The 60,948-nt window shown below is 33.2% G+C and overlaps 1 protein-coding gene and 1 long non-coding RNA gene across 2 annotated transcripts in view; one reads left to right on the plus strand and one right to left on the minus strand.

The window, feature by feature from the left end:
* The window catches only part of LOC132558404 (uncharacterized), a 12,892-nt gene extending 713 nt beyond the window's left edge, over positions 1 to 12,179 (minus strand). The window contains exon 1 of the long non-coding RNA XR_009554543.1: positions 11,165 to 12,179. This is a non-coding gene — a long non-coding RNA (uncharacterized LOC132558404). The remainder of the gene's footprint in view (positions 1 to 11,164) is intronic.
* A 13,718-nt stretch (positions 12,180 to 25,897) lies between these two features.
* LOC132558398 (nephrocystin-1-like) lies at positions 25,898 to 59,576 on the plus strand. Its single transcript, XM_060222951.1, has 31 exons — positions 25,898 to 25,963; positions 26,631 to 26,719; positions 27,112 to 27,172; positions 27,778 to 27,849; positions 28,380 to 28,441; positions 28,865 to 28,968; positions 29,446 to 29,584; positions 29,756 to 30,008; positions 30,426 to 30,520; positions 31,292 to 31,361; positions 32,806 to 32,842; positions 33,119 to 33,170; positions 33,543 to 33,585; positions 37,681 to 37,713; positions 40,446 to 40,530; positions 40,671 to 40,765; positions 40,857 to 40,932; positions 42,550 to 42,602; positions 43,108 to 43,182; positions 43,554 to 43,626; positions 44,171 to 44,208; positions 48,344 to 48,426; positions 48,751 to 48,830; positions 48,966 to 49,068; positions 49,807 to 49,919; positions 52,064 to 52,137; positions 52,458 to 52,502; positions 53,272 to 53,307; positions 57,872 to 57,988; positions 58,443 to 58,605; positions 58,751 to 59,576. Exons 1-30 carry the CDS (start codon positions 25,898 to 25,900, stop codon positions 58,593 to 58,595), a joined length of 2,475 nt encoding a protein of 824 aa, XP_060078934.1. The 3' UTR covers positions 58,596 to 58,605; positions 58,751 to 59,576.
* Positions 59,577 to 60,948: the final 1,372 nt, after the last annotated feature.

The following is a 60,948-nucleotide window of genomic DNA, read 5'->3' on the forward strand; positions in this document are numbered from 1 at the left end:
GACTACTGAAACTATTGCATCTAAACACCTTTACATAAAACTGTCCTGACACTATCAAAGCTACATGAACATGAAGAAATCAACCTAGTTAGATTTATATGGGATTTCTTTCATTCTAATATTGTATGTCATTTGTATATGGAAATTGAGCACAATTTTCATTAAAACATATATACATGCTATAAGTTATTTTGAAAAGAAGCAATGTAATTTGTGCAAAATATCCCTCCAAATTAGTTTGCTCTGCAAACTGTTAATTTATTATTTTTTTTATTAGGTTTTGTTTTTCTTAAACTATGTACATATTTACAGATATAAAAGAAAATTGTTAGTAACAAATACACATCTACACACGTACTGCAAAAATCAAAACAATATTTAATAGCAAAAGAAAAATCTAAACTTTTGATACATACTGAAAAGAAGAATTTGCATGAAATAATTTTTTTTTTTGTAATTAATTTTTTGACAAGTTTTTACATATTACACAATACACAATATACAAGAGAATCCACACAAAAACATACACACACACTCTCACACTTGTGTGCTCTTACTTGAATATGTCTTACACATATACATGCATCACCATCATCATCATCTCCATCATCATGCACATGTATCTACTACTTACTGCACACAAACTCACTCATCAACAACAATCACACCAACTTACACTCACATAGCAAACTTACATGTACTTAACAAAATACTCACACATACAAATACAATTTTTTTTTTTTTTTTTGGTAATTCTTTTATTTTTTGACAAGGTTTTTACATATTACACAATATACAAGAGAATCCACACAAAAACATACACACACACTCTCACACTTGTGTGCTCTTACTTGAATATGTCTTACACATATACATGCATCATCTTCATCATCATATCATCATCATCATCATGCACATGTATCTACTACTTACTGCACACAAACTCACTCATCAACATTCACAACCACTTAACAAAATACTCACACACATACAATATCATATCACTTACACTTATCAAAGATATTTCCTCATACACATATACTCACTCATTAATATGTAATAATATATAATTATACATCATAAACAAAAAGAGAGAGAGAAAGAATCTGGAGGGTTATAGTCATTATTAAATAAAAATAGCACTAATTTTGTGAAAATTAAATAAATTTAAAGTCAGTTTGGTAAAGTCAAGGCCATGGCCATTGGGAACAGACTTGTTAGCAAACATACTATAGTTCTAAAGTGGGCATCCATTTTTTCCAATTCTCAAAATTTGTTTTCATAATAATGTTTTTGCTAGAAATGTTGTACTTTTGAACATGGAAATTATCTTTAATCTTATTTATAAGTGCATTTAAATTAAGAGATTTTTGTAGACATCCTGACATATAAACAGTGTTATTTTCTTATTCCTGATTAAAAGCATTAAAAAATTATTTGAATATACAAAAATATGCTAAAATTTGTTCCTTTTTATTAAAAGTAAGATAAATTTACAGAAAAACAAACAATACTACAGCTATTCATGTCTGGATGGTTGATCAAGCCAAGACAGACACAAAACAACACTTATATTTATAGGTGATCAGTCTATAAACATAAATGCCAACTATAAAAAAAAAAGTAATGTATTTAAAAAAAATTACTAGCCTAACTTTTAACTGAAGAGACTTACTAGAAGATTCCATTTAAGAAAGAAAAAATCTTGTTGACAACATTCAATACTAAATTACGGCCCAAAAACGAATTGAATTGCTATTCAAAATAACTTGCAATTTAGTGAGCACAAACTTGAATAACACACTCAGACTCTACTTTCATATCATATAACATATATATATACCATTGCATAGTCACATAGGAAAACTCTAAAAATGATAAAATTCAATAATAATTATATGCAATCTGCAGATGTGTTTTTAAGCGAGTGTCTCCTTCAATGATAAAAGGTAGTTACACGCTTCAAGATATCTCAAGTTAATAATGTTGGAATTCAGTCACATTATCACATATTCCATGAGATCATTATATTTCTCATATTATGCCTAGATACCATTATGTTCTGTTTATACTGAAAACAACACATACTCAATTATAAGAACTTAGCTCATTTTCCTCTCTTGCTTACTTATGATACAATATACTCATTCGAAATAGTTCTACCAATACAGATATATAGTTCCTTTATTGTTCATGGTTCCACCAATATATAAAGTAAGTTGCACCTATACAATGGTACCACTATTACTCTATAGTTCCTGTATGGTTTCACCAATACACGTATAGTTCCTGTATGATTTCACCAATACATGTATACTTCCTGTATGATTTCACCAATACACGTATAGTTCCTGTATGGTTTTACCAATACACAGTTCCTCTATAGTTTAGCTAATACAGTTTCTGTATGGTTTCACAAATCTTTTATATAGTTTTGCATAGTGTTCCTTCTATAATGTCAGCAGTGTACTTTTAAGGTTCCTGTTGAAGTCGTCCTCTTCCCAGTTTCTTCTACTATTATTAAGTTAGATGCAGTTACATCGATATAGTCCTGTTTAAGTTGATGTGAAGTTATATCCTTAAGTCTGCATTCCACTAGAAAGTTGTTGCCATGAAATTTTACACTTTTCTTCAAATAGTACTATATTTGGGATTCCGGTCGGACTGAAGCTTATCATTGAGACATGGTTTTCTGGATCTGTTCAGCTTCTTTGTATATGTCATAAGATACAACCATAGTGCTACAATTGTTTCATAACAGACTCATGTGACCTTAGCTTATTTCCTAATTCCTAAATCCTAACATAACTATTACCTGTTGAGATTTTTTTTAAACATAATTTGATTATTCTTTAAAAACCAAATTTTTTTTCCCTAATCTTCAAATGCTAAAAAATCCTTTTTAATGCCTATGACTAAAAACTTAAAAACAAACACCATACTGTGTTGTCTACTAGCAGTTTAAGAACACGAAATTTGTTACCTGTTCCGCTAGCTTTTTCGCAAACACTCTAATATGATGTTTCCTAACATAATTTCCTAAAACGCTAAAAATATCAAGATATCCTATGTATTATCGCCTATACTGTAATAACATTAATACAAATATACACATGGTGTATGGCCATTACACTCATATGTAGCACTAATCTACATGATATTACACTATAAGCAATTTAACAAAAAATTTTCAAGACTTTTAGAATTTAGCAACTTATTGTCTATAAAATTTTAATTCTAACAATTTCCCCTATAGTTCATAAACTTGTTTTGCATCCTGCCACAATTCAGGTATATCAGTTACTGCTTTGTTAAATGTCGGCATTGAATCGAGGGCATTACCAACAGCAAAGTCTGCCATCTGAATATCTCTGGTCCACACAGGTCATTGTCCTGGAAACTGTAGTAGAAATGTGCCGTCTCCATCTTTGGCTGTCTCCAGTAGCTTGGCTTTTTAAGCCGCTGTTTATTTTGATAAGTCCTACGTCTCCTCTTTGAACATTTCTTCCTTCCTGCTAGTTCAGCATGTTGCCTAGTGATAAATTCCAGTAAAAATGTCGGTCCAACCCCACACAAAATCCCTCTTGTTCACTCATGTTTTAATGAAATCCATGGCGATTCTGTTTCCGAATACTGAACCTTGCAGTAATAATATGTTATATTGGTTTGAAAAAGCAATCTTGTTGTACAGTCCGCTTCCTTTAATGTTCCAGTATTAGGACATTTCTTGTCAGGATTCAGAAAGTATATGTCCTTTGGTGGACGACCTTGATGAATAGGCACAACTATGGCAGCATCCTTATCTTCCTTCTCTTGTTCATTAAAGAATTTGTTTTTGTAGAGGACATTTCCATTTCTTGCCAGCCATATTCTTGGTATCATGAAACTGGCGTCTGAGCTCCTCTGGAACCATGTTTTGGAAAAGCCATACGTTCGGTACATCTCTGTCCTTATACTGGACATAATAATATAGAAAGTCCTTACTACGCTTTGCTGACAAAATCTTGGAAATGATCCTCTTTTCCTTGCGGTGTGCTATATCCTGACTTTTCTGAATATCTTCCTAACTTTGAGTCTCTGGTGTATCTTGACGATGAAGAGTATTGTTCATTTCTGCTTGAGGTGTACTGTCTGTTTGAGTCCTCTCTTGAAACTCTAATGGTTGTGTACCCTGTAGTATATTTTTATCCTCTTCATCTTGTATGTTCCGATCATCCATTTCTTCAGCATCAAGTTCTGCTTCTTCTATATCATCTTCATGTAATTCAGGTGGATCAATGTCTCTTTTCAGGATCATAATCTGTTAGCATGGATTAGTGACCGTACATCTTTTTTTGTCGCTACATCCTCTGAGCTTGAATGTATCCTTTGGTCCTTTACGGATAATATTGTAAGGTCCAAACCATTTCCTTTGTTACCTGGGAGCTGTACCAACAGGAACTTGAGCACAGTATAACCAAACTTGTCTCCAACTACAAACTCGGCGGGTTTTGCAGGTTTGTCATATTGCATCTTGTACTTTTCCTGTGCTATTTTCATATTGTCCTTTGCTAATTTCCTTGTTAGGTCTAGATTCAGAAATTTTGTGGTAGGGTTGGTTTTGGGATAAGACTTTAATCAATTGGCATTCTCATTTCTTGTCCATATAGTATATAGTACGGAGAATGTAACGTTGACCGAGTCACTGGTGTCATGCGATAGGCCATCATCATTGCTGGTAACACATCAGGCTGTGTGTCCTGCTTCTCATTGCAATGTATTCTCAATTGTAGAATAACAGTTCATTCTCTCGCAGGCCGAGTTTGTCTGTGGGTGATTTGAGCTCGTAAAGACTCTTTGTTTGAAACATTTCCGATCCAAAACTAAGGTTTGTGGTGCACCATAACGAGTGAAAATTTCTCTAAACAAAACATGGGCAATTTCATTTGCAGATTGTGTTTTCAGTGGGAATGCCTCACACCACTTTGAAGCGCTATCTACAATGAGCAGGATCTATTTGTAGCCTTCTAATGTAGTCGGTAGGCCTCCTAATATGTCAATATGCCACCTACTGAATACTTCTACCGGTAAAGGGTTGAGAGGTGTAGGGCGATCAGCCAAGTGTCGTTTGGTTTGCTGACATGTTTTGCAACTTTGAACATAGTCTTTAATTTCTCGGTACATGCGAGGCCAATAGTATTTGCTTCTGATAGCTTCATAGGTATGCTCTTGTCCCTGATGACCTGCTACTTTACTATCATGATAGGCTACGAGAACCTTGTGTCGAAGGCATTGGGGTACAGCAACTCGGAAAACCAACCCATCTGCTGCATTTCTATCTTTGGAAAATGTGGAATAGAACTCCATCCCTACTTTCATAATTGTAGGCTTCACCTACAATTTTCCTTGCAGTAAATATGGCTTTCTGGCACCAGTCCATCCTCCTTGTCGCTAAAATACTGTCAAAATCTGAACATTGCTGTTGTGATTGGGAAAGTACAGGATTGGTGTGAAATTCTTCATGGAAGTCTTTGAGTTGGCTGTCATCAATATCATCCTCACTCATCTTCCAAATTTTGCCGAGTGTCAATGTTGCATACACTAGCAGCTTCATACATCTGGGTCTTGTATCTGCTCTGGTCCTGCATATACTCCCTCCTTGAAAGTGTATCCGCATTTAAATTCTTCTGTCCTGCCTTATGTTTAACGTCAAAATTATATCCTTGGAGTTGTAGTGCCCAACACGCTACCTTACTATTTAATTTCTTATTATTTTGTATCCATTTTAAACTGAATCGTCTGTATACACAGTAAATTTTGATGATTCCAAATATGGCCGAAATGTATTAGCTTCTACTAATGCTAATCCTTTTTCATTGAGAAACTACAGCATGTTCCCGCTTTCCTTCTTCATCGAGCTGCCCTAGAACATACCCTATGGCATAATCTGATGCATCTGTTGATACAATGAAGGGTTTGCTGAAGTCTGGAAAAGATAGAATGGGCGCAGTTGTTAGACATTTCTTCAGTGTCCTGAAGGCATCATCACATTGTGCTGTCCAGACAAATTTGAAGTCCTTCATTAATTCATTCAGAGGCTGAGCTATTTTGGCGTAGTCTTTCATAAACTTCCTGTAGTAATTACACATGCTGAGGAAGCTGCGTACTTGCTTGGTAGATTTCGGTACAGGAAATTCTGCCACTGCCCTCGTCTTCTCAGGATCCACACTGACCCCATCCTTTGAGAGGATGTGGCCTAAGTATCTCACCTGTTTGGCCGCAAACTTACATTTGGTATGTTTTAGAGTTAGATTTGCTTCTGCTAGGGTTGCAAAAATTGTATCCAAGTGTTGTAAATGTTCAGAAAAAGTTGTACTATATACCAAAATGTCAGCAATGTAAACTAATGCTGACTTGAAGTTTAGATTTTTCAATACTCTGTTCATCAAGGCTTGGAATGACATTGGTGCATTTTTGCATCTGTTGAAATGAAAAACCCCTTGATGTGTCACGAAAGCTGACTTATGTTTTGTGGCTGGGCCCAGTGGTATCTGCCAAAAGCCACTTGCGAGATCAAGTGTTGAAAACATCTGTGCCTTTGAATCCCCAATTGTGTCCAAGATGTCATCTAGTCTTGGTAAAGGAAAGTGTATGTCTTCAGTAACCGCAATGAGCTTTCGAAAATCTACCGCGAATCTGTATTCTCCCTTTGTTGAGGAGTTTTCCTGTAGCATGTTAAGATACTGGCCTAGCATGTCCTGTTTCTATACGATGCTGAACTAGACTGGTTTTTCCTATCTCTGATAGTTCTTTGGCGAAAGTTTTTCTGTGTTTCCCCCCGAGACATAATAATTTTTCCTTCTGTTGTTCCGTCAATTCAGCATCTTCTTAAGAAATTCCTAGGTCCTTAGCAGTATTAATGTGATCGCCGACTACTCAAAAGCTTGTCTGTACGTAGGTATCCGGAACTACTGTGACCGATTCATCATCTATTTCACAGGACGCCTTGGCTACTGTTACAAATTTTGGTAAATGCACCTCGTTGTTTGTTGGATTAAGAAATTGATACACTCCTTCCCTTTGAGTTACAATTCAAATGATCACGAAACCAAGCAAGTCTAGCTTGAACATGTCGTAAGTTGACCACAGCAGTCTATTTCCCACAGTTTGTCAAACATTTACTTCCTGCTAAATTATATCTAACCTGTAGAGCCTGACTGGGTTCTAATAGAACAGAGCACTTTTCTGGGACATTGAATATATTTACCCTCACAGTTGCCTCACTAAATGGGGGTATACTAACACTATCAGTAAGTTTTACTAAGTTTTTAGGCACTGTGGAAAGTAATGATATTTGTGCAAAACCATTTTTTAACACTAAGGAATTATTTTAAAGTCTAACCTTGCTTGATTAGCTCTGAGAAAGTCTATACCTAATAAAATTGTTGAATGCAACCTTTTAAGTACAAAGAAATCTTGGTATAAGATTAAACCATCAACTTTTACTGGTAACTCTAATTTGCCTAAAACTGCACGACGTTCACCACAAACACTACTAAGTGACTTCAATTGACTAGGTTTGAGTTCAGCATTTTGACAGGATTGTTTTACAAACAACTCTGTTACACAGGATATATCAGCTCCTGTATCTACTAATGCTTTAACTTTTTGACTCCCTACTTTAACAAGAATTTTATTTCCAATTAAAGGTGTGCTATGAATTTTCATGTCTTCTCCAATAGAAACATTAAAAACTTTGGTACCATTTTGTTTACAGAGGTCTTTCCTACAAATACTTTCTTTTTTTCTAACTTTGGCCATTTTTCTGTCTTAAAGGTTTAATTTCAACTTGAATAATTAATTAAATCAAACTTGCATTAAATTTAGTCACATGAGTATAGAAACTGAAGCACATTAAATGGTTGTACTCACTGCAGTCTGTGGCATCCATATCTGTATCTAAGTGTTTATTTTCCTTCTTGTGTTGGAAAACCTCTTCTTCGTCCTTTTTCGGTGTAGAGGTCCAGATCATCTTGGGATTCTCCGCCATTTGTCACCACGCTCCTGGTGCACATTGGGAGTGTTTGGGGGAATTATAGCTCTATAGTACTACTCTCAAGGATACTGAGCTGACGGTGAACTGTCTGACTGAACTTTTTCGTCCGTAAAATCAGGACTGGAGATGTTCCTTTGATATATTATTGTTTATTTACATCACACACTAATTTACACAGAATATTAGAATGGGTGCTGACCTATATTCAATATATTGGTAAAAGTTCTTGGTCCTCTGTAAAGGCCAGCACCCCTCTCTTGTGGTCCTCATTCTTCTCTCAAACATTCTCTCTTCTCTCTCACTCTATACATCAAAAATAATACAAATTATATTTCCTTTAAATTGATTGGTTATTACCAAGTGTGGAGGGGTGGAGTAAATTTATAATATATTAAATCTAGACCTGAAAAGGTAACTCGATATACTTTGACACAACAATCTTAATACCATGGTTAGCTCAATGACACAATTAAATGTTTATACAAGAGCTACACAGGCATCAAAGGTTTATCATTATAATTTACTAGCCTGTACCTGACTGTCAAGATTTTTTAACACTAGATTATCAAATTAATTCAATTAAATATTTATCCTTCAATACTGATACAAAATTCCTATTCTCAAGATCATCCAAATAACTTATAAATCCGAAATATTTCCAAAACAACAAAATGTACATTTTTACACTATGACACAGGTAAAAAACTGCAAGTTTAGCAAACACTAACAAATTTTGATTGAAAAGTTGTTCAAAATAAATTTACTGGAGATTTGATTTAGGGTGAACCACACATTTACATGTTCTTTAGAATTAGTTCCTCTTTAAATACTGTCATCCTTTAATTTCAATGGGTGATGCACAATATATAACCTAACATTTTTGCTAAATTGAAGCCCTGGTACTTTCACTTAATAAAGAATGAAAAAATCCCAGATATTTCATGTAGCGAAAAATTGACTGTCTCATAATTCCTTGCCTACAACTACAGGTATTCTAGATACCTACTAACTACAGGTATTCTAGATATATCAACTAACTAAACTTATGCTATTTAACGTGTGATGGGACAGATACCCACACAACACACACAGGAGTAGGGTTTACAGGGTCCGACTCTCAAGGGGACAAAGGAATAGGGTCTAAAGTGTCCGACTCCAAGCGACAAAGGAGCAGGGTCTAAAGGGTCCGACTCTCCAGGGGACAAAGGAATAGGGTCTAAAGTGTCCGACTCCAAGCGACAAAGGAGCAGGGTCTAAAGGGTCCGACTCTCCAGGGGACAAAGGAATAGGGTCTAAAGTGTCCCGACTCTCCAGGGGACAAAGGAGTAGGGTCTAAAGGGTCCTATTCTAGGGGACAAAGGAGTAGGGTCTACAGGGTCCTATTCTAGGAGACTGAGGAAGTAGGATCTAAAGGGTTGAATAGGGTCTAACTATTGGGGACTGAGGAATAGGGTCTAAAGGGTCCAATTCTAGGGGACAAAGGAGTAGGGTCTAAAGGGTCCTATTCTAGGAGACCGAGCATGTAGGATCTAAAGGGTTGGACTAAAGGGGACCGAGGAATATGCTCTAAAGGGTCTGATTCTAGGGGACAAAGGAGTAGGGTCTACAGGGTCTGACTATTGGGGACTGCCGAATAGGGTCTGAACTTAAGGGACTGTAGAGTTCTAAAGGGGCTTTATGACAATAAAGCTATACACACTAAATATGGCCTAAATAAGAAATTTATATAAATACTCCCTTTCAGAAATTCTTCCTTTTTCATGAAAATTTGATGAGAAACAGTTGCTGTCTGCCCTGAATTTACTGAACCATTTTGCAGTAAATTTTGAAATAATTTTACCATTTGAAAAGCAAAATAACCAGAAAATAAATTTGGAAAGGATTTGCTACTTCAAGATCAATAGTAACTTTTCTTTATCAATTTGATTTTGTAAAACTAATACATGTGTAGCATACTACAAATAATCACAGTTCCCAATTTGTTAGCGGGACCAATATACCAGTGCAGTATTAGTAGGGTAGCGTGTGCTGTTAACAGGGTGTTAGAAAGGACAATGGAACTATGATTGTATGCAGCACACAGAGTTATTGAGTAAAACTAATGAATTTGAATAAATCAAGGTTTGGATTTTTTTTTTAATCAAGAAAACTTTCAATTTACAATATTTTGATCCCATTCTTGAAAAGTGATAAAAATATTTACAATAATGTCATCTCTCAAGTTGCAATAAAAGCACCTCTAGAATTTATTTAAATTTGGTCAGAAGAATTCTTGAGTGTAGGGCAACCAAGTTTGTATTGATGGAGGGTCTCAGTCCCCCAAGGCCTGAGGTGTGGGTCTGGGACAAAAATGTGGTCTAATAAGAGAAATGGAGGAAAAACTTCGTGGGAGGGGAAACCAATTTTGTATATGAGCTGTGGGTTGGACCCCTAAGGACCTGAGGGGTAATGCCTACTATCTAAAATAGAGATGTACAGCTTTAAAAACTGTGTTGAAATTGAGATGTTTTGACTCAGTTTAGTCTGAAGGGTCTTTGTGGGAAGGGAAAGGAGTGAGACCCAATGACCAAACAAATTATCTTCAATTCAAATCAACAAAACCAGGTGCACCATACAGGTCCTAAACCTTATAACTGCAGTCACCTCCCTCCAGTTACAACAGCACCTATACAGCAATGCAAGGTCATCTCATCCCAGAGTCCACCTTAAAATTTCAATCCAAGAGAACTTAATAGTTTGGCTTTTCATCAAAAACACTGTATACCGATCAGTTTTGTTAAAATTTGTGATGCACCACCATTGTGATTACTGTTGACAAAACAAATCTCAAAACAAGAGTGCTGTGGACACAATATATGCCGCCACAAAATATAAAGATCAAGAATCACTACTTCCAGCACATCCACTCATTGTAGAAGTGACATTGACCAAGTTTCGTGAAAATCTGATCATTAGTTTAGGAATAGTTGCATTCACAAGAAATGGACGTACGGACAGACGGAGAAGATGACATCAATATACGACCGCCTCTGGTGGCATATAAAAATCATACACAAATGATTTTAGAGCATTAGTCAAAACAACATTCACACTGCATAACATTCATCACGATTACTCAATCAAACATACCTAAACTTGGTACAAATGTTCCTCACTGCAACCCACAGCTACAGTCCTCCAAGCCATCCTCCAATCCAAGGCAGCCATGACAGATCCATTTCAGTACAGTCAGCATTTTGTGAATCCCCAATATCATCTTCATTAATCCATGCAATCATCTTCTCCCAGAAACCAATCACCATCATTGACATAACCATACCAATCCCTGAAATCATCACAATTACCTCTAACAGCTCCAATGCAGCCATGTGAATTGAGCCCATCTGAAGATCCACCTGAAAGATATTATTCTGAGAGAAACTCAGACTTAAGATTATCAATAAAAACACTGTATACCCATCGGTTTTGGTAAAATTGGTGATGCTGCACCACCATTGTGATTACCGTTAGAAAAACAATGTAAAAACTAAAATCATTCACAAATGAATACACAAAATACACAAAAGAATTTTTCTACAAAATATTGACACTATTTTACGTTCATAACGATTACTCAATTAATCAAACATACCTGAACTTTGTACAAATGTACCTCACTGCAACCTGAAGCTACAATTCTCCAATCTATTGCTGACTCCAGGGGACAAAGGAGTAGGGTCTAAATGGTCTTCACTATTGGGGACTGCCGGATAGGGTTTAAAGGGTATAACTATTTGGGACTGCCGAATAGGGTCTGAAGGGTCGGACTCTAGGGAGAGAAAGAAGTAGGGTCTAAAGGGTCCTACTCTAGGAGACTGAGAAAGTAGCATCTAAAGGGTTGGACTAAAAGGGACCGAGAAATAGGGTCTAAAGGGTCCGATTCTCCAGGGGACAAAGGAGTAGGGTCTAAAGGGTCTGACTACAGGGGACTGAGGAATAGGGTCTGAACTTAAGGGACTAAGGAGTAGACTCTAAAGGGGCTTTATGACAATAAAGCTATACACACTAAATATGGCCTAAATTTAAGAAATTTTATATAAATACTCCCTTTCAAAAATTCTTCCTTTTTCATGAAAATTTGATGAAACAGTTGCTGTCTGCCCTGAATTTACTGAACCATTTTGCAGTAAATTTTGAAATAATTTTCCCATTTGAAAAGCAAAGTGACCAGAAAATAAATTTGGAAAGGATTTGCTAATTCAAGATCAATAGTAACTTTTCTTTATCAATTTGATTTTGTAAAACTAATACATGTGTAGCATACTACAAATAATCACAGTTCCCAATTTGTTAGCGGGACCAATATACCAGTGCAGTATTAGTAGGGTAGCGTGTGCTGTTAACAGGGTGTTAGAGGGGACAATGGAACTATGATTGTATGCAGCATACAGAGTTATTAAAACTAATGAATTTGAATAAATCAAGGTTTGGATTTTTTTTTTAATCAAGAAAACTTTCAATTTACAATATTTTGATTCCATTCTTGAAAAGTGATGAAAATATTTACAGTAAAGTCATCTCTCAAGTTGCAATAAAAGCACCTCTAGAATTTATTTAAATTTGGTTAGAAGAATTCTTGAGTGTAGGGCAACCAAGTTTGTATTGATGGAGGGTCTCAGTCCCCCAAGGCCTGAGGTGTGGGTCTGGGACAAAAATGTGGCCTAATAAGAGAAATAGAAGAAAAGCTTTGTGGGAAGGGAAACCCAATTTTGTATATGAGCTATGTATAGTTATATATATAGTGGGGATAGCATCGGTTTCTGCAATCTAACCCAGAAGTGGATCCAGACCCCATGGCCATTTTTTTTAACATGTATTTATATCTTCTTGCCCACTGACAAGATATAAATTTACCCTGGGCATTAAGAGATGCTGGTTCTGGGTGAAGGAGGGGCAGAGAAGGATAACTAAAACTGTCCCCAGCATGGCCGACTAATACCCCCTGCTCACCAATCAACAATAGTTTTGGAGAGGTTGTTCAAAACTAAATTCCTCCAAGAGGTCTTCATTTGGTCACTATGGCAACCAAATGGAAACAATTTTCTTCAAAAACGGTATTGTATTTGTCATCCCCCTAAACGTTTTTATATAAAATTTTCAACTTAATCATATAATACCTTATTTTTGAACAATCAGAGACCTGAAAAGTGTTTCCATGGTAATGTTTTGGAATATCTAATTATCAAATTATAAGCTAAACTAGAAAATGTCTGTAAGACATGAATGCCCCCGCCCCCCCCATGTGAAATAATAGTGAAAGGTCCGAATGAAGTTGTTAGGTGGTACATACTGATTTGGGACGCGACGGGACGGGAAGCAACGCGACGCAACGGGACGAGACGGGACGCGACGTAACGGGACGCGACGGGACAGGACGGACATGGGCAACGCTATATGCCCCCGGCCATAAATGGCAGGGGCATAAAAAGTGAAAGGCACAACTTGATATCATAGGGATGTAGCACGCCAACTTTGAAAAATATTGCTTCAGTACTTTATTAGATACACTTCACAATATTTCAAAATATCTACAAAATGATTTTTAATTTAATTATTAATTTAAAAAGATAGAAAACCTAATAATGATGTATGATTGTAATCGATGATTGAAACAATTTCCCAAGTTTTGCGATGTAGTTATATAACTAGCTGTGTTCAATACTGATAGAAAGTGAAAGCATTCTCTGTTGGGAGTAATATTTTCTTTTTTGTAACTAAGTTACATAAATTACCTCATTTACTTGATTATTATATTAATTAATATAGCAAATATTATGCATTGTAATTTTTACTAAAATTTTTAATTCAATTTTGAAAAAAAAAAAACTAGTTATTGCATCAGGTGAGATTCAACGATCAATCAATTACATCTGATCATCGTCCTATCACCACCAACCGAGGGGATCAGCATTTTATCAAATAGGACATTTGATGTGATTTTGGTTGATTTACATTTTTTTTTTTTTTAAATTTATTTTTGAAGAATTATACATGTAAAACAAACATACACAATACATGTACATGAAAAACCCATAAACTCTTATTTATTAATTGATAATTATATACTGGATCATTCTCACTTGCACAAACAAATGATGAAGCGAGGATAGAAAAAGGGGTAATGGAGAGTGTGGAGGGGAGGGGGTCATTGGAATGTGAGGAGGGGAGGGGTTGGGACAGTGGAATGAGGTTGGGGATAGTATGTAAGAGAGGTAGTTTCTCCAGGCTACTTAGATTTATAAATCAGATATCATCTCCGATGAATTTTTATTTAATGAATAAATATGTAGACTGTGCTGTGATGGCTAGATTTACTATGTGGTTACAAGCATCATGAAATATAAGGCAAATTTGAAGAACAGTGAAATCACACTAGAGATATATGTATAAATAACTAATGAGAACTTCAACTCGGGGGACTGAGGAATAGGGTCTGAACTTAAGGGACTAAGGAGTAGACTCTAAAGGGGCTTTATGACAATAAAGCTATACACACTAAATATGGCCTAAATTTAAGAAATTTTATATAAATACTCCCTTTCAAAAATTCTTCCTTTTTCATGAAAATTTGATGAGAAACAGTTGCTGTCTGCCCTGAATTTACTGAACCATTTTGCAGTAAATTTTGAAATAATTTTCCCATTTGAAAAGCAAAGTGACCAGAAAATAAATTTGGAAAGGATTTGCTAATTCAAGATCAATAGTAACTTTTCTTTATCAATTTGATTTTGTAAAACTAATACATGTGTAGCATACTACAAATAATCACAGTTCCCAATTTGTTAGCGGGACCAATATACCAGTGCAGTATTAGTAGGGTAGCGTGTGCTGTTAACAGGGTGTTAGAGGGGACAATGGAACTATGATTGTATGCAGCATACAGAGTTATTAAAACTAATGAATTTGAATAAATCAAGGTTTGGATTTTTTTTTTAATCAAGAAAACTTTCAATTTACAATATTTTGATTCCATTCTTGAAAAGTGATGAAAATATTTACAGTAAAGTCATCTCTCAAGTTGCAATAAAAGCACCTCTAGAATTTATTTAAATTTGGTTAGAAGAATTCTTGAGTGTAGGGCAACCAAGTTTGTATTGATGGAGGGTCTCAGTCCCCCAAGGCCTGAGGTGTGGGTCTGGGACAAAAATGTGGCCTAATAAGAGAAATAGAAGAAAAGCTTTGTGGGAAGGGAAACCCAATTTTGTATATGAGCTATGTATAGTTATATATATAGTGGGGATAGCATCGGTTTCTGCAATCTAACCCAGAAGTGGATCCAGACCCCATGGCCATTTTTTTTTTTTTTTTTTTTAACGTGTATTTATATCTTCTTGCCCACTGACAAGATATAAATTTACCCTGGGCATTAAGAGATGCTGGTTCTGGGTGAAGGAGGGGCAGAGAAGGATAACTAAAACTGTCCCCAGCATGGCCGACTAATACCCCCTGCTCACCAATCAACAATAGTTTTGGAGAGGTTGTTCAAAACTAAATTCCTCCAAGAGGTCTTCATTTGGTCACTATGGCAACCAAATGGAAACAATTTTCTTCAAAAACGGTATTGTATTTGTCATCCCCCTAAACGTTTTTATATAAAATTTTCAACTTAATCATATAATACCTTATTTTTGAACAATCAGAGACCTCAAAAGTGTTTCCATGGTAATGTTTTGGAATATCTAATTATCAAATTATAAGCTAAACTAGAAAATGTCTGTAAGACATGAATGCCCCCGCCCCCCCATGTGAAATAATAGTGAAAGGTCCGAATGAAGTTGTTAGGTGGTACATACTGATTTGGGACGCGACGGGACGGGAAGCAACGCGACGCAACGGGACTAGACGGGACGCGACGTAACGGGACGCGACGGGACGGGACGGACATGGGCAACGCGATATGCCCCCGGCCATAAATGGCAGGGGCATAAAAAGTGAAAGGCACAACTTGATATCATAGGGATGTAGCACGCCAACTTTGAAAAATATTGCTTCAGTACTTTATTAGATACACTTCACAATATTTCAAAATATCTACAAAATGATTTTTAATTTAATTATTAATTTAAAAAGATAGAAAACCTAATAATGATGGGAAATTGATTAAAATAAATGAAATAAACAATCATCGATAACAATCATACAAGTTTTGCGATGTAGTTATATAACTAGCTGTGTTCAATACTGATAGAAAGTGAAAGCATTCTCTGTTGGGAGTAATATTTTCTTTTTTGTAACTAAGTTACATAAATTACCTCATTTACTTGATTATTATATTAATTAATATAGCAAATATTATGCATTGTAATTTTTAATAAAATTTTTAATTCAATTTTGAAAAAAAATTAACTAGTTATTGCATCAGGTGAGATAAAACGATCAATCAATTACATCAGATCATCGTCCTATCACCACCAACCGAGGGGATCAGCATTTTATCAAATAGGACATTTGATGTGATTTTGGTTGATTTACATTTTTGTTTTTTTAATTTATTTTTGAAGAATTATACATGTAAAACAAACATACACAATACATGTACATGAAAAACCCATAAACTCTTATTTATTAATTGATAATTATATACTGGATCATTCTCACTTGCACAAACAAATGATGAAGCGAGGATAGAAAAAGGGGTAATGGAGAGTGTGGAGGGGAGGGGGTCATTGGAATGTGAGGAGGGGAGGGGTTGGGACAGTGGAATGAGGTTGGGGATAGTATGTAAGAGAGGTAGTTTCTCCAGGCTACTTAGATTTATAAATCAGATATCATCTCCGATGAATTTTTATTTAATGAATAAATATGTAGACTGTGCTGTGATGGCTAGATTTACTATGTGGTTACAAGCATCATGAAATATAAGGCAAATTTGAAGAACAGTGAAATCACACTAGAGATATATGTATAAATAACTAATGAGAACTTCAACTCGGGGGACTGAGGAATAGGGTCTGAACTTAAGGGACTAAGGAGTAGACTCTAAAGGGGCTTTATGACAATAAAGCTATACACACTAAATATGGCCTAAATTTAAGAAATTTTATATAAATACTCCCTTTCAAAAATTCTTCCTTTTTCATGAAAATTTGATGAGAAACAGTTGCTGTCTGCCCTGAATTTACTGAACCATTTTGCAGTAAATTTTGAAATAATTTTCCCATTTGAAAAGCAAAGTGACCAGAAAATAAATTTGGAAAGGATTTGCTAATTCAAGATCAATAGTAACTTTTCTTTATCAATTTGATTTTGTAAAACTAATACATGTGTAGCATACTACAAATAATCACAGTTCCCAATTTGTTAGCGGGACCAATATACCAGTGCAGTATTAGTAGGGTAGCGTGTGCTGTTAACAGGGTGTTAGAGGGGACAATGGAACTATGATTGTATGCAGCATACAGAGTTATTAAAACTAATGAATTTGAATAAATCAAGGTTTGGATTTTTTTTTTAATCAAGAAAACTTTCAATTTACAATATTTTGATTCCATTCTTGAAAAGTGATGAAAATATTTACAGTAAAGTCATCTCTCAAGTTGCAATAAAAGCACCTCTAGAATTTATTTAAATTTGGTCAGAAGAATTCTTGAGTGTAGGGCAACCAAGTTTGTATTGATGGAGGGTCTCAGTCCCCCAAGGCCTGAGGTGTGGGTCTGGGACAAAAATGTGGCCTAATAAGAGAAATAGAAGAAAAGCTTTGTGGGAAGGGAAACCCAATTTTGTATATGAGCTATGTATAGTTATATATATAGTGGGGATAGCATCGGTTTCTGCAATCTAACCCAGAAGTGGATCCAGACCCCATGGCCATTTTTTTTTTTTTTTTTTTTTAACGTGTATTTATATCTTCTTGCCCACTGACAAGATATAAATTTACCCTGGGCATTAAGAGATGCTGGTTCTGGGTGAAGGAGGGGCAGAGAAGGATAACTAAAACTGTCCCCAGCATGGCCGACTAATACCCCCTGCTCACCAATCAACAATAGTTTTGGAGAGGTTGTTCAAAACTAAATTCCTCCAAGAGGTCTTCATTTGGTCACCATGGCAACCAAATGGAAACAATTTTCTTCAAAAACGGTATTGTATTTGTCATCCCCCTAAACGTTTTTATACAAAATGTTCAACTTAATCGTATAATACCTTATTTTTGAACAATCAAAGACCTCAAAAGTGTTTCCATGGTAATGTTTTGGAATATCTAATTATCAAATTATAAGCTAAACTAGAAAATGTCTGTAAGACATGAATGCCCCCGCCCATGTGAAATAATAGTGAAAGGTCCGAATGAAGTTGTTAGGTGGTATATACTGATTTGGGACGCGACGGGATGGGAAGCAACGCGACGCGACGGGACTAGACGGGACGCGACGTAACGGGACGACGACGCAACGGGACGGACGGACATGGGCAACGCTATATGCCCCCGGCCATAAATGGCAGGGGCATAAAAAGTGAAAGGCACAACTTGATATCATAGGGATGTAGCACGCCAACTTTGAAAAATATTGCTTCAGTACTTTATTAGATACACTTCACAATATTTCAAAATATCTACAAAATGATTTTTAATTTAATTATTAATTTAAAAAGATAGAAAACCTAATAATGATGGGAAATTGATTAAAATAAATGAAATAAACAATCATCGATAACAATCATACAAGATTTGCGATGTAGTTATATAACTAGCTGTGTTCAATACTGATAGAAAGTGAAAGCATTCTCTGTTGGGAGTAATATTTTCTTTTTTGTAACTAAGTTACATAAATTACCTCATTTACTTGATTATTATATTAATTAATATAGCAAATATTATGCATTGTAATTTTTACTAAAATTTTTAATTCAATTTTGAAAAAAAATTAACTAGTTATTGCATCAGGTGAGATAAAACGATCAATCAATTACATCAGATCATCGTCCTATCACCACCAACCGAGGGGATCAGCATTTTATCAAATAGGACATTTGATGTGATTTTGGTTGATTTACATTTTTTTTGTTCTTTTGTTTTAATTTATTTTTGAAGAATTATACATGTAAAACATGCATACACAATACATGTACATGAAAAACCCATAAACTCTTATTTATTAATTGATAATTATATACTGGGTCATTCTCACTTGCACAAACAAATGATGAAGCGAGGATAGAAAAAGGGGTAATGGAGAGTGTGGAGGGGAGGGGGTCATTGGAATGTGAGGAGGGGAGGGGTTGGGACAGTGGAATGAGGTTGGGGATAGTATGTAAGAGAGGTAGTTTCTCCAGGCTACTTAGATTTATAAATCAGATATCATCTCCGATGAATTTTTATTTAATGAATAAATATGTAGACTGTGCTGTGATGGCTAGATTTACTATGTGGTTACAAGCATCATGAAATATAAGGCAAATTTGAAGAACAGTGAAATCACACTAGAGATATATGTATAAATAACTAATGAGAAAACCACAAATATTATTTAAGTAGGTAGCCAAGTATACCATAACTGGTTACTTATAGATTGGTTTAACAAATATGAGATAAATTATCAGATATACCATATACTTGTTACCTATAGACTAATTACTAAATTACATATATAGGTAATCAAATTTACAATACACTAGTTATTATGATCTACTGATAGTAAAGTTATTTATATATATAGACAATGAGATATGCCATATTGGTTACTAATAGACTTATTCCTATCAAGGTAATAAGCTAGGAGACAGATCAGGTGTCATATCATATTTTGATCCCTCATCAGAAAATGGTGTTTTTGTTATTTCTAGTTAGTCCATTCATTGGTTGTTGTTTACCGTTTACTTTTTATTACTCCTGCCATAAAGTGCCATTCCAATACTAATGTTCCCATTATGCTGTCACTTATTTCAGCTTTTTGTGAATCGGAGAGTTAGGTGAATAGTTGCTCATATAACAGCATTTTTATTTCTTGTAAGAGTTTATGACAAGGAAAAGTATAAACTGTTCACAGTGTCCATACTTGTTTTGAAAGTCAATGTGGTTCACAGTGTCCATACTTGTTTTGAAAGTCAATGCGGTTCACAGTGTCCATACTTGTTTTGAAAGTCAATGCGGTTCACAGTGTTGGAATCCCCCAACTCTAAAAAAAAAACGTCAAAATTGGAAAGAAAGAAAACAAAATGCTGTCTTATCTGCAGTATATATGGCCAAATATCAAGTGTGTGCCATATCTTGATATTACATGTGTAATTATACAAGTATGAAGTCAGAGAGTGGCCGAGTGAAGTTGTAACATATTTGTGAGCAATATTTATGTTTTTTCTGTTAAGTCAAAGTTCAAATAATTTGCAGAGTATTTTTGATATTGTATGATTTTTTTTGTTGAAAATTTCACTTGAATTTCTGTTTTGTTTCATTAATATATAAATAAAGTTATGATGATTGTTTCCAACTTTCCATATTGTTTTCAATATTGCCTTTGGAACTCCTGTACTAGTTAGAACCCCCAGGTTACATTAATGCTTATAGTGCCTGGCTAATGGTTAATATGGACATTCATCACACCACTCACCTTGCTAATGTGTTACAAACGTAACTAGCACTAAGCAGAGGATAACTAATAACCAAAGGGTGCATATACAGAAAGGTGTGCTATAATGTTACTCTAATATATATATAACAATCACATGTGACAGCAAAAAGTTCTATCACATTTTATTATATTTTAATACAAGTTTACATTATCTGAAACTTGCAAACCATTGGAACCACACACTGTGCATATACAAATTGAACTAACATCTCAAGTATTCCTTTGCTAAATTAAGGAAATGAACATTTATGTCATTATCCAATTATTAATCGGTTAATCAAATCGGTTACACCAACATTGAAATTTTGAACCAATGTTCCATCACTACCTAGTACAGTCTCCCTGGGATACTTCCTAATATGAGGAGCTTTGAGCAGGGTTTTCATAATCAGAAGAGGACCTCTACTGCGTCCATAACAGCACCCTAGACATGGGCCTCCGAGCCCCCAATATTCAATTTGTACCATCGGTGCTGCAATAAAGTATTTGTGTTTTTTCCCTGTCCTTGCTGTTAAAAGTTTGCAACTGAAGAAAACATGATCGGTAGATTCCACATTGTTACACAACTCATTTTGCTCTCGCATGCTTCAACATAATATATTGACGTTCAGTTTTGTTTTGCCTCATCTTAATCTTGTACTAAATGTCATTTGATTTACTGATACAAACCTTGTTATAAGTGTACTGACAGATGAGGCTGGTTCCTTCTATGCTCTCGGACATCTTGGAGGAATTTCATTCCGAAAGTAAAATACGGAAATGTTCCGAGTACATTTTGGCGCGTATTTTGCACGTGCTATGTACCGCGACGGTAGCATACATGTATTAATAGAGTACATTTCACTAACTTAGGTAATGTCAAAGTCAATTGCGTGGTTTAGGGTAGAGTCTATTTTATTAATAGGTGTGTCGTGTAGTGGTGTATGTGTTCACATTTGATATAAACATAATTCATTAGGATCAATGTGCAAAATAGGATCGGGCACAAATTAACATGAAGCCTTTGCCCAATAGAAATTTACAATTTTTTATCATCAAAATAAAATATTTGGATATGTACTTATACTTAGAGCGAGAGAGTGATAGGGGGTGGGGGAGTAGGAGAGAGAGAGAGAAAATGTTTTTTTTCCTAAAAAAAATTAATGAAATCGATTTTTCACCTTTCTATTTACTCTTTTATGGAATTGAGTTATAAATTCTATGATTTTTATCTTGAGTATCTGACTTTTATCTGACCATCTGTATAAATCTTCGTATATAAAACAGTAGAGCATTTACTTACACCTCTGACAGGGTCAGTCGTTTTCTTCTGAATGAGTGCACACTCTCCCGCGAAAACGCTTTTTTGACGATTTTCATTGGTCAATGTGATCATGTGACTAAATTTCATACGCTTGCCAGTGTCGCGCATTCACACTGTTGTAAAATAATTACCAAATAAAGTGCGTCAAAAATTCTTATTTAAACCACCAAATTTACTTTTATGGCTTCAACGAAACTTAAAAGTAATAAATAAAATGTATGTATACATGTATGTCACTTGTTCAAATTACGTTTTTTATTTGAAAGTTTTGTGTGTGCATATTTATAATATGTTGTAGGATTAGCATACAGGGTGTCTGAGCTAACGTCACAACGCGCCGTGAACTTGATTTTCAAGTCTCTGAACACTAATCGTGCTTCGTGGAATTCATGATATACGTGTCACAGAAGAAAATATAAAGTTGTATATCGTTGTGTATAAATATACATATTTTATAAAGTTTGATGTAGATAAAGGTTACTTTAAAACACCAGCAGTTCAGATCACTTAAACTCGATCTTTGAAACTATGATATTTGGCATGCAGGGGCGTAGCTTCCATAGAAAGAAAAAACCCGGGCTTATAAAAAATCCATGCATAGAGTATGTCGGACAAAGTTACAAAACTAAGGATTAAATAAAAATAGGCGAATCATGAGTGTTGGCTCAAGATTTTATTCCTTCACTCAAGCAACCTTGTGCAACACGTAAACGTGGGTTAAGTGAGTTGAGATTTAATTTCTTTTTTTCAATAAGCAATAGGTTCGTCATAATGACATTTGTGTAGTAGCGTGTATAAAGAATATGATTTGAAGTTTGCAGAAAATGTTTTTTATGACCAAACAGTATCTTCTTTGTATGCTGTAGAGTAGTTGAGCAGTTTATCTTGGGCTTATTTGTCCTCTTTCATATATAGGTCTTTATATTGGGATGACTTAAAGAAGTATGTTTTGAAATGAATGGATTTGAGACATTGCGGTTTAGAGTTTTCCTGTTTTATATATATATATAATACAGAAGCATGATTTCAACACGTATTCAAAAGAAGCCGAGTGCGATTTTCCTGGCAAGTCTGGGCTACCACATAAACAAAGCTCCCAAAAATAATGTTCCCAGACTTCTAATTCCAATACGGTCTGTCGTGAGTCTATTGTATAAGCGTATAAGCACGTTAACAGTGTCTTTATTCTATGATATTAAACAATCTATTTCCGTTATTTACTGTGCATGATGTTACTCTGTATGCATGATTCCAACAGAGTCTTTAATCCATTTAGTAAACTTTTAATTAATTAATGTAAATCGCGTCCTGTCGCTATATTGTATGATCTAGGGACACTAAGTACGAACGTCAAGGTTATATCAATTTTGAAAAGAATTATACATGAAAGAGTAGCTCTTTATTTTCTTTCTATGTATGCCTGTCTCGCCATTTCAAGAACTGTATGGTTATGATTCAGACCTATCTCTTTTCAAATGAATTTTTGCTACGCTTTGAACTATAAATGTTTATATGATTTAGAAATTTTAAATATTACTTTCACATGGACATTGAGGCACCTGTGATATGCTTGAGGTGTCTGGTCGTACTGTCAAAATAGATATACATTGGTCATCTAAGACTAGTCAAAACTAATACTTATGCCATCTTACAACCAAATTATTACTTATGGCCACGTCTAACCAATGTTAATCGTTTGGTATAAATAAATCCCTCTTGATCTACTAGAAAAGGGGAGGCCACACAGTAGAGACGGGGGAGAGAGACTAGTCTCTACTGGCGGGACGCCCGCTTAGTCAGACTTTTCCCTGAAATATGTTAAAAGTTTTCAATTGCTGAAATTTGGATAAAAAGATAAACGGAAAATACCCCATGGAGACGCTATGTATATATATATACCCCAATTTTCTTTGATGTCACAGAAATTTTATATACATTTTGTATATATATACATCTTAAAAACACGTTACCTAGAGAAAACTTAAACGTATGTTATTGCGTGTTATGCGAGTTGAAATGCAAACATTCTTAAATAACTTCAAAGCGACTCTTCATCAAAGTTGATTTTAGCTTGAATGACAAGTGCCGACATTCAAACGAGTTTGTTTCACAAGTCTTTTATCCTCTCAATATCCAATATGTCGACACATTATAGTAAGTACCCAATATGACGATGTCGTTTTATAATAGGGATGCATATCTTGCGACTCAAACTTTGCTTTGATATTGTTACTGGCACTGGAAATTAATTGTGATATATATACTATGGGAAATAATCTCATATTCAAGCTAATGAAGTTCTAAGCTACGACCTAAATAGCCCATTTCTACACCAAAGCTAAGAAAGTTCCACCTGAAATGGATAGTTTTTTTTTTTAAATTGGCAAGAGAAAAGAAAACGGTCACTGCTTTCCATAAATTTGTTTAAAACCTCACTTACTTTAAATACACAACAATTCCCACCTATCTATTTTAGTTATGGTGAACGGAAGTTAAACATAATACATACTAAACGTAGACACAGTTGTAGTTCCCTTAAACACTATCTTTATCTTGTCGAAAATCCAGTTTGCTCCTGTGGACATCCTTGTGAGAATGCCTCTCACTTCTTCTTTGAGGGTCAAACTTTCAGAAATGAAAGACGCACTTTGTTTCATAATCTGGCTGAATTAGAAGTAGATTTGAATTTAGAGCTTCTTTTGTTTGGTAGTATTGATCTTTCTGAGGACCTAAACTATTTTGTCTTTAGACATGTGCAAAATTTCATTAAATCCAGCAAAAGGTTTTAAAAGATTCTTATACATGTATTTATGTTTGTGTGTGAATGCTTAATATGTATAATTTATGTTTAAACCTATATCGTTATAAGCAAATATTTGAAAATGGGAGAGAGCTCCAATAAGTTGTAATAACTTGTGCCCAATTCCCTTGTTCAAATTTATTTTGGCAGTAAAATACATTTAAACTAGAAAACCAAAACTGTTTGAAAGGTAGTTTTTACTTTTAGTTTTTTGCTAAGCATTTCGCCGAAACCCTGATCATGAAATGAGATTAATTTTAGGCACTGTTTCTGTTTCATTTCTTACTCCAGGATGTTTTTGTTAGTTTGTTTTTTCTTTTCTTTTTTAAAGCAAAGAGAGAGAGCATTTTGATGGATGATGATCAGTTTCACATATCCTGGACATGATCGTATTTTTTCAGGCCGCGCAGTGCACTTCTTTTTGTCTGAAAGTGGTCATGAAATTGAACATATTGCTCATCGATGGATCTTGAATGGCAGTGAAAGGTATTTTTCGTCTCATTTTTAGCACAATTATGATATGGTTTAAGCCAGATGGTCAGGGACGACGAACATATGTAATATACGTGTTTTAATAGTCAAAACTGGTAAAAAGATCTGCCGAATGTGTTGAACCGTGAATGATATCGGATGAGGTAAGCAGTTTGAAATACATATAGTATACATTATACAAACTAATCTTGATTAAGCTGGTCATCAAATTAATTTTAAAAGTTATCACAAGACTCCATACCCATACATCAATCATGCAAACGTTTGCATTCGCACCAATAAAAGTGAAAAATACAATTCTGAATTGTAAGGCAATGTACTCGCATCAATAACAGTTGACAAATTATTCAATAACGAAGTCAAAAAAGATATGGCCGTGACACTGAACGGATTGCAGTGGTCAAAGGGAGATAAGTATATGGTGATATACTACATATACATTTCTTTTTCGTCGTTTTATGATGCGATTTTGATAAATAATTTTGGACAATGTTCGTGAAAATCCTAATTATTCATGACATTTTTCCATTGGTGTTTTTGTGATCACATGGTTTGATATTTTAAAATTGATAAAAAAAAAATATGTGGATTATCACGACGTGGTAAACATTTGTTTGCAAATGGCGGATAAATGAGCAGCAAGAAATAGTAAATGGAATGAAATGGCTCCGAAAGATCCAACGCCCCTGGTAAAAGTGCAGAAAGAAGCAGATAAACTCAAGAAACAGGTACCCTTTTATTCTTTTTGTAAAATGAATGAAATAGTGATTAAATGTGCAATCCAACTCCAAATTTTTGCGATAACAGCTTCAGTGTTGACAAGACCGGGAATGTTTGAAATTCATTACATATTCACAGAGCGGTTAAAATATCCTTTAATATTATAAAATTGGTCCCTATTCAATCACATACACATAATGTGATCAGGAAATCCACGACTTGTGTAATAAAGGCTACACATCAATGATATATGAACTACATATGTAAGAAAATAATTATTTGCATGTTCAAACATGCTACTACACCGGAGTTATTCCTCTTGTATGAGGAGAAATTCAAATGAAACAGATGATTTCATTAAATGACATAACAAAACTTCAACATCTTTTAAAAAAATCCATACAAAATGTTTTCGTTGCACAACCAGAAAGGCAATTTTGATGGTTCAAATTAAGCTAGAAGTTGAGAAATGGTGTACAGGTTTAGGGAATTATGAGTTACATTTAAACTATGTCAGTGTCAAATAGCACAATGTTAGCATACTTATGGAATGTATTTATTAGTATGTAATAAAATTGAAATCATGTGTTGTTGCATTTAAAAAAGGAAAAAAAAACCCAGAAAATTAAGGATTTTTTTTAATTTGCTGTAACATGATACACATATTAATTACAGATTGACAAGCAAGTCAAAGACAGCAATAAGACTGCAAGCAATTCAAAGACGAAAAATGATGAAGTGAAACTCAAAGAAGCTTTCAAAGGGTAAGTTATGTGTAGGTAAAGCCAGTGTTGGTTTCGTTATATTTATTTTATCATTTCTAGTAGCATTATTACTATGCTTTATATTCTTTCTTGAGAGAATAATATTACTTTTGTATTGCACATCAACTCCATGAAGGTCATTATTATGATTAATAAAAAAGAATCAATAATTTAAAATAGAGCTTTATTTGGGTTATAGAATTCCTGACAAAGTTTCGATGAATTAAGTGATTGTGGCATAGATGTCCATGCAAGATACTTTTCATCATGTAACTTAAAGAAATGCATGGAGGTTTGCTTTGAATCATTATGTCTCAAAAGTCTTGGTCAAAGTCTGCCAATGCTTGCTTTTAGTAATAATGAATAATATGGTTTAAAATATTCATTTCCAGGTGTTTTGACCTGATCGAGCCAATAGAAACTCTATTAGCAGAAGCAGAGGCCCTTGAAGAGGTAAATACAGCGTTCAGTCTGAATTGTAAAATAGTTGTGCTAAATCATTGTCCTCATATTTTTGTTGAGGTATTTCTGGAAATTAAATAAATGTAGTTTTGACTTCCAAGGGGATTGACATTTATGGTGTTTGCTGTCAAAACGAGACACAAAGAGATAGTGTTGTTCCGATTAATTGAGTTAATCGAGTATCACTTGTTTGAAATATTTGATCAATTAATCGATTAAGAAATCTGTAATCGATCATCGTGATGTTTGAACAGAGATGTATATATCACGTGTGATATATACATCTCTGATGAAAATAGATTATTTCAACATTGAAATTATTTGTTTTATATTAAAAAGCATTCTGTGCAATAAATGAATAACAAGCACACAAAAAGATGGTATAGGTACAACAGTTTAAGTAATTACATGAATTGCTGTTAAAACATAACACAAAATACGTATTTAATTATCATTTTTAACCTTGTCTGGAGATTTACCCTGTCAATTTTTAAATGATCTCTATAAAACTTTGGTTTGTTTTATAATCAAAACAGATATCATTTTAAGAACATTGCAATATATATAATTACAATTCTTTGTATTTTAATTCACAGGCAAATGAACCAAAAGTTAAAGGATTTGAGAATAAGAAGAAGCATGAAATTAGTAGACTTACTGTGTGGAAGGTATTTATCCTTAGTGTATATATTTACATATAAAGCATTATGAACATTTGGGAGCTCTTTTTATGAAATCCAAATACATATATCGTGGTTGCACTTTGGTATCATTAGTGATATTTTTTAACATATTGAAAATATAGGGGCTATAAAAATGGTGAGTGAATAAGACGGAAAATAAAGATTGCAGAATTCAGATAGTGAACTGTAGTTCATATTCTTAATATATTTACTATTTCATATCATTGACATTATTACACATTATACAGTGTTAACAAGCTGTGCATTGGCATATGGGCATGTCTAAAACTTAGGAAAAAAGAAACACTTTAATGAAATGAAATTAAAGTGTGATGTTGTTATTATATCACCATAGGAACATTGACTGGTAAAAATAGTAATCTTGAAGGTCTATAAGCTTCATAACTACATGTAATGTATTCCTTACATTGACATTTACTCAAATCCTAATGATTGACTTATATTATTCATCCACACAGCTAAATTCATGGTAAACAAAAATAAATCTTTTTTAGGGGCAGCTTGAAACTGCCATGTCAAAGGTTCTACCAGATGAAAAAGGAACAGAATATTTGAAGTAAGTTTTTGAATATTGTGATCACATGTTTACATATATGTTTCAAGTCCAGGGCAAAACAGCTGTAAGATGTAGTTTTTTTGTGTTGAAAGTTGCTCATGTATTTTTAGTACAATCTGTCACATCTGTTCTCTATTTAGCTTATATAACTCCTGTACAATACAAAACATACCAAACAATTTTTGGTCATTGTCCTACATTAATTAAGCATAGAACTGCTTTCCACTAATAAATGATAAGAATGCCATTTAGAAAGGCAAATGCAGTGAAGCATGTTATTTAATGGTTGATTTAGATTCACACTTGACCACATGAAGGTATTGGAATATCTATGTGTTTTGCTCATAACTTTTTGTTTTTATATATAATGAACATTAATTAACATATGTTGATTTATTTATTTACTAAAATTACCACTTATAGGGAGCTGAAAGGGGAGGAGGAGGAGGAGGAAGAGGAAGAAGTGGAAGATGAAAGCAAGGATGAGGAACTGGAGACTACAGAGATGTTAGATACACAACAAACAGGTACTGGGGATGTACAATCGATGTTAGGGATATTTCAGACACTGATATTTGATTGGCAGACTTGTTATCTTCTTGTTGCATTCATCTACACTTTGAGTACAGTTTAACAATTTTATCTCTCAGTAATAAGTACCTGATAGTCCATTTATTAACCCAGCTGAAAAAGATAGAAACCTTTAAAATCATTTATTTGATACAGATAAACATAACTTGTTCCTATAGTTAAGTAGATTACGGTACTAAAGTTCATGTATATACATGTATTACCTAATATACAATGTACTAGAAATCAAATTTCTCATTGCATTTTATTATACTCCTTCTTCTCATAGGGAAATCTGAAGATGACTAGAGAAATCCATTTCCAATGACTAGGGGTCAATATATTGATAATTTAATAACAATGGCATGTTGAATTAGACTGTATTCTACAGTTTATACAAGTTATAAGTTAATTTGTATTGTTTATCTAAATAGAATCAGAGGAACCAAAAGCTGGTCCATCAAAGTCAAAGAAGAAAAAAGATGAGGAAGAGGAGGAAGAAGAAGAGGAAGATGATGATGAAGAAGAAGATGATGATGAAGAGGAATATGAAACAGATGGAACAACAATGAGGTAGGTTTTGTTTGGAAAATATTAAAATGTCACATGTCAAAAACTGCAGTTAATAAGGAACAGAAATAATAATTGTAAAATCTAGACTTCGGATGTCAATGGTATAGTTTTAAAATTCAGATCACTTCAGAGTCAAGTGAAATATGTGTAAATTTTTTTAAAAATGTTTAGAACGGATGCACCAACAATGAAAACAGATGCAGAGGAAGAGGAAGACGATGATGAAGAATATGAGGAAGAGGATGACGAGGAAGAAGAAGAAGCTGAAGAAGAGGAAGTTGATGAGGAAGAAGGAGAAGAGGAGGAGGTGGACGAGGAAGAAGGTGAAGAAGAAGAAGTTGAGGAGGAAGAGGACGAAGAAGAGGAAGATGAAGGAGGGAAGAAGGAAAAAGTGGAGGAGAATAACTTGGGTGTAACTTCTGCAGTAAGTATGTACCTGATTGACAGTCATAGTAACTGAGTGAACTGCTGCAGTCAAGAAAACATTTTGTTACAAAAAATAGAGATTAACAAACATAGTAGGTAAGAATGATGCTAATAGGGATGATTGTCATGAACAGGAAAGTTAAATACCTCGTCACAGGATACAAACCTATACTTTTAAATTACCTTCATGTTGCTTTACATTTTGTACATTTCATTTATAACTTAATGACAAATATATGGAAAACACACTTTTGAAAAACAATCATAACTGGTGCATAATAAGGTATCTTAAGTGTTGGTATTTCAGATATAATGCGAGAATACCTAAGTTGTTGTGTCTTCAACAATAAATTGCTATTTTTTTATATATATTTTCCGGTTTTCCTATAAACTCATATTGTTTCATGATATCCAGGGTCAGCAGTTTGAGGCTGTGTGTGACTTCAAAGGTGATGCAGAGGGAGACCTTAGTTTTGTCAAGGGTGACATCCTGACCATTTTACAGACAAGGTAGGTAACTGGAGCAATATACTGGGAAAGTGTTTAAACAACTTTTCTGGGGGAAAAAATAAAAAAAACAAAAGCTATGTTGAACTCAATCGCAGCTATTGAAATCCTTTTTGATTTTTCTCTGTTTGCTGCATACTGGGTATATTCAGAAACATTGCCAGATTGACTTTTAATGTCATGAAATACGATTGTTTTAATCTTGTCTATGTCTATATGTCTATATTTTGTCTCCTGTTTTTACCTGAAGTTTGCCTGGATGGTAAGGTCTTTACTAGAGTTGAATGTTATTGTTTTTTTCACCGTTAGGTTGAAATTGAGATTTTTATCACAAGATAATGAATTTCTGTCAGAAATCTTTTGAGCGTTGTATTTTTTTTCAATTGTTCTTTTCATGTCTTTATTAGTTCATGTTTGTTTTGCCTGTAGATTTTAAAATTGCAATTCTTCAACTTTGTTCACACATACAACTTCTTTTCATTAAGAGCTGAGGACAAAGTAAGAACTGTTACGAAAATTATAATATGTCTCTAACAAAGTGATAAATAATGAAATGGATACTGTCTGGGTTCATGATGTTGTGACAAATTTTACTTAAATATTGAAGAATCATTTTAAGTAAAACATATGAGAAGGACTAATGTTTGCTTTTGCAGAAATAATCAGTGAAGTTATCATCTATTATATCTGTCATATATATTTCTAGTAAAATATCAGTAATTTATAGGGTTCTGAAACACAAATACAGCTGGTAAAATGAGGTATATTTTACAGGGAAGATGGTTGGTGGGAGGCAGAGAATGCTGCTGGTGAAACTGGAGTTGTGCCCTCAACTTACCTCAAGGTCAGTTTAAAAAAAATGAATATACTTTGCTCAAGGCCAGTTAAAATCTTGATATACTTACCTCTAGGTCGGTTAAAAAAAAATCAAAATACTACACTTAAGGTCTGTTAAAATTTTCCAGTTCTTAATACATATGATTAAAATTTTCATTTGCTTAACTCAGAGTCAGGGTAAAATCTGTATCTACTTATCATAAGGCCAGTTAAACTCTAGAGTCAGGGTAAAATCTGTATCTACTGATCATAAGGCCAGTTAAACTCTAGAGTCAGGGTAAAATCTGTATCTACTTATCATAAGGCCAGTTAAACTCTAGAGTCAGGGTAAAATCTGTATCTACTTATCATAAGGCCAGTTAAACTCTAGAGTCAGGGTAAAATCTGTATCTACTTATCATAAGGCCAGTTAAACTCTGTATACACCAATACATTGCGAGTGTACTATTTAAAACTGAAGGTCAATTTACCAGTAGAATAAACTTATCAATTACCTCTAGGCTAGTTAGGGCCCCGCATCACGATGCGGGTGTATAATCACCAATACATTGTGAGTGTACATATATCTTCCATCTGTCCAAATTGGATTTTGATGAAAGTTGCTTTACTTGACACCTGTCCATATATTTCTTAATATTAAGAAACTCAATCATAAGGGGTAGGTATTATGCGGGGCCCTTCCTCGACATTGGTCTAGTAAAACTTTGTGTTTTACCTCAAGGTCTGTTAAAACCCTTGTATATTTAAGAAGTTGTGATGTAAGAAATTAACTACTTATGGCTATGTGATATGTAGTATATTCAAATCCAAAGTTGCAATTTGTGATTTTTTAGTATTTCATACTTTCCTATAAAATGATGACCGTATGCACACAAAATACATTTTTGTAAATTGTACATTTATGATCAGTTCAGGAAGATATATAACAGATATACTTCTGTACGAACTGCCCACTGAATTAAAAAATCATTTAGATAATTTGTATATTTATAAGAGTGTATGAAAGTATGCAGAGAACAATAAATTTATACAATACCAGATGTAATATAGACGAGAGAAATCAATCAAAAATCAACAGAATTTGAATCTTAACTTTTGTTCATACATGTAATAGCAAGTTTGATATAACAGGTACAGTTTACTGAGAAATATAAACTGATGAAACAAAAATTGAAATATAGGTGTTTTTTTTACAAAATTCATGATGCAATGCTGAGTTGAATTCAAACAGGTTACATTGTATCTTGTAGAAATTAAGTGTACAGTAATCCCAATACATTAAATATTATATATAGCCTTCACATTTACAAGACATCTGTGTTTTTATATATTCAGGGATAATTAGTCAAGATCAAAGGCTATTGGATTATGTTATTACCAGCTTTTTATTCATGGAGTCGGGGGTTTTAGATATTTTGATATGTACATGAAAATTATTTTACATTTGATAGATGCACAACAAATACAAGGATATACAGAAAGATGACGGTTAGTATAAATGTTTTGTTTTAATTGTCTAGGCTAACAGTATTATCATTGATAATAAAGCTGTGTTAAGATTGAGTATTATGTTGATATTTTTCTTGTACTTTTACTTAATAATGACACTAAACAGGTTTTCTATTTTTATAATTAGCATAATTGATAAATAGGAATATTTTCATTTAATATTCAAGATATTACATTCAATGTGAAAAAAATGAATTTGATTTAGAGGAAAATCTTACTGAAAAAGGTCTGAAAGATTGTTTGGTATTTTGACAGAGGGAGAAGATGAAGAGGAAGGAGATGAAGATGAGCCTGGCACAGCCAAAAGGTATGTGTTCAGAATTTTACTGAAAACAACATCGTTGGGGATACACAATTGACTATGTCATGAAAAGAGAAATTAACACCATCATATGGACTGTCATGATATCAACAGCAAACTCTTCAAGCTTTAAAATTGAAGAAAAAACAAATGAATTTTATAAATCTATAAGAAAAACTGTACTATGTGTAAAAATAGACAGAAGATAAGCTAGTAAAACATTTAACATCTTTTTTCTGAACATGCATCATGGATTTTGGAGTGAATTTACACATTCAAATTGAAAACTAACTGGTGACATATTTTGTCAGCAGTGGATTTATATGGTCCTATGTTTCCCATACATACATTGTTTATAGTCTTACTTACACTTCACAGTGGGAAGAAATTATGGTCACCGATCAAGAAGGCAGTCCAAGAGGTAGGTAGTTGTTGTAGTCACAGTCTGCTAAAGTGTGTTTATGTCAACTGTTCATGTGATATAAAGATACTCAGTATTTTATCAATTTGTGTAGAAAAAGAGCATGGTTTTAGTTTGTTGGATGCAATATTGAAGTATATGTTGTCTGATTTTCAAAGTAGATAAATTAGTGCTGTGTTATTAATGCACTGGTCCCTTGGGGTCATCTTTTAGACTTTCCAATTTGATGCATCCACTTTCTTTATATTTTTATTGTCTTTTAAAAAGTGGACAACGAATTCAATGTAACTCATCTAACTCCTCATTCAACAAATATAACACTGGAGTTTTTCAATATAAGTGAGTTTTGTAATCCAGATATGTACAATGGTATTTCAAGCTTTTGATCTTGAATAAAACAGCAACCTTTTGAACTAAAAATTGTCACACTCATTGAAATGAAAAAGACTTGTTATGTATAAAATAGAATTTCATCAATAGAAAAAATATGACTTGCTTATAATATATCTCTAGATTTAATACATGGATAGACCATTGATGTTGGTAAACCATGTACTCTTTTGTAGTGCATTACTTTCTCTTGTATATTGCCAGGTAAAAAAAATAACAATTAAAAAAAATCACACACTTGCATTATCAACGCTATGAAAAGAAATCGATGAATGGCTCATTTTTTTCTGTGATGAACAGAACAAGAAAAATTCAAAGAACATTCATCTAGTGGATTGATTATAAAACTAGTGTATAAATTTGATTCATATATTTATAAAGTTTATAGTAATCCTGTCCATTTAAAACGGAAGGGATTTAACCTTTATGCATATTGCCAGAGGTCAAATTTAAAGAAAAAAAAGGGGGGGGGGGAAGGGAGAGAAAGAAAAATGTTCTGTATGTCTTTCTTTTACTTTCTTTTTTCATACTATCATACCTTTTTACTTCAATTATGTACAAGTTTTATAAACAAAGCATGTGTACATCGGAAGTACATGTGTTTTAAACATTCAGTGTTCATCTTTATTGTTAAGGGTTCCAAAATATATTTTACTAAATTGTTTTGTACACAACGTTGTAATCCTAACAATGTTGTTTATTTCTTTGGTTTTTTTTTATATATCCTTCTGAGTCTTCCTGAACTTAGTTTGTAATTATCTTCTGATATACATTTCTATATCAATCTAAACAGATTACAAAACCTTAAAAGTGTTGTGCTTTATTTGTAAATTTTGAATTTACTTTCAAATTTTCTTCAATATCAGTATTATTTTCTTTGTTAAATTTTACATTTGCTTGTTTCAAATTGAGACAAGATTTTCTACATGTATTCATACAAATTTTGATATTTCAATGACCATGTTAGGAACTACAGTCGAGTAAGCAAATTTGCTTTTGAAATTGGAGGATTTTTTTTAAAGTAAGAGTTTTGTGATTCTGGGGTCAAAAGATATTGAATATTTAGGCAGTGGTTTGTGTATGTTAAAGTAGTTACATGTTACTGTTGTATTTTACTCAGATTTCTGATATTTACACTTGTGTGTCTGTTTGTTCTAGCCTACAGTAAGTATAGTTTGTTGGCTGTGTTTTTGATGTGGGAAACTTTCATGTGTGACTCAATTTTATGTCTTAATCATTTTGATGTTTTTATTACTGTTTAGTGTTCAGTTTAAGTTTTGGCTTTTCTTCCAATTAACTTGAATACTTTTTATAAAATAGAATGTACTGAACAATATATTATATAGGAAAGCCAAAAATTACTGTTTCTACTTCATTCATATTGTGTAAGTGATACAGTGGTAATTTGTGTCCGTGTTCCTTGGCTGATAATACAACTGAGTCATGCATGAGTGTCCTGTGAGCGTGCTTGTCACTTTGTTTCGTACTGTAATATTTATAGTCTACTTTAGTGTTATATAAGTTGTTTTAGTCAGACACATCCATCTTAGGCATAAAAGTACATAGAATATCAGAGAATATCTACAGAAGGCTTTTAGGTACCACTTTAATATACATATTTATACTCTAGATGGACTGTAGCTAGGATTTCCAACTAAATCTTAAAAAAAAACCCTGAACAAACTAAATTGGACTATATAACTATATATAGTTACAGAGGGCCTGTACACAATAAGTAATGTGCTATAAATAGCATGTTCTTACCTAGTAACTCTGACTACATCAGTTGTAGGTCTCTGGTATCTACATAGGAAATCAGATGGACTGTATCTGTAATATACTGCTTTTGTACAATCCTCTTTAATAGTTCTTAACATACTGTTAGGAATAACATAATAATGAAGTGTAGCTTAATGATTCAGAAATTCAATCTTGCATGAAGATTTTTACTACCTTTGATCTGATAGAGAAAGTTCTGCATAAGAAATTGAAGAATATCTTAACTTAGACAAAGGAATGTTGATGAAACCAGTGCCTGATTTCTCAATGCTGATAAGCAGAATTAGATTTAACCGTGTTTTAGATAGAATAAAAGAAAACTTTATCTATGTAGTATATACATGGTAGTCTAGAATTCCATACCTTTGTGCTTTAATGGATCAATAATTGGAATCTTCTACATTCAAAATGTATGGATAAGTAGTTACGCAGTAGTTTTAAACCTTTTCACCAAATTTACGCCCCCCCCCCTCCCTCCTTTTTTTTGTGTTTTGCCGTGTTGACTAATTACCAATTAGTTTTTTTGTGGATGTTGCCATGATGTGATATCAACAACACTTGTAAGAAGCAAACATCATATATAGAAGTTGTCAGCACAATATACACACACGAATCTGTTACATATGGATGTTATTTGAAAAATGTGTTTTTCTTTTTTTTTTGTTTATGATGTGGAAATTACATTTTTTTAAACAGATATATTAAATGATGTGTATTAGCACATTATGTTGAAATACCTGTTTTAAAAATTGCCACAAAAAAAGAAATTTTTTCTTATATTTACATTTTACAGTATTTTTTTTTTTTTTACGCTACTTTGAAAAAAATATTTATCGTCAAGCACACTGACAGAACAGCCCGACAACTGATGGAATAGCAAAAACCATAACCACATTCCATTTAGGCGGGAAAGGTTGTCGGGCTTGGTGTTTACTGATGTGTAAATATCAGTTTTGTTGGAAAGGTCAAATAGAGGTCGGAAATGTAAATATTGGAAATTATATCATCACCCTTATATGTCACATGCATACATTGTGTACATCACTATTATACAATTATACACAGTACACGTTTCCTTTGTGTATAATCTATATGATATGGACATTGTGACACATAGGTTTTATATGTAAATGTGGGTTTTTTTTTTTCCAGTTTAAGGTTATTGTTTCAATTTTCAATTTTGGTCACAAAGATTTTTTTATGAACTTTTAATTTTATAATGTTTGGGTTGATCTGAAATGTTTCATTCAGGTAGAGTTTTAGTTTTATCATACCTTTAAAGGTTGACTGTAGCGATAGTTCAAGTTCAGTACTAATATTTGATACATATCAATTACCTGCCACTAAAATAAGCAAGATTTCATCATTAAACTGTTGAAATATTTTTACATTCAAGATTGAAATAGTTTCTTTTTGATAGAAAATTTTTTTTTTTTTTTGGAATTTTGGGAGAAAAGAGGAGTTACATGGTTTCTTTTTAGCTGTAATGCTCCGAATATGTCAATCCAATACTTCAGGGTTCAAAGTTGACACTCAGCTGTTGGTTGATGGTTATTTTTTGCTTGTAGTTTGGTGTCATATTACCTAACAAGTCAATGGGTTGCAACGCAAATTCTTTTAATATAAGTAAATGGCAATTATTTTTCCATGAACTGAATATTAACATGAGTGAAATGAAGAAATTAACTCAATTTTAACCTGGTGTTTTTTGTGTTTCTTTTTTAATGTAATTGCATGTCGACAGGTCTAGAGGAGCATGGCTGGTGTAGATGTGTACATGAAATAATACATACTCTTTTCAGCTGCTTGATTTGTGGGATCCTGAAGAAGAATATTATGAGGGTTTTTCCTGCAGAACTTTAAAATTTACTCTGATTTTTTTTTCCAATTTTATTTCATGTAGACAATGTTGATTGTGACTTTCAGAATATAGCAAAAAGAGGACTGAAGCTACACAAAGTAATTAGCACCTTGTTGGTAGAGTTCTGAGTGACACTTCTGTGTCTGTCTATCGCGGGTTACTTTGGTTACCAAACTAACAAACTGACCACCCAATCTATGTATCAAACACTCCTCTAGTCTAATACCCCAACCATTGTCTTCTATTTTATCATAGTATATCTGAATTCATAATTTTTTTCTGATTTTTCATTTGACTAAGATTTCTGACTCACCTTCATTTTGTCATATATTGACACCAGGAAATAATTCAATATCTCACCTGACTTTTGCTAACACAACTATGATATAATTGTATGAAAGTTGGTGTCGGGTTGCATGTACTGTACAGTTGATAGTGTCTTGATATTCAGCTTTTTTTTTTACCTTGATGTGGTGGCAGATAAACAGTAATGAATATCAGGTAGTGGACACTGACACTGTTTGTGTGTCAAATATATCATCATTACAATACCCCATATGTTTATGATTTTCAGTTAATGAACAAGGTAAGCGTTCTCCTGGGGAAGCAAACGTGATATTACAGGTAGTAGCACAGACAAATTGTGTGCCTATCCCACACATGCATGTTAAACCAATGATATAATAAACCTGAAATTTTGATTTTTGAATTTGATTCTTAGATAGGTCTCAAGCTTCATACAATGCACATCTTCATCTTTCTTCCGTCAATCAATGATATTTTCATCCTCAGTCATGGCAGTTTTAAAGTACTTACTCTGGTGAATCCAACCTTGTCTCAATTTCCACATGCATATTTCTTCTATTTCTTCAAAGGGCATAATGTGGAGGTTATTCTCATTTTTCTGGCCTTCACACATCTGTACTGTGTTTGGGATTCCAGGTTGTTCATCTCTGATTCATTTTCCTTGGTTCCTTTATAAATCCTGTGTTAATTATCGCACTGCATTCTTAATCATCTCTCTATCCTCTCATTGCCCAAAATCATTGCCTGCGCATCCTTAAGATAGATATCACATGTAAATGTAAATTTATCTCCTGCTTTTTCTTAAGATGATATTTTAAACTGTTTGTTGTACATTCTTAGATACAACATGTGTTTGGTATTTATATTATTAAAATAATTATGCATCATTATCATGATTGTTCATCCCTACAATATACCTTGTAGGACTATCGATATTACCCAATCAAACTTACTGTTCTTCCATAAAATGTTACAGGGTCAATATCTATAACTTTGATGCTGCCAAAATCATTGCCTGTGCATCCTTAAAATTTGATACCAGTCTGTCTGTACAGTCATAAAATTTGGTGCTACCAAAATCATTGTCTGTGCATCCTTGAAATTTGGTGCTATGTATCAAAATCATTGTCTGTGCATCCTTAAAATTTGATACTATGTATCAAAATCATTGTCTCTGCATCCTTGAAATTTGGTGCTATGTATCAAAATCATTGTCTGTGCATCCTTAAAATTTGATACCATTTATCAAAATCATTGTCTGTCTGTACAGCCATAAAATTTGGTGCTACCAAAATCATTGTCTGTGCATCCTTGAAATTTGGTGCTATGTATCAAAATCATTGTCTGTGCATCCTTAAAATTTGATACCATTTATCAAAATCATTGTCTGTCTGTACAGCCATAAAATTTGGTGCTGCCAAAATCATTGTCTCTGCATCCTTATCATTTGGTGCTGTCAAAATCATTGTCTGTGCATTTTTTGAAATTTGATACTATGTATCAAAATCATTGCATTTCTTAAAATTCAACACCGTTAAAATCAATGTAAATCTTCAAAATTTGATATTGTATCAAATCATCACTTGAGCATCAACCAATATATAGCATTCATAGTGTACATCTATAAGGCATCATCAAAATTTAAGTCATCTATAGTAAGATATTACAATATCATTTTCGCAATAGTGCCATCCTTCAGGGCTTGTTCATACCTTCCCACAAGTTTAATATCTCTTACAGTACACAGTATAGGTTTACATATGATGAAGTCATTAGGATACAAGTGAAAGAATTGTAACATTAAGGAAAGTTTTTGGTTTTTAGTTCTATATAAACAAGGGATTTTTCAGTATATACCGAGGTAAAGACAAATCATATGTAAAATTTAGATTTCATTTTTTTGGTGAAATTAAAAAGTAATATGATTACCACGGTATAATAAATTCAGCCCACTTCCAATATTTGTGAAATTTTTACATTATATTCACACTAAAAAGTGTTTTAAACGTTAAATGAATACTGTAGTTACTTATAAATATACTGGTACATTTATGCATGCCGTACTGCAATGATTTCTATTAGCTAGTTGAGAGGAGTTGTTGAAACTCGTCTACTTTTCTGTACTAATATTATCTATGATAAACTGCGTTTATTATAATAGACAAATTGCCCTTTCTGTCTGAACTTAAAATCTAACCACAGCAAATCTGTTGTAGGTTTTGTTGATTTAAAGTTTTAATTATTCAGTCCTACATAAAGTGTTTGTAAGTCTCATATTTTAACATATTTAATGTGTTGTGTCAAACAAGTCACCCGGGTGAACAAGTCAATGTTTAAAAATAATATGAAACATAAAAATGCAAAGTAACGCCTATTTGTCCTTACTCATTACATTTACCTGTGTTGATTGTTTGTTCTGCGTACAGTGTTAATTTACATGATGGCCAGGTAATTTGTATATTTCTTGATAGTCTATAAGAAGAAGTCCCCAGGAACTTGATATACATACTTTCTGATATTTCAGACTAGTGTTACTGATGTGCTGCATGCTCTAGGAGCAGTGCCGTCAGGGTTCAGACCTTCCACACTGGGGCCAAAGTTCCATGATGGTAAGTTTTGTTTACACGTGTGTGTCTGTAGCTTAAAGCTTTTGCACAAGGTATCTTATGAACCTTTTATAAGACTTAAATACTATTACTGTTTATCCCATGCATAGTCTTTTGCTTACAATATTTATATCTGTTTTCAGAAGACAAATTCACCATGAAGCGGTACCTAGCACCCAAACTAGCAAATTCAAACCTGGCGTATGCCGACTTGTTCTTTGATCCTAAAGTAGGAAAGGTAAATTTAGTGATATTCAATTTTCCAGCTATTGCGAGTTGAGATGTGTAACTTTTGTCACATGATCAATTTTTTCTTTCTGTGTTTACAGATTAGGCCACGTCCCTCCAGGATAGAGAGGATAGTGTCTGTGGTAGCCTGTAGACAGATCCCTGTTCCTGGGGCAGGTAAGACATGTTATATCTGTGTAGGTCTTACTACGCAAAAATCATTATTTGAAAAATTTACAGCAATTTATAACCAAAGGGAAATAATTCTTCACTTTCAAAATTGATATTAGAAAATGATTTTGACAGAAACAATTTTATCCAATGTTGTAAGACTGACTTTTGACCTAATGAAAACATATAGACACATATGATTACACATTGAAACATCACCAAATAGAGATAAAATGATTGAAATGTGAACTCTTCAGATGAGAAAGGCAAGAAAGTTGAACCCAGTGAGTAAACATCAACTGTGTGTATTAACTCTTGTGTTTTATGGTTGGATTTAACACAAAATGTTCTGGTTGTCAAGTTGAGTTGATTGTTTCATCTAACTAACATATATAATGGTAATTATTACCAAGAGATCATTGTACTCAGTGGGGTATGATTTTCTCAGAAACTGAGAAACAGAACGTCCTGTGCCACAGTAGTCCATGGCCAAGACACTTGATACTATCTGTAATGCTTTAGATGTGAAGGGCCTTTCATGTATTCCTTGAGGTTGCAAAAAAATCTTCTACATGGAAACCTGCCTCAAAATGTCCGAGGCTGTTCATGAGGCGATAAACCTGGCAAACCAAAACCAAAAGTAACTGGTGGGGGTGATTTAAATACGACTACAATTACTGCAGTGGCTACATTAGTAAAACAGCTGTTCTAATTAGTGGAACAAGCTTTTGATGTATGTATTGAAAATTTTATTGCTGAGTTAGATAGATATATGTAATTAGATGGTAATGTGTTTCATAAAATAAATTCTCACTTTAACTATCTCAAGGTCAACATAAAGTGTTTTGATTGAAGTGATCTTTCTCCATGTCAAATAATCAAATTAATCTTCTCAAATGTTATATTTTTGATCAAATCAGAATGATTTTTGGTTGATCTCTAGAAAGACTTCATTAATTTAACAGAGTTGGTCATTAAAAAAACATGTAGATAAAGGTATGTATAATAGGATATTGAATACTGAAAATTAAGTGGAAGAAGTCAAATTAATCAGTTTTTATATTGAAAATCAAAATGTAGACCTGAGTATCTTATCCTAATTGTTTGCATCTCATACCTGATGTGTCTTTTTGGGTTTGACTTATCATATTGAGATTGTGTGTGCTTTTCTTCTGTAATGGAAAGAATCGTGAAATGGTGCTAAATTTCAGCTGTACTTTGTTCAGTCCTTGTTAGTACAGAAGACAAACTTTTAGTTCCATTTACATTATAAACACACTTGTTGTAGGTACAAGTCTAGTTTTCATGGAGAAATGGCTGCCTTTACATTAACCAGATTTTCACTATATATTCTGTATTTCTTATTGAAGTTGTTTTAATGTTTCACATTGTACATCTTGTATTAAGATGTTGTTCTTGTTTCATCGAGACAGGTATCAACAATTTCTGATCTTTATGTCTGTATAATTTTTATAGATGAAATTTGATATCTGGTACCATTGAAAAATCTAAATTTCTTTCCCTGATTAACTTGTGTATTACATAGTACAACAAGCAAAGGAGAAATGCATGAAATATCCTAACGATCATAACCTTATTAAGATCTATTTCTCTCTGTTTCAGGTCTGCAAATCAAAGGTAGACATGTGCGAGTCTGTCTATTTGATGGCCAAAATGTGAGTTCACTTAAGTTATTTTTCAATTCTACAAATTAGGAATATATGACGTCAGAAGTATTAAGAAACTTTTATGTTAGATTACAATTAAGATTGTTCTCAACTCTGACCTTAATACAATTTTTTTTTAAAACCACTGAGTTGTTCAAACATCCATTTTAACTGACTATGTATCAACTACAGACTCTAGTTTAAGGAATCCTTTCCAAATTAGATATTTTCTTCCAGTAATGCTGTCTGTGGGAAAACTGTTATCAAGGAATCAAGTATATATACATATCAAGAAGCTATTGGTCACAGAGTGTTAGTGCTGCAGGGGTTCGCCAACAAACAAAACATCAGCAGAATCAACACAAATAATTCAGAGTAACATTTTCCTTAAATGTTGACGAAAAATTAGAGTTGGTAGCAACAAAAATAAGAAAACGGGTAACAAGTTTTTTTTCACCTGTTTTTTTTTGCAGTGATATAAAAAGGTTAGTTGAATTATGTTTCTATATTTCAGATTTTGAGTAACATTCACACAATAAAGGTTGCTACAGTTGACAAGGATCAGAGGACGTGGAACTTTAACAGTCGGGTAAGGATGGGTATTAGTGGAGTAGAACAATGTATTACCTGTCTGTTGAGGACAATAGCTTACAATTTAACAGTATATTAAGGACAATAATAGGTAACTGACCTTGCATTACCTGTCTGTTGAGGACAATAGCATATAATTTAACAGTACTATAAGGACAGGAAAAGCTTACAATTCAACATGTTAATGGACAAGAATAAGTAGCTTGCGATGCATTATCTGTCTTTTGAAGGTGGAGCACTTCTTAGAAGCTCGCATTCCATGATGCCCACTTTATGAGTTGGTTTACAGAGCTTACAAATCATTAGGCTTCTCTATATCATACAATAGATTGACATGTGGTATATGTATATATATATATCTTGTTTCAGGAGTATGCCCAGATGGACCCAATTCAGCATGCTGAGTTTTTCATCAGGACAAACAGTGCACATGAAAATATAGGTAATTATTATACTTAAGAAATGTTTACACATATACACAAAAATGAAAGTTTTTTAATTCAAATATCAGTATATTGTACCTTAAATGTAAGCTTCCATTTGGCTTTTTATTCCTTATATGACACTGAAAATCAAAGAATTCAGGTATGTTTTAAGTCTTATTAAAATTCGGTTTTGATTGTGATTATGTTGACATGTTGGTATTTTCTTGTTGTATGGGTGTCTTTGGAATATGAAAGTTGACTGAAAGGGAAGAAAAAAGTGAAAATTTGATTGAAATGTCAGGGCAAGTGATATTGCAATCAGGACTAGTAAACTGTAGGTCAGGGGTCAGGTAAATGAGTGTATGTTATAAGGTTACTTTCCTGTAAGTTTAAATGATTTAATCATTTGTGTTTATGATAATGAGAAATAGGTCACTGTAACCTTAGAAGACTGGCTGTGTGTTATTTGTTTTAATTCTGTTACATGATATCACTTAGCACTGTTATATTTTATAGATAATGGCTCATGTATAAATATATTATATGTGATTTTGTCAATAGGAATCCTGTTTGAGCTTTGCATGTCCTATGTCAGATCGGTAAGTGTTGATCTTCACTCTTTAATAGAAAATTTTCAAAACTCATTAAGCATGAATGTTCATTGCTATCAGATGTTTAGATCTCAGATTATCTGTTTAAGCAGAAAACTTTGGTATTTCATTAAAAGCAATTTTAGACACTTTTTTTCAAATCTATCAGTTGCATGTCTTGTGGGATGTTGTCCTTTTTTCTCAATGTGTATTAGTTATAAATCTATACAAGGAAATTTTGTATTTGATGAGCAATACTTGTGTATCAGTTTTAAAGGAAAAGACTTTTCAGTAGTGTTTGTATCAAGGCGGGGGTTATTACTTGAATCAGATTTGACCTCATTTAGTGTTGTAATTAGTATGTATAGATATGAAAGTGTCCTTTGTTAACAATGTGAGGATTACTCTTACACACTATTTTTCTTGCCCATTCTTTTTATCCTTCATAAGGTTAATAACACATTGTTATGTATTTCTGTCTTACTGAAATCTTAGCCATTACTATTTCTATATCCGGATATAGTAATAAGCTGACTCTCAACATTGTGATGGATATGACGCTCCATCAGTGTATTGAATGATAAAATGTATCTATAATGTAGTGCTATAAGATAGGTTGAAAGTATAGTCAAACCCACCCATTTATTGTACTGCCAATAAGATAACTGAATGTTTTTCTATCATGATTCCTGTAGATGTCCTCCCTTGATGTATCACTATACTTTAGTAATTACCAACATCTAAATGAGTAGTAGATAGTAGTTACATACCACTAGTGTAGAACTTCTTGAAATGATATAGTTTAGTAACAATACTATTGTAATACTAGACACAATGACTACATACACAAAATTGTAACTCTCATTTTTTTATTCCCTCATTAAATTAATAAAACTGATAAAATTTTTACATACAAGTTACTGATCTTGCGCTTTATTGTATTAAAGGTTAAAACTGATAAAATTTTTCATACAAGTTACTGATCTTGCGCTTTATTGTATTAAAGGTGAAAACTGATAAAATTTTTCATACAAGTTACTGATCTTGCGCTTTATTGTATTAAAGGTGAAAACTGATAAAATTTTTCATACAAGTTACTGATCATGATCATTTATTGTATTAAAGGTACAAATGATTATTGATTTAATGGTATGCATGTTTATATTTGTTAATTATAAACAGTGATGCATGTTCTTTACTTTAAAGAGATATATGAAAAGGGCTTGTTTATGTTTGTACATGTATCGGTCAGCATGAGTTACCTCCCTTACTTATATTTGTCCAGATCTTAACCTGTCATTCTGGTTGAGCTCACCTTATCATCAGTGTTAGCCTACAAGATAACTTGTAATGGACATGTGTGTAGGTTTATTGTGATCTTGTCATTCTCAACTTAATTCATGCTTTCCGCAGGGACAGAATGAATTTAGTCATATTAGGTTGCATACATTGCGTTTTTCCTGGCGGTCTCTCGTGTAACTGGTTATATATAAGCTGTGCATGTGTATTGTAACTTCAGTTAAAACAAGAAAATGAAGAAAATGTGAGTAGTGTAGAGGATGTTCCTTTCTCGTTCAGTTAACTAACCTCTTTTGTGTGCCTTATGTATATCTAACACTTATCTCTCACTTGTCACCTATATTTATTTTGTGAAAGCTCCAACTGTGTCCTTTTAGAAGGTCTGGTATCCATAGCTGACTGCAATAATGTAGTATCCATTATTACAAAGAATTATCTACATATCGATAATTAAATATTCTTGTTTTTGCATGTTTTTCTTTTTTCACTTTATTTTTATTGGTTCATGTATTTATTTCAGGCATCATGCAACAAAGACATTGATAATACCACGTTTTATCCTGCAATAAGCCCAGTAGCCAAGATACTAATTACATAGCCAGGGCTTATTACAAAACAGTTTTGGTCATGATTCTATTTAACAAAACCTATTTAAATAGGCTTATTACCTAGCATGGGTCTGTTGTAGATAAAATAGGGTTTCCATTAATTCATGAATGCATATTTTTCTGAATAATTTTATCATCTAATAATAATGATAATGATAATAGTCTTTAATTATACTTGATAACAAATTTGAGTCAATGACTCATATTACAATTTGGTCAAGTGTGCATTCTACATAGTGCAAGCATTCTACATCAAAATACAATCTACATTGTATTTTGATTTTTACTGAACCATTATGTTGAACGTTAGGTAACAACAATATTGTTGGGTATGGTATGTCAGTGTCTTTGTATATACTTATTTAAAGTTTATGCTGTGGTTGATAAAAATGTTTCTTATCTAATTTTTAATTCATTTGAAAGCATGCCGTGTATACACCACGTTTAAAAGAGTTTTATATACTAATCATTTGATCTATTTACAGTCTCCTGACGTTGTTTTACTTATTGCAATGTATGTTAAAAAAAAACTCACAATCAATTTGTGCCATATAAGAGATAAGTTGGATATGTTGATAGTTGGTGTCACATTTTACTCAGATTTTCATGGGATAGTGTCACAAAGTATCAGATAGAATAGATGTATGCATTTGTTAAAACATTTAAAATATGTTTTTAGGGGAAAATGGTCTCATCAAATAATTTCCTCATTCATCATTCCAAACGTTGCTTTGTGGTACATATATTATAAAAATTCCCTATCACATCCATGTATATTACTGTACTTTTGCTCAGAACTTGAGAATTCATTATCCATTTTATAGCATTAGGCTTGATTTTATGTTAACAAATATCATTCTGGCTTCCATTTCACAAGTGCTACATTTTTACCCTCAATTTTCCTATAGGGAAATGGGTTTTTGAGTGATGGTTAATCATAGTGAACTGAGTTTCCATTAACTTCATTTAAATTGCTTTAAAGGGATTTCCTGAATAACAAGGAACACTTAAGAATCTGGCCACAAGTTTCATAACCTAAAATGAGCAAGGATAGTTTCAAATCAAAACTTTGGAAAACAAATAGCAAATTCTATAATGGGGTACACAATGAATAGTTGGACATGATAAAAGTTGACCAAATGAATTTTCAAAAAATTCTTTGCTTCAAAACTGAATGCTGTATGTTGTTGCTTCTTTTTATGTACACTAAGTTGTGATGAAACTGTCAAATTGTTAATTAGATAGTGATGTCAGGAAATATGACATTTCATACATTTTATTAGTAAGAAAGATTTCTATTTTATCTGGATGACGAGTTTTGCACTGAAAAGCTGCTGATAGATGAAAAAACCCAATAATCATGACTTTTGAAAAAGACATGTGGTTATTTACCAAATGAAATACAAAACGGTTTTAAATATCAACAATTGATCTGTTATCTTATGCATTCACATAATCTCTTTTTTAGTACATGTTCCATAGTAAAACTTGTTTACTTTTTGTGTTCCTGACTTTGTAAAGTATGTTTGGTTGTTTATCAATCAGTTTGTCTAAGGGTACGAGTGTATGCAAGCATCTTTCCCTTTGTCTGTCCATCCAATATAGGGTGTTGCATAAAAAGATATTTACATACCTAGGTATTATTAAATTTTGGTAGTCATAAGTCGAGGTAAAAGGGTCAAGGGTCATACATCACCACTTCTAAAATAAAAAGTTTGTGTAAAAGATATCTCCGGAACATTTCAGCAGAGTTCATTCATATTCTTAGCATATTATCACACCATCAAGTTTTACACCTGATTGGAATTTGGAGGTCATATCTCAAGGTTAAAAGGTCAAAGGTCACTTTTGAAATAAAAGATTTGTGTACAAGACATCTCGGGAACATCTCAGTTATTTCATATTCTCACCATGGACTGACAGAACATGTATCACACAATCGAGTGCTACATCGGATTGGAAGTCTGTGATCATTTCTTAAGGTTAAAGGTTACAATTGACCACCTTGAAATAAAAATCTTGGCTGTGTTCTAGATTATATTTTATGAACCCCTCAACAGATTTAGTTTTTTAAATAATGCTAAGTTCCACCTCTGATAGACATTAGTGGTCATTTGCTACTTGTTAATGGGTCAATAGTAACCCTTTTGAGATCAAAAGATCTGATAGTTAGGGTCTGTCTATGTGAGCCCCAGCTCACTCTATTCTTATTTCATATGTGATATTTTCGGCTACAGAGTACAGAGGAATATGGAGAATTTAGCTGTGGTTGGCATCACCTCAAGTTGTTAGAGGACAATGGAAATGTCAAAGGCAACAGGTAGGTAACACCATCCAGGACAAAGATGGCTACCAGTAAAAGTTCAATTAAAGTGTTAAATGAAACCAGAAATGAAACTAGAAATGAAAAGAAAGTTGAAATGTGTCTAGATTAAAAACCTATGGAGTTGGGGTCCAGGTTCTTCATCATAACAGCATTGGTTCCAGGCTCAATTGATGAGTGTGATGTTTTGCCCTATTTTCTGTACTTCATTTATTATGTCTGTTTTACCTCCACATTCATCCTAAAATATCAAATTTCACTAGTATTTTATGTTTTCAATCCTGTTACTGTGTTTTCACTACTGCCTTTGTTTTTTTCCAGGCAATTTGATCAGATGGAAGTCCATGGTGGCACTCCGTATGAAAAGGGAGTGTTTGTAGACCCAGAAATATCCAGAAGAAGTGAGTCCTATTTTCCATCTTTTGATTGGGGTTGAAATGCATGATGAGTTTTCTTTGAATATTGGAAAACCCTTGAAATAAATAGAATGCTTAAAGGTTTATACAAAACTAGTCAACTTTTGTTTTTACTTACAGCAAGCTCCAATGCCTTTATGACTTTGCTGTCAGGAAACAAGCAACCAAGACTTCATGTTAAATTAGCCATTCCTAGTAAAAAGGAGGTCAAGGACCAGCTTCAGTAAGATATTAGTATATTTATGTAGATGTCTCCTATTGATGGTAGAAAGAGGTCAAGGCCATCTTCAGTAAGATATCAATGTATTTATACAGATGTCTCCAGTTGATGGTAGAAAGAGGTCAAGTCATGTCTTTATATGATCTTTATATAGATCAATGTATACAGGATGTCTCCTGTTGATGGTAGAAAGAGGTCAAGGTCATGATCTTTATATAGAAGATGAGCCCAGTTGATGAGATAATGAGATCAATATATACAGGATGTCTCCTGTTGATGATCTTTATATAGAAGATGGGCCCAATTGATGAGATAATGAGATCAATGTATACAGGATGTCTCCTGTTGATGGTAGAAAGAGGTCAAGGCCATCGTCAGTATGGTTGAGATATCTATATGAAGGATGTGTCCTGTTGATGTGAGAAAGACATCAGATTAGGGATAAAATGAACTGAAACCTTCACCTGATTGTGATTTTGTTGTCATTATGATGTCATTCATGTAGGTTTGAGTAATATAGTTTAAATACATAGATGGTACATTATTGATTTTGTCTTTGGGGAGTACTGATTGTATGGCAGAAAAGGAATTCAGGAATGACATATTTTAGAATTTATGATTTTAAGCAATTTGTAATCATTTAATGACAGAACATTATCATATGTGTTTTTTCAGAAATATTGATTCTATTTTGTTTTCAGAGTTAATGATTTTAAGCATCTTGTATTATTTCATTGACAGAACACTACCAGATGTGTTTTTGGGGAGTATGTGTCTGCTGCCTTTTTACTCCTTCTACAGACAGATCCTAGCTGATAAGCTGATCCGTGACCGCATTGATCCAGATTCCACAGGTACATAAGGACCCTGAAATGATCTTAGTCACTGAAACAAACAGTAGCAGCTACACTCTAAAATACCTTCAATATAAATGCTTTTTACTAATATCCAAGGAAATGTTGGATGACCCAACATCTTGCCATTTTAAGAACGTTCCTGACATAAGATGACTTAAGGGACGATTCCGTATTTCATCAGTCAAAGTAATTATCTCCCGTGATATATAATATTGAGATTTATTCAGCTTTACATTTTCTGAGGGAACCAAAGATGCTGTTAAAGGTTCACCTGGTGATAAATGAGAATCTGATAAAACCATTTCCAGCTTCTACACCATACTGATGGTCAACACTGAATAGGACAACAGTCATTGAAGCTGTGATCAAATTACTCCACTCTTGAATTATGTTTCCCTTCTTCAGATGCTAAAATACTAACAATTTGAAATTCATTTATATTCAAACAGATTTGAATTTCAGAACTCTGTGAATTTGTAACTCCGATTATATGTATTTATAAAAAGATCGGCACTCGTTATTGTTGATACTCGGTTCAAAGTAAAATCAGTCTGGATTTTCAGTGTTTTAACTGTTAGAACTGATCATCGAGTGAACGAAACAGTTGCTTTTGTTTTTAGAATTTATGCCAAGTACAGGTAATTTGATTTTATGTCGTGTCATGATCATAACATGCTCTGATATTTAATATCCTATAGATCTAATACCTCACAACCTTTCCAAGTTGTTTATAACTGGGGTGGAAATATCTAAACCAAATATTTAAATTTCATCAAGATAATGTATATGTTTATGTACCTGGAAAGCTTCACCTTTCTTCATGAGAATTATCAGTGCACACCATTCACTGATTATAATGCAGTGTATATTCATGTAAGTCATAAGTCTATTGTAGACTCAATGTATGGAAATTTGTTTGATTGCTAACACCACAGTATCATGTATCATTGAAAATAGCATCAATTTCATATAACATATAAGTTATTTACTTTTTAGATGAATTATATAAATGTAAGATTAGGGTCATAGCACTATTAAAGTAGGATTGCACACTTTCTGTGGAAATCTGATTTCAATCATAATTTAGAGGGTAACGATACAGTTGTATTCAAAGAATCTACTGAATTTTTTTTAAGGTATGTGTATTTTGATACATCATTGTTGGTTAGAAATTACAGCAATAGAGTATTCATTCTATGTTACAAATTTGAATGGTTGAAGTTGAAAATAATTAGCAACATCATCTAGTTTTACTTTTGAACAGAATTTTTTTTTAGTTCCTAACAAGATGTGGATTGAAGTACCTAATGTCTGGAGTTTTTTTTTTTTTTTTTTTGTCTGTGAACCAATTATGTTTGTTTGGTTAACTAATCCTTCCTGTTCAACAAAATCTGTGATGTTTACATACAAATTATACAGAGAGATTTTCATGATACGTTGTAAAAAGGATGTTATATAATAATGTATTAATTTGACCCACAAATATGACAGGGAGTTTCCTTTCTTTCCTCAGAAAAATTATACAGACATGGTTTTGTTACTTAGAGATTTGTACCTATTTTATATCTTTATTGAATATACATAAAGTTCAATACATATTTTTTATGATTGTCTTTTCAAACTTACTATGAAAATTCAACTTTTAATTACCACATTTTAGAATAAAAGTGAAATCTTCACTGAAGTAGATTTCAATATTTGAAATGAGGTTGGAGCCATTTTCATCAGGTGGCACTGATACATGTATAAATATATTATGTTTATTGAAGAAAAAAAGATTTCGGCAGAAGTCGTTGATATGCTGTTTATGTCTGGATATTATTCAATTTATATCTCTGACAAACACTGTAGATATAAAGAGTGTTGAAACACTGATAAATACCATATAATTACCAACCAGCATGAGTATTTTTCCTGTAAGACTGACATTCCTACAACTTTGTCTAGTTTCCAGAAAACATTACCTTACAATCTCCAGCTTGTGTCTAGATTAAAAAAAAAAAACCTACTTAAACTTGATAATTTTTATTTCTCTTATTGTTTAAAAAATCAGATAATTTTGATTCCTTTAAATGCTGAAAAAAAATAGAATAAGATAGATGTTTTTAATTGATATTAATTCTACAATGATATATTTCCAGAGTTAATCCACAGTGCAGTGTTGACCACCTTCCCTCAAGTGGCTGACCAATCTGACATGATGAAGGTTGTCAGGGTAGGTTAAAAGTCTTAACCTAGAACAGTCTTAAAATTTCTTTTATTATTATTCTTACAATCTTAACGCCCCGTCAACACATAAAAGGTCATTAAGGCCTTCAACCGGGGTAAAATTTCATTTATACATCACATAATCTTGTTTCATATATCATATCGTCCTCTAGACCAAATTAATACTGATAAGTTGTGTAGGTAAGGAGGTAACACTAATTCTGATAACATTTCTAAGTGTATAAGTCTGTTTATGTTGACTGCCTTTTTGCATACCAGCTGATGTCTTTTGTTGTCTGTTGCTTTTTATGTTAATGTTTTTTGTAGGATATGTGGCAAAAGAAACTGAAGACGGTAAAGAAAGCAGACTCGGTGAGTATCAGAACCATACTTTAGTTATTCTTGTCAGTTCGGAGTTCTTTTCTGTTATATTCTATACTTTGTCTTAAGTCTATGAGAGATTCTTATTTTAATCTTTTATTTCAGAAGATAAGACAATTTCGTTCTTTGATTTTGAAATTAATTACTTGTAAGATCACAATGCATCTGAAATTCACAATATGTATTTCTGAAGGCTCAAAGCTAGTATAGATTTGTTACGGCTGTGTTTTCTTGCTAGATGTGGCATGAAACATGCTGATCCATGAGCTTTCACATACATTTAGATATTTTTTGGAGCTACTTTCACAATATTCACCATGGCAACTAATGATATCTGATTTTCTATCATATCTCTATATAGTTACCCAGTGATCAATCATGATATGTCACGTCATATTCATTGTATATCTAGCTTTCAAAAATTGAAATTTAAATTTAAAAGAAAAAAGTCAGATTCAGAAGTGAGCAAATTGATTTCTTGGACCCTAGTTTTAGCTAGATCGTAATAAGAAGAATCTTAAAGTATGGTTAGAATTTTGTATACTTTATCGGTGTAAGAGAGATGAACAATTTTGTTTAAAATTTATATACAAAATATTTGAAGTTGTATAGTTCATAGTTTAACGTATCGTTAAGTGTTTCATCATGACTGGATTCTTTATCATTTCTTCTTAAGTTGAACACAATTTTTAAGAGAAATAGGCATAACACATTCTCTGTATTCACATTGATTGAATGTGTTTGATACGTTTTCTTGCAGAATTCTATTTTCCTTCCATCCTATTTGTCAATTATGGTAATTACCATCAAACGTCCTCCTCTGGCATTATAATTCTTGTTATCGTCTGTGCCTGCATTAGCCATTTATATATATGTAGATTTCTCTGCATCAGTTAACCTGCATTTAAAAGTTCAAGGCTTTAGCATAAGACTTTTGACAGACACTCTCATCCATCAATTCAGTGGTCAGTTGAACCGCAATATTTTAATTTATTTGGCATATTGTTCAGATTAACAAGGATCTGGTACATCTAGTGGAATTTTAGTAGTCAAGTCATTTTTACGGTAATGATATGAAAATTCTGACAAGTCTTCATTTATATAACCTCACTGAGTGTAAATCCTGGTCTAAATCCATATACAGCTAGGTGTGTAGTCAATCCTGAGTACAAATATATTCATATATATGCTAGGTGTGCAGTCAATCCTGAATACATGTATCATACTCATATATGCTAGGTGTGCAGTCAATCCTTAGTACAAACATCATACTCGTATATGCTAGGTGTGCAGTCAATCCTGAGTACATATATCATACTCGTATATACTAGGTGTGCAGTCAATCCCGAGTACAAATATCATACTCGTATATGCTAGGTGTGCAGTCAATCCCGAGTACATATATCATACTCGTATAGGCTAGGTGTGCAGTCAATCCTGAGTACAAATATCATACTCGCTAGGTGTGCAGTCAATCCTGAGTACAAATATCATACTCGTATATGCTAGGTGTGCAGTCAATCCTGAGTACAAATATCATACTCGTATATGCTAGGTGTGCAGTCAATCCCGAGTACAAATATCATACTAGCTAGGTGTGCAGTCAATCCTGAGTACAAATATCATACTCGTATATGCTAGGTGTGCAGTCAATCCTGAGTACATATATCATACTCGTATATGCTAGGTGTGCAGTCAATCCTGAGTACATATATCATACTCGTATATGCTAGGTGTGCAGTCAATCCTGAGTACAAATATCATACCTGTACATGCTAGATTTGCAGCCTTGTCTTAGTTGTTACATATATAGAAAGTAGTACATCACGCTGACTTCCCTTTGTGCTTCAAGAAATTTGTTTGGTGTAAATATACTAGGTGTTCAATCTAGTTTTGGTTGATATTATACAATTATCAACCTGTTTGGAGGGGAATACAATGATTTATCAACCTGAAAAGTGATATATTGAGGCCTTAAGTCTTGATGGATATTTATGCCAAAGAGTACAGTATAGACTTGATGAATATATAAGTGAAGTGCAAAGTTTTGACTTTGTGTAAATATAGGCTAGGTGTATTAACTTACTGTATAAATAGCCAAGGTGCACAGTCTTGACTTAGTGAATATGTATGCCAGGTGAATAGTCTAGTCTTTGCCTAGTGTAGACAATGCTGACCAGACTTAATGCATATTAATGGACATGCTTTGCTTAGAAAAAGTAGTTGGCATTATTGGTAGACTGTGGATAAGCATGTTTGATATAAACTGTAAAATTAGTATGGTATATATAACGTAGAGGGCATTTATATGTTTGTTTTATAATGTTGATATTTTTGGAGAAAGTTTTGCATGACCCTGGATTAAATGTATATGGGTAGCCTTGGTAACCAATGATTCAGGTAGATACTTCTTTTAATAAACTCCATGCATTTGATTATAATATAAATGAGGCCAGATTACAGGTAGATACTTAGAATAACAAATTCCTTGTATTTTATAAGCCTATCATCAGCAGGTAGCACATAGGTTTCCCTTTGTTCCTTAGGGTGCCCTTTTGATTTTGGGACTAATCGGAAAACAAAATGGCTGACTGGTAGCCATCTTTGATTTTGACTGAGAAAGTTTATTTTCATTATTTCTTGAGAACTGCAGCTTAGATTTTTCTCAAATTTCATATATATTTTTCTCTTGATCCCCTGTTGTGCCTGTTAGATTTTGGTTCTGATCAGAAAATGAAAATGGCCAACAGGCAGTCATCTTGGATTTCAATTTTGAAAGTTTGTTATCGCTACTTCTTGAGACATACTGCATAGATATTTCTCAGATTTCATGTATAGGTTCCTCTTTGTCCCTAGTTGTGGCAGTGTGAGATTGGAACTGATCAGAAAAACAAAATGGTCGACAAGCAGCAATTTTCTATTTTGCTGAGTAAAGATTGTTATCCCTATTTCTCTAGAAGTACTGAATGGATCTCTCTCTAATTTAATACATATGTTCCCATTGGTCTCGACTTGTGCCTGTTTGATTTTTGGAACTGATCAGAGATAAAAAAAATGGTTCCCAGGCAACCATCTTGTATATGGCAGGTAAATTTCTTATCGTTAAGAGCAAAAACAGAGAAGAGAGGAAAAAAGAAAAGATCCAACTTACAAAGAGCAAATAAAACCAAACAATGGCGGGCGCTAAGATCCCTCTGGGATCTCTTGTTACAATACAAATGAGGCCAGAATTTTAAGTACAAATATGTTACTCTGTCAAGTTCAAACTGAAGAGGAAAAACAAAAGGAAAGGGAAATACAGATAGATACATGAATTTTGTTGATAGAATGACTAATGGGGTATCGTTAAGTATCTTAATGCACCTCAACGACAGATTATATCATTGAAGTCATTGAGATTACCATCCCATAACTTAATAGCATTGCTGCTCATCAAGAGATTAAAAACTGATCTCTGTCCCCACCCCAAGGGAATTTACCAAGGTAAAGCTGTATTTGTGGGATGAGGCTCATCAGGGGAATTAGTTTCCTTCTAAAGAAATATTAAGTTTTGCATTATTGACTTGAATATCCAGATGAGCGATACATGCCCTCTTGGCCTCTTGTTCTCAAAACTTTCTCATTGGTGGAAACGAAAAATTAATGATGATTTTTCTTCTGTGTGCTCTTATCTCCTTTCTTAGGTTAAAAGACTATGATTAATTGGAAACATGGTGTTTTTATCTGAAGTATGTTCTGCATACAATTCCTAAGAGATCATTAAGAAAACCTGAATGGCTGTAAACTGCCAAGTAGGAATATTCAATGTAAAATGCTTCATTCAGGAAATGCATTGAAATGCAAGCAATCTCTTTTCCTTTAGACAATTTGACTTCATTTGTTCTTCTTCTTATCTAAATATTGTTATAATGTTATATACACATAATGTTGTTGTGTAGTGTATGACAGTGGAGATAGAAAATATGGAGCTCCATGATTTTTTTTTTTTTTTTTTTTGAAAAATATTTTAAAATTTGACATTGTTTTTCAATCCGTTTCATTTGTTACCTGACATGCATGTGCATGGCTACCATTTGTTGTAAGTATCATTTGCCTAAAATGTTGTCTTAACTGCATGTATGATTTTTTTGTTGTTGGTGTTATTGGTTTTGTGATGTAACTAACACACAGGTGATAGCATGGTTGTACATGCACTTATCATTACCGTCGTATTTATCAGTTGTGTGTGCTTCGCTGCGGTTTATTATTATTTCATTATTTGCCCTGTTTTTTATGCGGAGAAAATATCTGTAGCTGTGTAGATTTTAAAAATAGTAAGTTCCATATTGATAGATTCAGGTCATGAATTGATTTGATATTTAGTTCTGAGAATATTTAAAAAAAAGAACATGGAGAGATTTCCTATCTCATGGAGGTACAACCCCTTAACATTTAGTTTGATTCAGTCAGATACCAAAGTTTGTAAACGCTTTGATGATGTTGAGTGTATTTATTTTTATGTGGGTGGTGATATGACATGATGTAGTAAAATTCTCAATTCAAATCTTCATTGATATGAATGGTCACTGTGTTAAACCATGTAATCTAATTTAATCTTTGTTGTATATCTCCACAAAAATTAACTGGAAACACTAACTCATTACGGATGGTTGTATTGATACCTAACTGTTCATGATGAACGGATTGAATTTAATTCCTGGTTAAATTCTGTAACATAACTTATAATATTCACACCCGTTAAATATGGCTTCGTTCTTGCCTGAAATTCTCACCATTTTGTAAATTTTGTGATGAATCACGTGACAAGTTACTACATCATCTACAGTTGTTGTAAAGGCTAGTATAGGTATGAAGTTGTAATTAGGAGAACAGTAGAAAATGCAAGTATTAATTCTTAATATAGCAAGTAAGACTTTAAAAACTATTAAAACTCAAATATATATCTGAAATAAGTAAGGAATGCATATATACCTATGTTAAAGAACCTTCTATCTGTATTTTGGCATGAAAATAGAACAATACTGTACAGCACTTTCAGTAAACACGGAGGGAGATAATGTTAAATTAACGAAGGTTAAAAGTTAGAAGATTTGCAGGACAACATGATTTTGTTGCAAAAATGTTATAAAATATGAAATGAGAATTGGCATTATTATTGTATATATATACAATCTATATTTATCATTTATGGTTTTTTTTCTAATTTTTTTTTCACACATTAACATTATTTAAAGTGGTAGATATACATAATGATTATCATTTTATCGTGGGAATTAAAATTTATTCAGTAAGAAATATATATTTTGTTCAGAATTCATGAATGTTTCGATGTATTCATCATGACTTTTGAATATTTGTAGCGTGACCATGAATACATGAAGAAACTATTCGAGGATGTGATAAAAGAGTCTGTGTATCCCCTACTACACACCACAACATTACCACCATATAAGATAGGCAACTTCCAGGCAGAACAGGTTTGTGTACTCTCTTTGGAATTTAATAAAGATTGTTGGCCTACTGAAGACACACAAGTGAATATTGCCTTCAAATATAACATTTGAATGAGACACAATACACTGTAGAGCCAAATAAAGAATTTAACTGCATCGTACAGCTGTTTTGCCCTTTTAAGAGCTGTGGTGCTGACAATGTAAATTTTTGATGCCGAGGGGGCACCTGAGGAAGCTCGTAATGGCTTGAAATAATACAAAAAATCAATGGAGCAGGACCACAAGTGCTAAAATTTTTATTATTTTCAATTTTAAGTAAAACAGTTCAGGAAACTTAACATAACTTTTATGAACCTTACATTAACATTGCATACATGCACATGTTTAACAGTACATTTTACAACAGGAGTTCAACGAATTTTAAGTACATAAGTATATATCTATGTTTATAATATGTTGACTTCTTTTTTATCATCAGGTCCGTCAGGCGGAGATTGACAAGTTTGTAAATCTACGTGACACTCGAGGTGGTATCCTTCAACTTATGCTCTCATCAGAAGTAGAGTTCTCTCCCTTTGATTCCAAAGAAGTCTCCTTTGATGTAATAGGACCTCACTGTTTACAACCCTAATGACTTAAAGGTAAAAGATTTGGTTGTCGGGATAAAGTGTAGATTTCTCGGAGGATTTTATCAATCATTTAGAAAAATCTTTTGTGGCATGTCAGATTGTTCGCTTTTAAGCTGTTTTCATGATGTAAGCATAACATATTTTGATTTTCTTCCAGGTTGGTTTAGAATTCAAATGTTCAAGCATCATATCAGGGTCGTGGCTCCATATCAGGGTCGTGGCTCCATATTGTAGAAGCGAAGGTACTAGTTTGTGATATCATACATATCAGTAGAAAACTTACGCAAGATATTCTATGACAATGTATTTTCCTGTAACCTCAACAGAAGGAAACAGTCATTACCAGGATGCAGTTAAAATGATTCTTAACAATGATAAGTTTGCTAACTTGTGTTCCAAGACTATAAAAGAGGACTGACATGTACCTGTCTATACTGGAACGATTTGTGATGTTGTAGAAAAGAGATTAGTGTAAAACCGTCCATTAGAACGAGCAACAACTGTGATGGAGATCACCCGATATCTCGTCAATGGTGATGATATATAAAGCATTTCCACTGCACGATGTTGAACTTGTGTATTATTGTATGTAAGGATGTGAGTTTGTGTGTAAATCTGAAGAAAGTTAGTCCAACCTCTTCATGTTTCTTGTATATGTGAAAAAGTCAGAATGGAGTAAGATAATTTTAAGTTAAATACAGAATTTAATTTTTGTATTTTAGACTCTGACAAGGTTTTACCAATGTCAGTCTCATTTCAAACATTTTTGGTGACAAATGATTGAGAAAGTTACGACCTGTTCTGATAGTAACAAGAATATATATATATTAACCATTGCCAATTGCTTCTTATGTGAGAGTCTGTATGAACATTGTTGTCAGGAGCTGTGACGTATGATTATTTATTGTTAGAGTGCTCATCTTGTACTATGTGGTTGTAAAATGCAGCACATTTTATATTTTATAATAAATGTTCATAGTAAAGCAAGCAGACTTTGTTTTCATTTGGTCATGTATTTTACAAAGAATATAGTTCATAGGCTATGTTGAATTAATTGGTATTATATAGAAACAATCATGGAATGATAACATCTAAGTAAAGTTCTTACTGAAAATCGAGGTGAAAATATTGAAAGGATTTAACATTACAGAGACACTGGAAATGTACAAAAATACTAAAACCGTTCGTTTTGGACAAAGAAGAGTCTCATCTCCAACGTAAATCTTAGTATGATGTCATATTAATTCAGAATATTTGGTTTCGGACATGAATTTGCATGTGCATTTAAATCTAAATTTAGAAAGTTTAGGAATTTTAAAAGTTTATTGGATGAACTGTTACTGCTCAAATTATTGCACACCGATACCTTAGGTCAAGAGAAATCAGTTTTCTTGTCAGATGTGAAAAAAACAGGTTTTGTGACACTTCCATAATATCATTACTAGCGTGTACTTTCTTACACTTGTATTGAATATAATGTTGGCTAGGAGAAATGCACATAGCTTCTGAATTCAGTGTCTCTCTTGTAGTGAAGCATTTCTGATTACTATCTGTTCTAGATGTTCATGTGTAAGTTATGACAACTTACAAAAGAATAAACAAAGGCACAAAAGTGATGAAGCACCTGTCAACAAAAACATGAATTAGATGCAGTATGGCTAAATGAAAAATTCTTTAAATTATTTCCTAGTTCGTAACACACATCTAAAAGTTTTATGAGATTTAGGCCCTTTATTTGCTAGTATTACAGCAATCAACACAACTCATTGTATAAAACTGCATGTTTACACTATTTTTTATTGTGAATGTATGTGTGAAAATGCGTTACCACACAATGGATTTCAGGTTTTCTATAAAAATGAAACGTTACATATAAGTAAATGTTACTGAAGCACATATCTTGAATCTGTTTACTTTCTAAATGAACACAACAAAAGATTCAACAGACCTGAAGAGGAAATGAACAGCAGTTCAAATCCATTATTATTATTAATAAAATTAATGGAAATATGCTGAAAGCTGGTGATACACATTACATATTTTAATGTAAGGTTTTTTTTTTTTTTTTTAGCCCATTATCATCAGATGGTGGGCTATTCAACTCACTCTGCATCTGTGGTCCAAAATGGCCAAAAGGCAGCCAATTTGTATTTTAACTTTGAAAGTTTGTTATTGTTATTTCTCGAAGTCCTTGATGGATATTTCTTAAATTTCATATGTAGGTTCCCCTTGGTCCCTAGTTGTGCCCATTTGATTTTGGGACTTATCAAAAAAACAAAATAGGTAACAGGTGGCCATCTTGTATTTTGACTTTGAAAGTTACTTGAGAAGCACATAATGGATCTTTCTTAAATT

This window comes from Ylistrum balloti, unplaced genomic scaffold, assembly GCF_031769215.1.
Source record: "Ylistrum balloti isolate Yb309-2 unplaced genomic scaffold, AGI_CSIRO_Ybal_v1 Utg370788, whole genome shotgun sequence".
NCBI classification, from domain to species: Eukaryota; Metazoa; Mollusca; class Bivalvia; order Pectinida; family Pectinidae; genus Ylistrum; species Ylistrum balloti.

Bases quoted from the DNA above. Each gene is read 5' to 3' on its own strand.
- LOC132558398 (XM_060222951.1), top strand. From the start codon at position 25,898: ATGGCTCCGAAAGATCCAACGCCCCTGGTAAAAGTGCAGAAAGAAGCA. The intron at 32,843-33,118 runs GTTAGTATAAAT...GTATTTTGACAG, and splicing joins GGATATACAGAAAGATGACG to AGGGAGAAGATGAAGAGGAA. The intron at 40,531-40,670 runs GTAAGTTTTGTT...ATCTGTTTTCAG, and splicing joins GGGGCCAAAGTTCCATGATG to AAGACAAATTCACCATGAAG.